This window comes from Camellia sinensis, chromosome 3 (genome assembly GCF_055761805.1).
Source record: "Camellia sinensis isolate YWXY chromosome 3, ASM5576180v1, whole genome shotgun sequence".
NCBI lineage: Eukaryota > Viridiplantae > Streptophyta > Magnoliopsida > Ericales > Theaceae > Camellia > Camellia sinensis.
The window spans coordinates 160,022,610-160,094,698 of record NC_138963.1 but is presented as its reverse complement, the minus strand read 5'-3'; the positions used below and the strand labels follow the sequence as shown (position 1 = coordinate 160,094,698).

General features: G+C 42.2%; 1 protein-coding gene and 1 pseudogene across 1 annotated transcript; both read left to right on the top strand.

The window, feature by feature from the left end:
* Positions 1-15,136: 15,136 nt before the first annotated feature.
* On the top strand, positions 15,137-16,305 carry LOC145821173 (wall-associated receptor kinase-like 8; annotated as a pseudogene).
* Positions 16,306-36,037: 19,732 nt separating this feature from the next.
* LOC145821979 (uncharacterized) lies at positions 36,038-37,165 on the top strand. The gene is made up of 2 exons (XM_082918545.1): positions 36,038-36,109; positions 36,203-37,165. Exons 1-2 carry the CDS (start codon positions 36,038-36,040, stop codon positions 37,163-37,165), a joined length of 1,035 nt encoding a protein of 344 aa, XP_082774671.1.
* The last annotated feature ends 34,924 nt before the right edge of the window (positions 37,166-72,089 follow it).

Sequence of the window (72,089 nt, the reverse complement as noted above, 5' to 3'; positions counted from 1 at the left end):
ATAGCAAGTTAGCCGAGATGACAACAACCATGCTGATGCCTTGGCTAAACTGGCTAGTGCAATAAAATCAGGAGAGACAATGACAATAATGGTTGACTATTTGTCAGGCCCAAGTGTAGAACCACTGAACACAAAGTATGAAGCGATGTGTGGAGTTGGGACCAAGTTGGATAGATGCAATAGTAGTATTCCTTAGAGATAGGAAACTGCCAGATTATCACAAATAAGCACACAAGACCAGACTGATGTCGGCAAGGTTTAGTCTGATAGCAGAAGGACATCTCCATAGAAGGTCTTTTACTGGTTTCCTTTTGAGATGTGTGCATCCTTTACAATTTGCAGACTTCCTGTATGAAATACACGAAGGAGTATGTGGAGGCCACGTTAGGGGTAGGTCACTTGCTCATAGGGCCATCACTCAAGGGTATTGGTGGCCTTATATGTAGAAAGATGCTGAAGCTTATGTCAGAAAGTGTGAGAAGTATCAAAAGTTTGCACCTTTGATACATCAACTAGCAACAGATTTAAACCCAGTGTCCAGCCCTTGGCCATTTGCCCAATGGGGCATGAATCTTGTTGGACAATTACCTCAAGCGACCGGACAAAGGAAGTTCCTACTGGTAGCAACTGACTATTTCACAAAGTGGGCAGAAGAAGAACCCTTCGCAAAGATTCAGGACATTGATGTAAAGAACTTCATATGGAAGAACATCATCACTAGGTTTGGGATCCCAAGGGCAATAATAGCAGACAATGGCACACGGTTTGACAGTAAGCTAAGTAAGAGCTTTTGTGCCAAGTACAAAATCAAGAACTACTACTCCACTTCAAGTTTCCCTCAAAGCAATGGTAAGGCAGAAGCGTCTAACAAAACTATCCTGGATAGGATCAAGAAGAGGCTAGAAGCAGCAAAGGGAAAGTAGGTGGAAGAGTTACCCAATGTACTTTGGGCATATCGGACTACGCCGAGAAGATCAACGGGGGAATCTCCATTTGCCATGGCCTATGGCATTGAAGCAGTTATCCTACTGGAAGTCGGCATCCCAGGGATCAGAACCTAGGGAGTAGAGAATGGGACGGATGAGGCATTCCTAGCCTGAGATCTGGACTTGTTGGAAGAAAGAAGAGAGAGAGCAACAATTCGGCTGGGGGCATACCAGCAACAACTTGCTAGTGCTTACAAAAAAAAGGTTAACCCAAGAGAATTCAAGGTTGGGGACCTAGTGCTAAGGAAAGTGGTTGGCAACAAGAAGGATCCTAGGGAAGGCAAACTGGGCCCAAATTGGGACGGACCTTATAGAATCATCTCGGTAGTCGGCAATGGTGCATATCGGCTTGAGGACAGTGAGGGCAAAGAGTTGCCAAGACCTTGTAACACTTGCAATTTGAAGTTTTTTTATCATTAGATTTTTTGTTGTGTTATAATTTTATTAGCCGAGGTATTAATAAAGTTTTAGTTTGGTAAAATTGAAATTGTGAGATTGGACTGACTAGTCCTTATGGCGATGTTTCTGATTGAAACATGACGAATAACTTGGACTTATTATATGGCAGAGTAGAATTATGCTTGCATATAATAAACTTGAACTAAGTTGGAAATGTTTTTGATTGAAACATGACGAATAACTTGGACTTATTATATGGCATAGTAGAATTATGCTTGCATATAATAGAGTTGAACTATGTTGTCAATGTTTCCGATTGAAACATGACGAATAACTTAGACTTATTATATGGCAGAGTAGAATTATGCTTGCATATAATAGAGTTGAACTAAGTTGGTGATGTTTCTAAGTGAAACATGACGAATAACTAAGACTTATTATATGGCAGAGTGGAATTATACTTGCATATAATAGAGTTGAACTAAGTTGGCGATGCTTTTGAGTGAAACATAATGAATAACTTAGACTTATTATATGGCAGAGTTGAAATTATACTTGGATATAATGGAGTTGAACTAAGTTGGATTAAACTAGAATTGCCAGGTCGGCAAAATCAAACTCAAATTGGAACTAAGTGTCTTTCAGTAAAATTAACAAAGAAACCAAGGTTGAGAACCTCGGCTAGTCAGTGCTTGAATTTAACTTCAGCAACGAGATCATAGGCACATGCTTAATGTGAACATAAGTAAAACTTAAGTTCACATTAGGGGGTAGAGAGTTGGAGAATGATGAATAAAGTTTAAAGTGGTTGGGACTTCTTGAAATTTTATAGAAAAATTTACAAGTTAGAGTTATTCCAAGGTACGTTTGAAAGAAGTACACACGTGCTTGCCGAGACTACCAAGTTGCTAAAACTTGGAAAGTATGGAAAACTGAAGTTTTGATAGAAGACAATAAATAAAATGACAAGTTTTAAACAACACTTGTGAAAATCTTTTTTAGTGTTAAGCCAAGACCGAGATAAATAAATCAGAAGTTATGACCTAGGTATTTTACTCCGAGAAGGCTATACCACTAAAGGAATAAACTGAAGACATGCAAAATAATCTAAATATGGAAGCAGTAAAACATACAAACACCTGAAAGATGAAATTATACTTGCATTCAAAAGAAAAAGGCACTTTGGCCTGCAAAAGGATTACTTGTTTAGATACAAAAAGGGCATGTCGGCTAAACAAAAGCTAACATTGTTCGAAAGAAAAAAGTACAAGGTACAGAAAAAAAGAAAAGCATCAAAATCTACTCGGCATCAACATTTGGTTGTGCGTCAACCTCGGAAGACAACTAGGAAGTCTTCTCAGCGACCTTCTCAGCCCAGATCTCGGCATCAATTTCTTTGAGGGTTTGATTGAGGCTCTTCTCGGCAATACGCACCTCAGGCATAGTCTTCTTGAGAAAGGCACTTTGTGAGACCTCCTCATTCTCATCATGAGTCAAGTCCAGGACTCGCTCATTCGGAGTTGGGGACTTGGCCCCAGAAGAACCCTCAGCATCGGCTGCCACCTCGGCCTCTTCTTCTTCTCCTTCTTCCTCCCCAGCCTTAGCCTCAGATTGGCTTGAAGTAGGAGGGAATGGCACCGAAAGTCAACCTTCATCATGAATGGGAGAATTCTCAGGGACAGCCAACTCCTTCAGAGCAGCCATCCAACCAAGGTTGTAACCCTTGTTGCATGCTTGTCTGACTTGTTTCTTGTACTCCTCGCGGACGTTGGCTGCCCCATCGAAAAAGGCCTTCTCGTTCGTCGCTTTGATTTCGACGTCTTTTGTGCCTAAGGCACTTCGGAGCTCTGCTCGGGTTTCGACAGTTTTTGCTTTGGCCTCTTTTATTTCAGCTTTGAGGACCTCAATAACAGCCTCTGCAACACCTGCCTTTTCCTTGGCTTGATCTTAGGCTTGTTTGGCTGCCTTGGCCTGATCTATCAGGACTTTCATTTTGGCATCAGTGTTGTTTAAGGTTTTAAGCAAGCCAGCAGCCTCCTTGGTCTTGTCGACTAGCTCCTTCTTCAAGCCTTCTGTCTGTATCGCAAAGGAGTGGGCGTGTTGGATCACCTAGAAGAAATGGAAAGAACTAAGTTAGTAAACTCTTTCAGTATGAAAACAGAGAATAAAGAGTACAAAGTATTAGGAGTTTACCAATACAGAGTGTTGCACCATAAGAGCGAAATTTTCATATTTACTGACCTCGACCATACGGTTGAGGTCATTTGGAAGGAGCAATGCAGTAGAGAGGGCAACGCTGACCTCAATGTCAAAAACTCTATCATCGGCTTTAACTAGTTTGTCTTCAATTGTGATTGATGGGGCTAGGGGTCATTAGGTTTTTGTGGACTCGAGGTGGTTGTAGATTCAGATCTTGGCTTCTTTGACTGAACATTTTCGGAAGGGTCAGCCTCAGCAGGCCTCTTCTCGGGGACAGGGGAGCTTTTCTTAACCTCAGCCAACTTGGATATAGGCAAAGTGTCCTCAGAGTCGATCTGAATCACTGTTGCCTTGGCCTTGGCCTTTTTCACTCTTTTTGACTTGGCCCTTGGTTGGGATTACGATGGTGAAGATTGGACTGTGACAACACTAAGGATGTCGATTAGAAGGTCTTCAACGACAGCCTCCTGCGTCCCATCTCGTCGGCAGTGGCAGTGATTATGACTTTTGTGCCGGAGTGGATTGTTGGAAAAGCAACGGGAGGGTTGGCTCGATCGAAAGTCGACGCCTCAGCACTCTGGCATTTTTGGCTGTGAGTTCTTCCTGCGAGAGCAAGGATACGAACTCGGCGACAATGTTGACGCTGGGAAGGAGGGATTAATTATGGAGCAGATGTTGATGGTTGCTCCACAGGACCAGAGGTTGATCCCTGATCAGGCCTTGGTGATGAAGTAGTTTGGAGAGTTGTCGCAGAAGGTGGAGATTTACCCTTTCAAGGGACGTCGGGGAGAGGACTCCAGTATGTTGGGACGTAGTTGAGGAGGATTGGAGCCTTGCGAAGCTCGAGTGGAAGGTCGAGAAGGCGAACCAAGTCTTTACTTGGTGTGTAGTGTCAGGGAAAGTCCTTTTCTGGCTGGGGGAGAGCTGCAAAAAGAGATCATACGTTAGAAACAAAGTGACAGAAAAGATGATTAAAGAAAGTATGAGGGACTCTGGGGAGGGAAACTAAGTCCTTAACCATATCATCCCTAAAAACCCCGTGGTGCAATGCGAAGAGGAGGAGTTCGTCATCTGGCGCAAACTCCCAATTGCCCGAAACAATCAAGTAGTCATCAGTCGCGCCTTTATTGGACTCTGGAATGTCGGCTATCAGCTTGTATTAGGTTGATTTCGGCTTGAGGTAGTACGTATAACCAGCTTTGGTTTTGAGACCACACATTGTGTAGCAGTATTGAATATCAGATAAGGAGATCCTAGCATTCTGCTAACGTTCTAACTCGGCGATTCCGTTTATGATCCTAAAGGAGTTTACAGCTAGTTGCATGGGGTTCAGTTTGTAATAGTGGAGGACCTCTCTCAAAAGGGTGTTAAGAGGGAATCTGACTCCTCCTTCGATAATAGAAACTATGGGAAAGGGCATATAGTCCTTCTGTCATGACCCGAACCCGCCCCCGTGGGTTAAGGACATAACCGGCCAGTAATCATGAGATTACCTACGACTTCAAACCAAACCAGACATATTTTAACAAAGTTAACGGGGGCCAAACAGAAGCAATTTTAAAACTTTGTCCATAGAGCCGTGCTTATATGCACATCATAATATTCCATACATACATATGTTAATAACTCACAACAGAAAGTATAGTAAGATAAAGTTCTATACAGACAGGATCATTCAAGTCTAAGTCAGCCAAAACAAAGCTATATACAGACGTACACCAAAGTCCTCACCAACATGACAAAATAACATAGAATGGTAGAAGGGCGAAGACGTGTCTCATGCGTGAGACGCAAGGGCTGACTCTTCAAAACCTTAGTTGTTCCATACAGACTTCACTGAGGCTAGGTCAGGACCTTTCTTGGCTCACCTACAAACACATGAATGAGTGTGAGCGAAAGCCAAGTGAATAATATCAAATAAAGAAAATACATTGGACCAATATACATCAGACAGCCTTAGGCCCAATTCATATTTCTGTTTAGCATATAAATAGATATAGATCATACTGGCCTCTGGCCTATTCATTCTATCATGTCAGACTGCCCTTCGGCCTATTTACACTTTCATGTCAAACTAGTCTTCGGCCCATTCAAACTTTCAATCATGTCAGAGGCCTTTGGCCCATTCATTCATTCGTATCAAGTTGGCCTTTGGCCATTTGTACTTTCGTATCAAGCTGGCCTTTGGCCCACTTATACTTTCATATCAAGCTGGCCATTGGCCCACTTATACTTTCATATCAAGCTGGCCTTTGGCCCACTTATACTTTTGTATCAAGCTGGCCTTTGGCCTACTTATACTTTCGTATCAAACTGGCCTTTGGCCCATTTATACTTTCGTATCAAACTGGCCTTTGGCCCACTTATACTTTCGTATCAAACTGGCCTTTGGCCCATTTATACTTTCGTGTCAAAACGTCCTCTGGCCCATTCATTCATGTCAAAACGGCCTCTGGCCCATTCATTCATGTCAAACGGCCTCTAGCCCATTCATTCATTCTTGTCAGAGCGGCCTCTGGCCCATTCATTTAGCATAGCAAACATTGTCCGCCAATCAAATCAACGAATTTATAAACTTACATAAAAGTAAGCAATTGGACAACAACATATTTCAGATATCTTTGTCAAGATATTAATCACAGTGATCGGCTTGTGTATTTGCCCTAGAGCTTGACCCTACACATCATATAACACATATGGGTCACAAACGATTCAATTCGTTCTATAATTCACATATTCCTCTTTAGGCTTCATTCTTATCTCTTTAACTCAATTACAACGCTTAATGCATGCCTAAGAGTGCTTGCAAGTGAAAGAGAACGGAAAACGAAACACAGGACGATCACACAAAATTTTCAGAAACAGGGTCCCCGCTTGAGCGTCAACTTCCCCGCTCGAGCGGACCCAATAGGTCTGCAAAAGTTCTGCTTGCATCAAATTCACGCTCGAGCGTGAACTCGGGCGCTCGAGCGGAAGGTCTGTCTACATAGCTCCACGCTCGAGCGTCAACTTCCCCGCTCGAGCGGACACTAGGTCTGCAAAAATATGCTGGGAGCACGAATTTCACGCTCGAGGGGCGGTTCTCCTGCTCGAGCGGACATCAAATTTTTTGGGTTTTTCCAGCAGTGTTCTTGAGCTTCAATTTGATGTTCGAGGGTTCCAAATGCATGATTTCAGTCCCAAAAACATATAAACACATTATATTGTATGAGAGTGTAAGGATATTACATCAAATTGTTCAAAGTCAACATCTAATTCTCAAACAACTCTCATTTCTTTAGTATGAACAAAACTCATGTCTTCAAACTTCACATAAGCTTCATTTCTTCAAGAATCAAACATGCATGTAAGTTTTGGCTTCCAATTCGAGTTTAAATGGTACAAATAAGGCTTATGATCATGGAACTTATGAAAACCATGCATGCATGTGAGATTTGATGCCCAATTCCTCTTGTTCAACATGGCTCATGCATGAATATGCAAAACTATAGCAATCATGCACATGCATGGTCATATAAACTCCCAATTCAATAAATTCAACTCAAATTATGCCCTTGATCACAAATAAACCTTGAAATTACAAAATTACAAATTCAAACTTATGAATTCAAGATCAATTACCTGTCTAGGGGCTCTATTTTTCCAATCAATAGCAAGTTCTTGAGTATGGCTTCAAGATTATCAAGCTTCAAGACCAAACTTGAATTATCTCCCCTCTCTCCCTCTAATTTCGAGTCTCTCTCTCTCTCTAGAGAGTTGATTTCAGCCAAAGATAAAATAAAAGAGGGAATGGAACATATCATGGCCCCTTATACAACCCCACTCAAGCACATTATTTTAATATAAGATAATTGAGCATTAAGTCATTAATTTAATCCGATTAATCTGACCCGAATCAATTTCCAACTAAATTTCACTGTAGGCTCTAAAAATTATGCTAATCACAATAGCGTAATCAATTTCGAGTTCTGTGGCCGATAAGGCCTCCAATCGAATTTTCAAAGCAGATAATCAAACATATAGAAATTCAAAATCACATATATTCACATAATGGCACACAAAATGATACTAGACACATAATCCTACTCACATTAAGGATGAATTAACATAATACAGAACAGGTGTCTTATAGCTTCCCAGGCATAATATAGTTGTTCTCTGCAGCCAACCGTATTTGAACATCGGCTGGTATAGAAAACTCCTACCTAAAGTATTCTAGCATGGTAGGGGTGTCTACTTTCTACCTAAACATTCCCATGATGTCGGCTTGGGAGGTATAGGTACACAATTCAGGTGAACAAGTTGGGAATAGATTTGAGATGACCTCAGCTTAAGCCCTAAATAGAAACTAGTGCAAGGGTTTTTCGAGATCTAGGGGAATTTGTTCCAATTTTCCTAGGTATAGTAATTTCTATCACAACCCAAGCCTAAAACTATGAGGAAACAGAGAATGGAAGGAAAGAATCTGGAAAATGCAGCAAGAAAACAGAAAAAAGAGTACGATTCAGACTCAAGAAAGAAACATAAATTCAAGAACATTGTACGAAGTTTGTGCAGATGTGTAAAGCCAAGAACAGTGGCAAAATAAACAAGTGTGTGAGTGGTGTGTGTATATGTGTACCCAGAAAGAGATTGGACAGAAGCAAAATCATAAACAAACATAATGGAATTTAGGATACAAACGAAAATTCAAAGAACATGAATAGATTCGCAATAGCAGTGTACAAACGTAACAAAGTTCGAAGTAAGTCAAAAACTGAAAGGAGGGGAACAGTGACTTACCAAAGAAAATGGTGCCAGTGTGAGGTGCACCGAAGTCAGACGACGATGGTAAATGGAGCGGAACGGTGAATGCTTCATTGGAGGGAATGAACGGAGCAAGCTGCAGAGCTTGAGAACTTGAACAATGGCGGTTTGGAAGCAAGAAACTTTAGAGAGATAAGGCTTGAGCGAAAGCAAGAATGTAAAGTGAAGAGACGGGGAGAGAGAGGGATGTTTTGTTAAAACACGAAAAGGTAGTAAAGCATAAATGACGTACCTTAGACGACGCGTCTGTCAGACGGCGCGACCTGATGGCACATGTTAGGTACGGATCAATGAGGAAAAGACGCGTGACGAAAACAGTTGAGATGCGGTGCGTGACAGCTCATGCGTAGATAAAACTCTTGGAGTTCTTGATTTAATAAGGTAAGAACCTCGGCTAGAGGGACGATCTCGGTTAAAAACTTGAAAAAACTTGGTTCTTGGTTCTTGGGCATTGGTAAAGTTGAATTGCAGAGTCATGGGCATGAGAGCTGACGTATTGTGATTTCGGTCATGAAGGATGGAGTGAGTCCGAGCCGAAGTGCTATCTGGACAAAAGACATAGGTTCCATTACCTCAGGATGCTGAGGTAATAGAACCTAAGGGGCAGTTGTGGGGGCATATTTTTGTAAATGACAACACATGGCCAAGGTAGCACCGAAGTGCCAGCTGAGGTGCCACTTGTCCTGGTCAAGGCACCGAGGTAATCTCGGCAGCGCCGAGGTAATCAACGGAGATACCGGAATCCGAGATGAACGGATAAGGGATAAAAGTCCTAGAATGGGGGAGGACCTCAGCCTGGATAAAGATAAAACTCTTAGAGAGTTTATCTCTATTTTTTTGAGAGTCCAGGATTGAGCTAGAGTTCATTGAAGCTAGGCTTCTACAGCGATCAGGTCAGTACTGGCTATAAAAGTAAGGCACCCTCGTGGGTCTAAGGTACGCTTTTTGTATCTTGGCTAGTGAGTTAAGCACTATTTGCTATATTTGAGAGATAATTGAGTACTGACTTGATTGACGGAGTGCCCCCGAGTGGACGAACCACCGCCGGAGTCTTACTTTTCTTTGACAGGTTGTTCGGGCGCAATCTATTCTGTCGGTGTTCTCCAGTTGAGTACTCATTTGGCAGTGTGGTCAGAAATCAACACCCACATCACTGTTTCAAATATAATGCTATCATATCGCATGATTGTTATGATAAGCGACTTGGTACACCATTACAAAGTAACTTCAATGTATCGCTCTTCCTGGCAACTTCTCCATATCTAAAATCAAGAACAAGTTCACTGCTATTGGTTGTGACACATATGTGCGTCTCAGAATTTGTAAAAACGATTCTTTGGTTCTTTCAACCGCGTGTCTCTCACAATGTGTATACCAGGACTACGTTTCTAGTGGAACTTGCTCTGGAATCGGTTGTTGCCAAACCTCCATCCCAAAAGGAGTCAACCACATCGACATTAATGTGTCTAGCTTCTTAAATCATAAAAATGTATTGGACTTCAATCCCTGCAGGTATGCCTTTGTTATAGGGCTGAGCAAGAAATCTGTAAAATTCGTAATCCGATCCAGTCCAGTCCAGTCCAGTAGGTTTGGATTGGTTTTTTTGAATCCGTGATTCGGTTCCGGATTGAAAAATTAAAAATTCGTAGTTCACAGATTGGTTCCGGATTGAACCTCACGGTTCTGGATTGGAATTGATCCGGACCATATACAAATAATTTATATTTTTATTATATACATTCCTGCATAGTATCTTCTTTTATTTTATATAAAACTTAAATCCAAACCTAAACTCACATAGTATCTTTTTTTTATTATTTTTGTTTGCTAGTTTTTAATGTTAATTTGTAATGGTGTAAATACTTATGGTGAAACCAGTTTTTTTATGGTTGTTTAAATTATAGAACAGTATGTCGTTATTATGAAAAGACATGTTGTTATTATGAAACTAATATGATGCTATAATTATATTTTTATTTATATCTATTTTTTTGTTATTTAATTATGTAAATCCGTGGTCCTAAACCGATCCAATCTGTGTTTAAATGGATTGGTTCGGATTGGTTCAACGATTTAAACGGATTTAATTGGTTTCAATTTCTCAGGAACCGTAAATAACGGATTGGTCCTAATTTTACCCCAATCCAATCCAATCCAGACCATGCTCACCCCTACTTTGTTATTGAAGAAGGTGCGTTTAATTTCTCCACAACTTATCTTGAAGATTGCGGAGAAGAAAAGCTGCTGATGGTGCTTGATTGGGGAATAGGGGATAATGAGATATGCGAACAAGCTAAAAGAAACCAGACAAGTTATGCATGTGGACAAATAGCGATTGTCATAACGCAACAAATGTTGGTGCGTATATCTGCAAGTGCTTGTCCGGTTACATAAGGAACCCCTACCTATCTGATGGTTGCCAAGGTTCTTATACTGTCCATTACCTATACCTATAGCTTCTTCATTCATTATGTTTGGATTCAATTACTTACCATTATATGTATTTCTTATGATGCTTTTTCTTGATAGGGGAGGGGGCTTTCCTTTTTGTTCTGTGTTTTGATTGTTTTGCAGACATAGATGAGTGTGCAGATCCAAAGCTCAACTAATGTGCAGCTGGAAGCAAATGTTTAAACAAGCCACTTGGGAGTTATACGTGCTCTGGTCCAGATCTTGTGCTTCTGATTGTGATTGGTAATGCCATCTATGTCAAAACTAAAATAAAGAAAGTACAACACCTAATTCACATAATTAATGAATTTGGAAGAATTTACATGTAGCCTACCTCCCTAATTGGATCGACATCCATTTGAGAAAAGTTCGGGATCATGAAATTTTTTTCATGAAAATGATTATGATAGAGTTATGATCATTGGATTACCTTAATTAGTGTGTGGTGTTTTATTCTAAGTATAATCCAAGGGTCACAAAGCTTTCATGATTATTTTCATGAAAGGTTTTTCATGATACCTAACATTGTTGCATCCTTTTATAGTAACTTGAAACAATATCAGAATTACTAATTCAATAATACTATATAAACTAATAAATCTTATAAATTTATTTGACACATGAAAATTATTAAATACTCCTAAAATAGCATGTAACATTGCTTCACTACAACATATAAGAGTCTTAGAGATTAAAAGTGAAAATTTTGTTACAAAAGACATTTAGAGACCAATTTCTATCGTCATGAAGATAGTCGCTAAAAAGTCGTTCCGAAAAGTAAAAAATAAGGCTTTTAGCGACAAAATTTTGAAAATGTCATTAATAAATAGAGTTTTAGGAATAAAATAATTTGATATCAAAATAGTTTATTTTTTGAGACAAAAAATTTAGTCCCAAAAGGATAATAACTCATCACTAATGTCTAATTTTCGTTGCTAAAAATATAATAACGACACTTTTCGTAACAAAAATACTTGGTTCCTAAAAAATAATTTTGTCCCTAAATTTTGGTCTCTAAAACTTTAATTTTTTATAGTGTCTAAGTGATACTCCAACCAATAAAAATTGGCAACACAAAGTAAATGAGTCATTTTCTGTCATTCAACTACTTAAAATTGGTGAGTCAACATGTCTTATTGTAGATTTTCCGATTACTTGATTGGGTTAAAGTATCACATAGGTAAAGCCACTTTATACTCCACAATTGCTTAATCAATACCATAGGATTTTGATCGAAAGATAAATATTAGAAAAATGTTTTGTAGCTCGAAACATTTTCTCCCGAATGGCCCGATTTTCAAAAACGATGTCGTTTTGATTTTGATATATATATATATATATATATTTTCTTCTTTCCCTTCCACTTCTCGTTTCTCTGTCAACGGTTGAACCAAGCCCAGAGAGAAAGAGAGAAGGAAGAAGAGAGAAAGAGAGAAAGAGAAAATGCAGAAGAGAGGAAGATGAGGATCTCTGTGTGTTGATAATGATGAAGGGGGAAGATTTGTGTGTGTTGATGATGATGGAAGGGGAAGATCCCTCTTGTATCTGTGTGTGTGTATCTCTTGGGAAGATCTCTCTCTCGATAGGTGGATTTGATTTTTTGTGGGTGAGTTTGATTTTTGTGTTTGATCGGTGGGTTGGTTTGATTTTGATTTTGATTTTGTTTTTAGAGAGAGAAAGTGGGTTTCCTTCAATTTTGAGATGGGTTTGATAGTTTTTAGGGAAAGAAAGTAGAGGAAGAAGAAGATGAAGAAATGTTCAACTTCAATTTTGTCAATGTTCAACATTTGTGAAAGAAAGTGGGTTTCCTCCTCTCTTTTCTGCACAGACCAGTTCACTAATGTTGAAGAAGATGAAGAAAGTGTTGATCACAAATGTTCAACCCACTTTCTTTCACAAATGTTGATCACAAATGTTCCTCTCTTTTCTGCACAGACCAGTTCAATTTTGTCAATGTTCACAAATGTTTGAGACAAAAAAGAGAGGAGGAAGGAAGACGAAGACGGAAAGAAGAAGAAGAAAAAAAAAATGCAAAACGACGTTGTTTTGCATTTTCGAGCCATTCGGGCCATTTGGTTTCGAGCTACCCGGCAGAATTGTAAATATTAAGTCAAATTATTTTGTTAAATCAGTTGAAAACACACAATTTTAGCGTGGTAAAAAAATTAATTATCCATATTTCAAAATAATATGTCAGAGCATCTCCAACGGTAGTAGGCATTTTACCTATCTAAATATTACTATAAAGTATATATTTTATTTTGCCTATCAACTGTTTTATGTTTTTACTCCAACCATGCTCTTTATTTTAGCTATTTATCTAAATACTATTAATTTTATAGAATGCCACGTCAATAACAAAGATGGAGGGAAATGATCCTAATGATTGAACACATTTTGCCTAGCGTTGAAGGCTAGCTACATGTAGCTAGTGAATATGAGTTGAGCCAAAATGCCTAATCATATGCCTAGTGCATTGGAATTGAAAAAAATGAATCACACTAGGCATTTTAACTAACAAGTATTATATGCCTAGTGCATTGGAGATGCTCTCACTGCAATAAAACTAGTAGAACTCTCAAAAAATATAAAATCAAAATGATAATAAAATACTGATAATAAGAAAAATATTTCCTAAGAAAAATATTTCCTTATATTTATATGGGGTCAATGTATGTCTATATTTTAGTTAATGCTGTATTGAGTCAGTTGGAACGATAATGATAAAACTGTAAAGGGCACATCCTTTTAGAGGGAGAAAATGTTAAACTTTTTCAATATCTTAGACTAAGGCCTCATTTGGGAACAGACTAATTTAGTAACTTTTTGGCTATTTGGCTAAAAAGGTAGGTAAAAAAAACTTGTATGTTTGGGATGATTTTTTGGCTAATTACGAAAAGATGTGCAAAAAGTAGAGAGAAAAGAGAATCTTTGACTTTTTGGTATGGGTTGTTGGCTTTTTGGCTAATTTAGTAACTTTTTGGCTAATTGGCTAAAATAGCCTCTTGCCAAACGAGGCCTAAGAATTAATATGTTTTTTTTAATTATTGGGGAAAGGACACAAATTTGTACGATTTGTTAGTTTACATAATATTTTTTTTGAAAATTATGTAACTCAATTTTATAGACTCATTTTTTAAAATTAATGATATGTATAATATATAATTAGTTAAGAATTAGAAAAAATATAAAAGAGATGACTTAAATATTTTAATAAAGGATAAATTACAAATGCACTCCTGAGGTTTGCTTAAAATGCACCCCCTTGTGAGATTTTTTTATTTAATAGAATTAATTAAAAAAATAAAATTCATAATTACTTTTCTATACAATAATAAAATTATCTAAATTATTAATTGAAACATATTTCTAATATCATTAAAAACGGTTAATTGACTTGATGATTTATTAATAAAGGAGCGATTTGTTATGAAATTAGAAACCTCAGGGATGGAATGTAATTTACAAAATTGCAAGGTACGATTCATATTTTAATCAAATCTCAGAAGGTGTATTTGTAATTTATCCTATATTTTTTTTTACTAATAATGGTGAGCTGTGTGTTCTTACTATTTTCTATTCTAATAATGAGTTGTATCAGACGTGTTTATTTATTTATTTATCTTAATGTACAAATATGAGACTTTGACATAGTGAGCCACATAAATGTTTTTTACTCTCCTCTCTGTTATTACTTCAATTAGACCTATCCGGTTCTATTTTTTGGGCATGTAACGAGACTTATCAAGATGACCTAATCATTTATGTTTTATTTTTATTTGCTTAAATCATCTATGAAAAAGGCAAATTATGATTCATGCTATAGCTATACATTTTTTTACAATATTTCTTACCGCATATTCATAATGAAAATAATTTCATATCATCACATAGTATGGGGCTTATTTCCATTATTAATAAACAGTAATAAATGTTGTAAAAAAAATGTGGCTGTAAAGAATTATAATTGTCAAATTATGCATTTTGCAAAGGATACCTAGTAAACAAGCCAAGTTAGCCTTTAAAATAAAAAGAGTAAAGACACAACAAAAAGATACAACAAAACATTATTTTGCGTTTTGATCTTCCCAAACTTCTTGTCTTTATAGAAAGAGATGCGTAAAACCCCGGACAAAACCCCGGACAGTAACAATGGCATGTTTCTTTTCTTTTAATTATTTATTCTTGATTCACCCATCAAACCAATCGTCTAATACTTATTAATATATTGTTGTATTTTGAACTATGTAGGTATGATCTCTGGAATTGGTGGCTATACAAAATACTAAAAAAAAAGAAACTACAAGAAGCAGAAAGAAAAATTCTTCATACGGAATGGTGGGTTATTATTGAAAGAAAAGTTGTCTTCATCTTCATGTGATGGTAGTGTTGAGAAAACTAAATTGTTCAGTTCGAACGAGTTAGAGAAGACCACTGATCATTATAATGAGGACCGTATCCTTGGCCTCCTTGGCCAAGGTACTGTCTACAAAGGGATGTTGTCAGATGGAAGCATCGTAGCTATTAAAAAGTCTAAGATAGTTGATGAAGGAAATGTTGGACAATTTATTAATGAGGTTGTCATTCTTTCACAAATCAACCATAGGAATGTGGTTAAGCTTCTGGGGTGTTGTCTAGACACCGAAGTTCCCCTTGTAGTTTACGAGCTCATCTCAAATGGAACGCTTTTTGAGCATATTCATGATGCAAATGAGGATTTTCCATTACTCTGGGAAATGCGCTTGCGAATTGCCACAGAAATAGCAGGAGCTCTTTCCTACTTACATTATGCTGCATCTGTGCCCATATATCATCGAGATATTAAGTCAACAAACATACTTTTAGATGATAAATATAGGGCAAAAGTTTCAGACTTTGGATTATCAAGATCAGCTGCTATTGATCAAACACACTTTACGACATGAATACAAGGCACTTTTGGTTACTTGGACCCAGAATACTTCCAATCAAGCCAATTTACTGAAAAAACTGATGTTTATAGCTTTGGAGTTTTTATTGTTGAGCTTTTAATAGGGCAAAAAGCAATCTCTTCTGGCAAATCCCAAGAATGCAGGAGCTTAGCTACGTTTTTTATCCAATCAATGGAGGATAATCATTTGTTTGAGATTCTTGATCAAAAAATTATCAAGGAGGATTGGAGAGGAGATCGTTGCTGTTGCTCACCTTGCAAAAAGATGCTTGAACTTGAATGGGAAAAAGAGGCCTACAATGAAAGATGTAGCAGTTGAATTGGAAGGCATTAGAATGTTGCGAGGAAATACTACGACCCAACAAAATAATGAAGTATTTGATTACCAAAGAACTGATCTCAATAAGGCTTGGGAAGCTACTTCAACCTCAACAGGGGCTTGTTTTGACATCACGCAGCTTCATCATTTGATGTCAAACCACTATTGCTCAATGAACCATGAGATATACAATGTTGCTCCATGGTAGATATTTCATTAGAGGCTCCTACCTTAGCTTCTTTTCTATATATAGCTTTATCCTTCAAATATTTCTTTAAATAATTTTGATAGCTCAAAGGTGAGAAAATGATGTAAAATTGAATTAGTTATGTCAGTAGCATTGAATTATTTTTGCTGTAGAATTGACTAAGGGCAACGAAAAAATAGGTACTGGTAATTTTCAAATTGATGTTTCCATCCATTCATTCACATTCAAAAGCATTTAAAATGTGCATTTAATTAATACAAACCAAGTAATATCAATGTTGCAAATATTAAGTACAAACTTATCTCAAACTTAAAAATTTAGATGGCAATCAAAAATGTAAACATGCAACTAAAATATTCTTTTCTATCAGTTTTATTAATGAAAATAGATGAATGATGGATCGTTTTTTGATAAATCCTCTTTCCAAGTATTTTATTCTATCTAATCCATATTCTTTTTTAATATTCCATTAAGTTCTGTTTAATACAATATGACCAAATCATCATTTTTAATTTTTTGCACATGTTTCTATTTTGAAACTAATACATAACAATAGTTTCTTATTTTATGGAAAATCTCTCATTTATTATAAAGAGAAAATCTTTCCCTTATTTCATGGAGAAATCTCTTCTTTACTCTAACGAGAAAATCTCTCTCGCATTCCATGAAGCAAATCTCAAATTATGAAATTTGAACCTTTTATAATTGGAAAATTTTAAAAATAACGCAACAAAAAATCTAAATGAAAATTAAAATACAATGTGAATGTTCATAGTAAACAACAAACATACAACTAACTTTTGAAAAAATAAAATACATATTAAAGTACAATGTGAATGTTCACAATAAATAACAAATATATAACTAACTTTCGAAAAATAAAATTCATACAAAAATACAATGTAAATATTTACAATTTATAATTAACATACAACTAGCCTTAAAAAAGTAACTCATACCAATGTAAACATTTACACTGCAACGTGAAAACATAAAACAAAATTGAAAAAAGTAAAAATCGGCTATTTCAATTGTTTAATGGTAACAAAAATGATCGTTTTACTAACAAACATAGTAACAAAAACAACAAATATAAAATTAACTTTCGAAAAAATAAAACTTATACCAAAATACAATGTGAATGTTCACAATTTACAATTAATATACAACTAGTTTTAAAAAATAAAAAAATAAACTCATATCAATGTGAACATTCACATTACAACATGCAAACATAAAATAAAATTGAAAAAAAATAAAAATCGACTATTTTGATTGTTCAGTGGTAACAAAAATAATTATTCAACCAAGAAACAAAGAAAAAAAAAATACAACTAACTTTCGAAAAACTTCAAAAAAAAAAAACTCATATCAAAATACAAATGTTCACAATTTATAATTAACATACAACTAACCTTAGAAAAATTAAATTCATACCAATGTGAACATTCACACTGCAAGGTGAAACAAAATTGAAAGAAAAAAAAAATGACTATTTCAATTGTTTAATGGTAACAAAAAATAATTATTCAAACAACAAGTATAGTAACAAATAACCAATGATATGTGAACATTCACAAATTACAAAATATATAATTATGTCCATATCTATATTCCAACACTTAGCTTTCAAACTTTTAAATAATATGAAATGTGAACATTCACACTGATTGATAAAAAAATAGAAACAATGGCAGCAATATAATTAGAAATCTAAAAAAAAAAAAAAAATCAATCACTTTAAAAATAAAAAATATCACCCATATCCTTATCTTCATCATCATCTTTATCATTATCACTATCACTGACAATTTATACAATTTCACAATTCCACCAATTCAAATCAAACCAGACCAGCGTTTGAAGAATATGCTTGTAACAAAATTGACTGGACATAAATAGAGCTTTGACTTACAACAATAGAGAAATATAGAGTTTCGAATACAGAGCAACAATGAACGAATATAGAACTTCAAACACAAAGTGACAATAGAGGAATACAAAGTTTCGCCACAACAATGGAAGAACAAAATGTTATTTCACCACCAAGTGTAAACTAAAGTTTCTAAATACTATCAATTAGAGAGTTTCAAAACCTTAGTACAATGAAATAATACCACAAATGTGAATGAAACTGAACAAAAAGAAAAATGTGAATAATGGTAACTACCAAAATAGAGGTAGTGTAGACGTCCCCGAACGTCCCGGGAGGACGAGTCCTGTTCTGTTCGTTTTGGGTTCACTACAGTTCGAACTCTCAAATTGTCACGGTTCTAAATCTGAACCAAAGAGTCCAAATCCGGCAAATTGTTTTGAGAAAAACAGATTTTGAAAGAAGTGCCAAACATGGACTGTTTTGCCAGATACAGAGTCGCCACCTAAATATTTTTTATGGGAAAATTTAGGAAACCCTGACTCGGTGCCAAAGGCCACGTGTCCGTCATCACCAAAGTTGCCTCGGCTCGGGAGCTTGGGTACGATTGGGGAAGGTCAGCTATGAGCACCCCTTCTCGCCCGATCTGAAGATCGGTCTCTACTAACCGTGATATCCGTTTTTAAAAACGTTATGCGTTCTTATTCTGGTTATTAGCCTAGAATTACTATGTTATGCGCACAGCAAACAAGTATAGACCAAATCGCCTAAATTGGAACAAAATATTTCATGCTTGTTTCGAAAATGGTTTGCTACTCGTAAGTAGGCTAAAATGCAGGTTTTGCCACCCTCAAGTGGGCTTTAGAAAAGATGGTTTTGCCACTATCTGGTGGGCTTAAAACTCACAGTTTTAATGCGTTATTCCAATTTAGGTAATTCGACCTCCACCCACAGGCACTCAAGCAGTTATATCACATAAGCAGCTAGCCTCATGGTAATCATGCTCTTATGGCAACACTCACACGCATGCGGTATGCTAAAGCGTAAATGCTTACTTAGTACTCCGAGCCAAAACAAAAGCTAGTTAGTAATCAATGCATGATCCTAGCTCATGTTAAAATGGCTAATGCAACACATACAAGATGCAACTACAATAGGCTCGGCTATTCTAAGATGGCATGTGATGATGCTACAACTAACATGTATTCAACTTTGGAATTGAAATACAAATGCAGTTAGTATGATGCGCCGAGCCCGGTGCATGTAAGACAAATGTATGGATGCACGCATGCTATCATACTATATGCTAATTGAAACATGCCCTAGGCTAACCATCGAAAGCTAGTAAATAAAAAGGAAGAAAGACGTGGGGTTGGGAGACATGCACACACGCACCCACACTTATTATAAATTTGCCCTCGCTCGGAGGGACCGAAAGAATAATACAAGTTAATTAACCTACAAGTTAATTAAATATTACAGACCAATTAATTAATTAACAAATTGACTAATTTAATGAAAGCAGTAAACAGCCTCGGGAAGAGGGCCCAATGCAATGCGCGCTCGGCTCCGCTCGGAAAGTCATTGCCATGCACAAGTTGCCTCTGCTTTGACTGTTATCCTTCTCTGAAGACTGCACAAATCTCAGGGTTGCTTCTCTGAGTGTTGTGGAACACCACCGGCTGAGGGAATTGGTCATCGGCCATGGAGAATGGTCACCGGCCACAAATTAATCCATCAGCTGCTTATGGATGGCCGGTTGACACTTAAGATGGCCGCCCGGCCAAATCTTCCTGCAAAAACTGGTTTGACAGCAGCAGAGGACATAACTTGGCATGGCAATGCATTTCAAGCAATGTATGCACCAACCACACTCCTTATCATATTTATGACTCAAAGGAGGATCGGCCTCGATTCTCGGGCCACCAACCACGTATTTCCATGCATGATGGCCCAAGGAACCAAGTATGCATTTTGATATGGAATGCAATGCATATAATCAAGCAAAAGGGGCTCAACCTCTATCATACTCAACTCAAGAGGTGAAGCATGCATGCCAATGTAATGCATCCTAGGTATGGAGGCTAATATGCAACATGGCAATGCAATGTGTAATGTAGGTTACGCACACAACCTAAGTAAAGAAGCATGTAAGGCATGAAGCAATGCAACCTACAAGTATGCAAGACACAATATGGATGTTCAAGCATACAAGCAAGCATGTGGCTTCATTCAATCATGCAACAACACACTAATATACAACAACACACAAGGTGAGCATGCAACAACATGCAAAGGGGTGGACTTAAACTAATTTAGGCAGCCCTCAAACAAGCCTAAAACATTGGCCAAAATGATGCAACAAAGGCATGAAAACACACACACACACAAATATGCATCAACAAGGGCCTAAACATGGAGCATAAGCCATTAACTCTTCAAAGCATGAAAGGGATGGAAAATGCAAGCATATAAGCACATCATGAGGTCTAAAATAACATACCAAGTGATTCCAAACCACTGAAACAAAGCAAGGATGGCATACTAGAGAGGCCAAAGCTTAAGGCATTCAAGAGGGATTGCATGGTAGCTATGCAAAGCAAGACATGAATGACTCAAATGACCTAAAACAGTCCCTTAGCACATCAAAATATGCATATAAGCTTCACAAAGCTTAACCAAAACACATGAGCATGGTAGTCTAAATGCTATGCATGTATTGAGGCAAATCATGGCATTACTAGGCATGTATGCTAAGCAAGCATGGTGTACCAAAACCAACTCAACACAATGCTATTTCATGGTAAAATAAGCATAGATATCAGTCAAGGCATGGTCAACACACACTTAAACTAGATGCTCCCTCAAGAGGCAAAAATAGCCATTTTCAAGGACAACAAGGAGAGGGGGTGACCCTCTCCTTCCTAGGACCTGAAGGCACCATCCTCACCTCTAAAATCCCTCATGATTTCAGTGGTGAGGAGGCCCAAACACAATGGTCCCGGAACTCAACCAAAATGGCACAAAACAAAGGCCAAACAAGCCTTAAGAGGGGTCAAACAACCCCAAAGCTTAAAACACCCTTAACAAACTATTTAGAGCAGAAAAAAGCAAGACTTTTATATGTTATATGCTAAGCTCAAAAACAGATGCAAGATAGGCTAAAAAGCTTTGTAAAAATGGGGTAAAAATGGACAAAAGTCTTACCCTTGTAGACCCTCTTCACAAACAATGTTCCAGCAGCTCTTTTGGTTCCAAACTAGTCCAAAAGCTTCAAGGAAAGACCTCTGGTACCTCAGCAACTACGAAAAGGTGTGATGGTGGGTGTTTGTGCACAAAAATGAGACTAAACACACTCTAAACACAAGAGAGAGAGAGAGAGATATAGAGATAGCGGATATATGTAAACCCTAACCCTAAATCTCAAGCTCTGAAAATGTTGTCTAAATTGTCTAACCCCTGAACAAGAGAGAAGAGGTTCTCTTTTATAGACAATTAGTCTTGTAAAGCTTCCAAAGGAAGCTAACAAGAGGGCAATCCCTCCATACACGTGCATGAAGGGGGTGACAGTGTATGCCAGCTGCACAAAAATATTTACAAAAGCAGATGCACAGTAGTCGGCCGGCCAAAAATGCAATTGACCAAAAAACGATAGCCGGCCGGCCATCTATAGTGCCGGCCGGCCAAGAATTTGGCCGGTGGCAACAAAACATAGCCGGTGGCCTCAAGCCATGGCCGGTGGAGTGTGGGGATGGCCCACAAGCCATTCCCTGCCCCTCCAAGGAAAAGCACAAGTGTTTGGTGCAAAACCAGACACAAAACAGTCGAGTCGAGAGATCCTGAGGCAAGGCGCGTAGCCGAGACCTCCGGGAACTCAAGACGAACACAAACATGGATGATCACCGAGCGTTCAAGTAGTGACGTCCAAGTCTTGAGGACGGTCAAAAATGGGGTGTCTACAGTTGCCCCTCTTTGACAAAACTTGAAAGTCATAACAATGACTGGAGTGAATATCAAAGCCCACAGACGACCCATTTTTGACAAGGCCGAAGACTTAGACAAACATGCAAGACAAACAAGATATCCGCCCGAAGGCAGGGGCAAAATGCAAGACAATGCACAAAGCCGAACATAGCTTATGATCATGCAAAGAAAGCTGTAACGAAGCATAATAATGCAACAGTTTAAGCTAGCATATACCAAACTACACTACAATGCAGAAAAGATGTAAGAGAATTATGCAATTGTCAATACGTCTCACGCAGAGGATACAATACCTGTCCGGTTCGTCTGGTTGCACCAGCCTCAAATGAACCGTACATATAATATCGTGCCTGAAAAGAAAGCAAATTTAACAGGTACAATATTGTTAGCAACATGCATAACAATGCAAAATGAATGCAAAATGATATGCAATATAACAAAACTATGTATAATAATACAAATGAAAATGCAATGCAATTGAAATAATGCAAATGAAATGCAATGCAATTGAATCATGATCCAATCATGAGCGGTTCAAAACCACACAAATGTCAAATAGATTGATGGAAGTAACACGTCCGTCTACTATAGAAAAGGTTCTGCAACCCTCAAAGCGCGTACACATGCAGAACTATGAGTGATGTAGACGGACGCAAGAACAAGTAATTGGGTGGAATGACATAAGTGGGGAATGATCCGCTAACGAAAGAACATGATCCTAATGCAGGATGCAAAAATTACACTATAATGTAATATGTATGATGGATATGGCGCGCGGGCCAAACCAAATCTTGCCTAGGAAAGACATGGACACAAACAAACCACGTCTAACATAGAACGGTCATACAAAACTATGAGTGTATCGACGTGAAAAGTATGGGCATATACCAGTCCAAGCTCAACAAGGAAAGACGCAAACTCTAGATTGAGGTGATGCAATGAATGCATGCAAGCTACAATGCAACATCTACAATATGCAATGGAATGGATATAGTGGATTAAGGCCTACGGCCAAACCGTATCTTGCCTAGGAAAGGCATGGACACAAACAAGCCACATCTAACATAGAATGGTCATACAGAACTATGAGTGTATAGACGTGAAAAGTATGGGCACATACTAGTCCAAGCTCAACAAGGAAAGGCGTAAACCCTAGATGGAGGTGATGCAATGAATGCATGTAAACTACAATGCAACATCTACAATATGCAATGGAATGGATATAGTGGATTAAGGCCTACGACCAAACCGTATCTTGCCTAGGAAAGGCATGAACACAAACAAGCCACGTCTAACATAGAACGGTCATATAGAACTATGAGTGTATAGACGTGAAAAGTATGGGCACATACCAGATCAAGCTCAACAAGGAAAGGTGCAAACCCTAGATGGAGGTGATGCAATGAATGCATGCAAGCTACAATGCAACATCTACAATATGCAATGGAATAGATATAGTGGGATGCATGACATATGCAATATATTACAATGAAATGCATGACATATACATGTTGTTGTTTTTTTGTTTTTTTGGTTTTGTTTGAAATGCATGTTGATGCATGCTGATGTAAACGCGTGACAACGCACGTCTTGTGATATGCATGACAATGCAAATGATCTTGAATGTGCGACCACGTGTGTCGCTCGAAATGCTTATGAACTCGAATGCGCGACGACGCGCATCGCTTGAAATGCATGTGAACTTGAATATGCGATGACGCGAGTCGCTTGAAATACATGTACAATGCAACTTACCAAAAGTCGTTCGGGCACGACAAACACCGAAGGACTTGCAACTTCAGAGGATTTAAGGTCTCCAAGACCGAGTGTATTTAAGGTCTCGCCAGACCATGACGAATGCATAACAATGCAAGCATAATAATGTATAACTCAACACGTGTTTGCAAAACAACGTATGTGGGGCAACTTTCGAATCTTAAAAGAGACAAAAGGATACAAAAAGGATACACCTTGCACATATTCGAGTGCCACGCACAAAAGACACGGTCCGAGGTCAAAACGGAGGCCGGTTGAGCTTCGAAAATGCCATTTCTTGCACTATCTTGAGAAATAAATGCCCCAAACTATACATTTGACCCAAAGAAGGTTATAGGAGGCTCACCGGCCATAAGGGGAGGTCACCGGCCATCCACCGGCCATAAAAACATCTCACCGGCCGAATATTTGGCCGACCGGCCAAAAATGTAGCCGACCGGACAAATGTTGCTGAATCGGGGCAGTTTTGACTTGTCGCCTTGGGTCTTTCAAAATAGGGTTTCAAACCCTATTTTCTTACTTCCCTCTAGCCGAAATTTCATCCCCTCTCTCTTTAGAGCATTTTTCCCTATTCCCTTCTCCGTTTTCTTGCGTTTCACGCCCGTTTCATCGTTTGATTCGCGAAGTTCATCGCGTTTCGAACACTTTCATCCGATCGAAACTTCGTTTCGGTGTAGTTTTTTTCGATTTCCATCTCTTGGAGTTTGTTTCTCCCAAGGTTTTCTTGATTTCATCACATTTTCCACATTTCGGCTTTTCCGGCCATTTTCTACCCTCCCGGGGTTGACTTTTTGTTGACCTTTCGCATTCTAGCCTTGTTTTCACTTTTCAGGCCATTTCCTCATTTTCTCTGAGATGGCAGATGATATTCTACGGGGCGGGACTCCCCCGGATCACGAGATGGACCCAGAGACCGAGCTTCTCCCCTTGAGCGTCTGCCCGTTCGACCCGGCGACCTACCGGTCGGCGATCCACGTCTTGCCTCCCGACAGACTTCGCCAGTTTCGGAGCTTTGATAGGGCGATGCCTCCAGAGCTTCTCTTGCATGAGCCTACATCTCATCTGTCCTTCGGCGCTTCCGAGGTAACATTCCTTCCACTGTTTTACTTTCCGCGACGTAGAACACTTAACCGCCAATTGCCATAGCTGATTATATTCTTTAACTGCTTAGCTCAGATACACTGATGCACTGTATACTGTAGTTAACTGCGAACACACTTGCAACTGATATCTGTTTGAAACTGACACGTGCACACACACTGCATTTGCCCTGAACCACTCAAACATGCTGGCACATCACATGTTGTAGTTCACTGTAAGCACACCGGCAACCAATAGTTGTTTGAATCTGAAAATATGCACACATGCTATATTTGCCTGAATTCTGAATGCCTTTCAAAACTGGTATATTTAGCATCGCATCGCAATTATTTGTTTGAAAACAGGGAGATTCCCATACCGTCCGGGGGTATGGGAACATCGCCGCCCGAGACTGGTACGCTGAGCTACCCGATGCGGTTTGCCACATCATAGATCAGGCCGGCTTCGGTGCATTCTGCAGAGGACTATCCAGACTTACCACGACCAGGCCTCTCTTTGCTGCTCTAACGGAGAGGTGGTAGGACACCACCGATTCCTTCCACTTCTCTGCTACGGGAAACATGACGATGACTCCCTACGACTTCTCGATGCTCACCGGCATTGGGATAGGCGGTGATCCGATCCCCTTTGATATCGACATGGACGAGTGGGAGGCCGCTCAGACATATTTGCTTGGCGAGGTGCCACCCCTCGCACGTCCCGGCTTCGTCCGATATTCCTGGTTCGAGGTCCAGTTCAGGGTCCAGTCAGCTTTGACCGAGGAGGCTCTGATGACCCAGGAGGCGGTGGAGTAGTAAGCCTGCGGCTTTCTGATGTTTCTGCTGGGGACGACTATTTTCGCCGACCGGGCGAATACCGTGCCCCTCTACTTGCTTAGCGCTTTAGTGGATATCACACAGATCCTGCGCTATGACTGGGGTGGCGCCGCTCTGGCTACACTTTACGGCTACATGAGCTCAACTTCCTGTGGCAGTGGACAGTTGCTCGGGGGTTATTGGCGCGCTTGGGAGGTACGTTTCCTTTTTCTTCTTAACATTTCATTTCTGCTTTCTATTATCTGTACTCTGTACTGTACTCTGTACACTGCACACACTGTGGTTTGCTTTACACTGACTATATATTGTACACATGGCACACACATACTCTGTTTTACACTGACTGTACACTGCTCACACTGTACACTCTGCTCAATACACTGCACAGGGCTCTGCTATGTCTGTTTTATTCCGTATTCTGCTTTATCTGATAAGCATACTGGTATTTATTCTGTAGTTGTGGGTCTACGCCTACTTTCCAAGACTCGCCCCCGTGCCAGATGCGGAGACCCCTCTCGTCGTTCTATTTTCGTGCCGTTTTGACGGGAGGTGCGTGCGGAGGCCTTGGGAGACGTTTAGCTTCTTCCGCCGCTATTTTGACACCATCACTCCCGCAGAGGTATGTTTTACTTGCAGTTCATTTAAGCTTCGCTTTACACTATATTGTCAATAATAGTAGATAACAATCTGTATTTCATTTTCAGATCACTTGGCAGCCTTGGGCTCCATTGCCAGCTGTGATTCGGGATCAGTTTGCCGGTGCTGAGGAGACCTCGCATTTCCGGATTTTGCTGTCGGGCCTGGTCTTTCGGGCTTGGTACCTGGGCGAGCGTTTCCTACGCCAGACCCTAGGGTTACCAGAGCAGATAGTCCCAGTTCACCCTCCTGAGCATATGAAGGATACCGAGAGATTCACCGCCGAGCAGATGGCCGACTACACGATCGGCTGGGATGCGACCCGCTTCAGAGGCATAGGTGACTACAGAGAGTACATGCAGATGTATGTTATGTAGCCTCTGAGCGGCGGCCATCGAGTTGAGGGAGAGAGACCCGCGACGCCGGCAGCTAGGACAGGAGCGGGGGCTGGGGCAGGAGCATCGATGAGAGCTCGGGTCCGCGGTAGGGGTGGAGTTCAGAGAGGGCGGGGGGGTGGTTGGCCTGCACTGCCCACTTTACTGACTTACAGAGGGCAGGGTGGGGCGACCTACCAGATCCCCTTTGCTCCTCCTCTGGCTGACCACGAGTTGGTCGGTTTCCATGACTTGCCTCCGGTATGTATTACTACATTTTATGCATCTTGTATTGGCATTTCATTTCAGTTTATTTGATATTCCACAAAATACTGATGCATTTGATACTTTTGCAGGCTTCTTCCGAGTATACCCGGCAGTCCTTGGAGCTGAATGCCTCCATGATGGGGATGTTGCAGCGGACTTTCGACCTCCTGGCCCTCTATAGCATTCCGGTATGTTCTTCTGATCATGGTCTCAAACCATACACATAAGCTGCTTCGCATAATCTGGTGTACAACACAACACTTGATAAGCTGCTCACGGCATTTATACATTGTACTCATACACTGCATTCTGCACTGATAAGCTGCTCACGACATTCATACATTGTACTCATACACTGCATTCTGCACTGATAAACTGCTCACGGCATTCTCACACTGTACTCATACACTGCATTCTGCACTGATAAATTGCTCACGGCATTCGCACACTGTACTCATACACTGCATTTTGCACTGATAAATTGCTCACGGCATACTGATGCGTTTGCCTCTTATACTTTTCTGCCTCCTTTCCAGATTCCCACTGTGGGAGGTGTTCCAGCCAGGCCTTCTGTTCCTGTCGGAGGAGATGGAGAGGGCAGAGTATTCCCCCGCACCAAGGCGCGGCGCACTCACGTCGGGAGTAGCTCGCGGGCTCCAGTCCCTGATGACGATGACGAGGAGTCGGAGGCAGAGGCAGAGGCAGAGTCGTCGTTGGAGGAGACCGGAGACGGCTCGGACTCGGGCTCAGATGACAGCGCTGATGATGCTCCTGGACCTTCATCCAGGAAGAGGACTAGGACGGACTCCCAGGCCTGAGATCCTTTGTCATTGATCTAGATTTTTACTGTTTTTCTTTTTCTTTTTCTTTTGTACCTTTTGCTGGTAGCTAGAGTACCTTGTACTGCCGCGGGCAGATTTTTATTTCCAAAACCATGTACTTGAAAAAGATGATGAAATGAAACAAACTTTTTGTCTGAAAAAGTGTTGCATTTGTACATTTCATATATTGCATTGCATTGCATCATGTTGCACCTCAATGTAAATGAAATTGATCTGTTGTTTGAAAGTTGAACACTTGCATTGTAATAATCAGATAACGAACCAGCCAACAGCAAAACAACCCATACCAACCACTGCACATTCTGAACACTCGACTCATACTCTACTGAGGATTAATCTGCATACAGCTCATAACACAGCACTTGGTTCATTTTGCACACAGCGGATCCTGAACAAACAGCCCAAATCTGACAAGACGGACCATGAAGGTTGAATCTACTGAAGTTGAAGCACACTCAGATGCGATCTGAAACCCAGAAGCTTCAAAGAGGCCCATGTTTTCCTGTTCACACTTATCGGGGGTGGACCCTGCAGTTGTATGAAAGAACCAAATCATGTTTTTGCACAAATGTGGAGAATGACACAGTATTCTGAGCACATAACGATTAATTTTTGAAATTGAAGAAGGGTTTTTTTTTTTTTTTTTTTTTAAACCGGGGTAGTGAGCCTACAACTGGACATAGTGAGAATGACTCAACAGCGGAGACAAAAAAGGTAAACAACCTAAACACAACGTGACACACTCGGAAAAGACTCAAAACAAAGGTTGAAGTAAACAAGACAAAAGACACGACATACAGACGTGTTAACGGAGACGGGGGACCTCAGATCACGAGGAGCCAGTTTCTCTGGGCATTGTTTCCCACCCTTTCTTATTTGTGGTTCTCACATCATTCGGCCCTCAGGCTCAGTTTTTCTCTCTAGACCCTTTGGCTCGCTTTTTCTCTCAACTTACACATTTCTATTCTTTATTCTCTCATTTTTATCCCTCCCCGGGGTGTTTAATGGATGAATAGGAAGTTGTGGGTTCACGCCCGACATGGTTAGCTCACGGCTGTTTCTTCCGGTGGCGCTTGGTCGATGCCCCAGGTAAGGGAACGGAGTACCTTGATCCCTTCAGATTCGTGCTTCGCACTTGGTTCGATACCTCGTTGCTCGGAGGTTGAGAGAGCTTTCAGCCCTTTAATGACAGCTTGAGTTGTGCCCTTCTTGGCAAGTATGTTGGCGATGGGGGAAAGACAGGGAGCCCAACTCAACTGTGCCCCTAGTTCATCATTATGACCATTTTTGTTTTGGTTTTCTACTAAAACAATTTTGACCAATATGAGAGTTAGATTAACACACTTGTTCGATTTTTGATTTGAAAACCATGCAAGTCAGGCAATGAGCACTGAACATTTTCCTTTTTTGGGTCCAAGAAAATGGTCCAGTTTTGAAAAATAAAACAATTTTCGAGAAAACTAGTCATCTTCAGAGGCAATGGAAAATTGCCCCTTGTTTGAAGAACGCTGCACGGCAATGGAAAGTTGCCCCTGGTTTGAACGGCGACTCATGGCAACGGAAAGTTGCCCCTTGTCTGGATGATGCCGCAGTATATTGTAAACAGTCCTCACTAGTGATGATCCCGACCGAACTTTCTCGGATACAGAGAAGACGAAGATGGTCAAAACCAATATATGGACACAGTCACTTTGAAGGTGTTGAGGGCTGGACTTCGGGATGAAGTTGCCTACGTATTCGGTTGTCACAACCGAACTATCGGATTCGGGGAGGGCAAAAATAATCAAAACCATTACATGGATTGAGACGCTATGAGAGCGTTGGGGGCTGGACTTCAGGACGAACTTGCCTACGTATACCAAACATGGGAATCAAGCCTTACGTAGTTCCGGTAAAGGTACACTCGGGTATTAACCTTCACTTTTTAGGCTCTAACTTTTGCCAAGGCGCCCGTTGCGGGTTTTCGACCTTGCGAGCTATGTTTTTCTTCTTTTCTTTTCAGTTCTTTTCATTTATTTTCTTTTTTTTTTCTCTCTTTTGTATATTTTATTTTATGTCTTTTTTGTATATATCTCTTTTTTGTATATTTTTTCTCTTTTTTCTCTCTTTTGTATATTTTTTCCTTTTTTTTTTTGTATATATTTTCTTTTGCTCTAACTTTTGCCTGGGTCGCCCTTCCGGGTTTTCGGCCCAGCGAGCCGCTCAAAGGGTAAAAGTGTAACAAGTCCATGGCAAATGGTTTTAGGGTTTTGAAGCCATCCGTATCCAGGAGAGTGGCTGTTGCATTAACTTACTGAAGGACCCATCTTTGGCTCTTCGAGCAAATCGGACATTTTTGCCTCTAGTTTGGAGGGGTGCTTCTGTTCTAGCTTTACAGGCTTCTTCTGATGAGATCTGATCTTCTTGATCTGACTTTGGTGCCTCTTGTTCGAGGGCTGCTTCCAATCTGGCCACACAGGCCTCTCTTGATGGTCGATCGTTGAGCACTACGAATTGTGGTTCAAGGCTTTAAAACAAGGGCTCGAGTCTTGAGGCTGAGAGTGATCCTAAGCTGCACAATCTCAAGAGTGATCCCACACAGGTCTTTGCAGGACCGTACAAAACATTTTTTGAAAGTTTTTAATGAAGCGACAAATCGCTCGCGCTGAAGATAGTGTGGAACCAATCTGGATCAAGCCAGGGTCCTTCTCAGTACTCACACTGACAAGCATGATTTCAATCATTAAGGGCTAAGCACGCCTCTCTTTCTCTCAATTTGATCAAAGTTTGCAAAACCCGAGGAATTCCTTCCTCTTTGTTTTCACCGCAGTGTTCAAAAAGTTTTGAAAAACTTAGGTCAATGCAATGATTTTCAGGGCACAAGAGAACAGGTGGAATGTACTGCTGTTCCATTCAAGTCCCCTGGCGCAACTAATTCAGAATAGTAGTAAGCATGGAAACATGATAGCCGCAGCTGTTTCATTCAGATTCCCTAGTTGCAACTGGCTCCATGACAAAGACAGACTCAAAAGAAAGCAAAAGGGTAAGTACAAAACAAAACGGTGTTCAAGGCAACAGCTCCGGAATCACCCGACATTCTATACAAAGGGGACTGACTCGCTACAACAAGACAAACCCATAAGCAAAAGGACTGACGCAAGACAATGAGACAGACTCCAAACAAAACAAAAGACTGACTCGACACCCAAACCAGAATTTACAAAACTAGCATTCGTAGATGCTCCAAAAATGCGTGCCAGAAGCCACATCCAAAATACGCCGAGCGTCGCCCGCAGGTGGTTCACTTCCTGATTACAAACTCGCAGTATCAGTATCCTCAAAATCCAATAACTGGGTAGTAACGGACTTGGCTGAGGTGGGCGGGAGGATAACTTTGTTGTCGATCAAGTCTTGCACCTCATGACGGAGGCGAAAATAATTGTCGGTAGCATGACCGGTTTGCTGGTGGTACGCACAGTACAAGGCAGCATCATGTGTAGTAGGGAGATTCTTTGGGAGAGGCCGAGGCTCCAAGGGTTTAAAATGCCCCCTTTCGGCAAGGATCTGAAGTGCCTTTGACAACGGCATATAGAGAGCGTGAAAGACCCTGCGCCCTTGGGGCAGGCACTTTGAAGGTTGAGTATTCTTGCTAGACACACTAGCGAAAGGGTTGGCAGGCACCGCCTTGGCTTTCTGATCTTTCCCAAGTGCAGGGTTGGGAGTGGAAGGAACTGTTCTGGCATGACGGGGCCTATCCCGATTTTCTAACTGGCTTGTATTGCCTTCGGTTGGCTCTCTATATGCCTTTGACAACGGCATATGGAGAGCGTGAAAGACCCTGCGCCCTCGGGGCAGGTACTTTGAAGGTTGAGTATTCTTGCTAGACGCACTAGCGAAAGGGTTGGCAGGCGCCGCCTTGGCTTTCTGATCTTTCCCAAGTGCAGGGTTGGGAGTGGAAGGAACTGTTCTGGCATGACGGGGCCAATCCCGATTTTCTAACTGGCTTGTATTTCCTTCGGTTGGAGTGGGGAAAACATCATCCACAGCCTTAGCTACGACTGCGAATACCTGTTGTTTACTCATCCTCTCGGCTTTCAAAGCCTCGACTGCCCATAGCAGTTGTTCAATGGGATCGGCATCTGCCTTCATTTTGTTCTTGCCTCTGGCCTCATCCTGATCGAGGGTTTGGGTTGATGTTGATACGTCATTGTTATAGTTGGAGGCCACCTCGGGTTGGCTAAGTTTGATCACAATCCGTCCTAACAGTGGGGGCTCCTGTGGTACAAAATTCCCGGCATACGGTGCGGCTGGTGGCGAAGCTGACATTTCGTAAGCGAGATCCGCCACGGACCTCTGGAGGTCACCTATCATTCCCATCAATTCGAATGTGGTGGGCTCACGAGCCTGATAAACTGGGGGGTCTAGACCGGGTGCACGACAGGCGACCTAGGTGGATGCGGTACATCGACATTGGTCTCGCTTTGCAGAGTGATTCCTTGATCTAATGCGGCCGTCATAACCACAATCTCCTCTGAATTTTGCGTCATGATAAGTCCGCTGTACTGAACGGTGACAGACGGATCAGATATCTGTCTTGCCTCAGCAAGAGGGAACACTAGCTATTCTGTATCAACTCTCTGAACTGAAAGGAAAAACAAGTAGCGTTTCAGCCCAAATGGATCAAACACAGATGTAGCCGAACAACCGTACTCTACTGCTGACCATTGTTACCCAAAATCACTGCCCCCAAAATACTGAATCGGATACCCATAGATATAACTGATTCTCATAAATTGATACTGGTGTCCTCAGGCCTGATACTCAAACTTGCAAACTGATATGTGTGTTCCCTGCATAGATACACTCTAAAAACACATAGCAAGTAAAAGAGAGCCAAAACACCCCTAAGTTGGGGTACGGTTTCCCTGTCCTATTTTGTCAGGAGCTAGGGTTTCACTATGCACGCAGCAGTTTTTAAACAACCTAACATCGGGTAAGCAACCTGTCCTAGTTTGGAATAGTCACTATGGATTTCGATATGCACTAGGTCGAATGGTCGAAAAGGGTGCCTCGGTAAAACCGGGGTTTGTGTTCCCATACTGTCAGAGCCCATAACCGGTCAGCCTTATGGCATGCTTTGACAAAGTCAAGCCTCCGGCAAACGGTTCAGGAATGGCAGATATCAAACACGGTGTCCTAGGCGCACCAATGCACATGCAATGCAAAGAGACACATAAATGAAATCAAAATAGGATATCACGAGTTCGAGTCAAGCTCTCTAATTCCCCAGCAGAGTCGCCAGAAACTGTAGACGTCCCCGAACGCCCCGGGAGGACGAGTCCCGTTCTGTTCATTTTGGGTTCACTACAGTTCGGACTCTCAAATTGTCACGGTTCTAAATCTGAACCAAAGAGTCTAAATCCGGCAAATTGTTTTGAGAAAAACAGATTTTGAAAGAAGTGCCAAACATGGACTGCTTTGCCAGATACAGAGTCACCACCTAAATATTTTTTATGGGGGAATTTAGGAAACCCTGACTCGGTGCCAAAGGCCACGTGTCCGTCATCACCAAAGTTGCCTTGGCTGGGGAGCTTGGGTACGATTGGGGAAGGTCAGCTATGAGCACCCCCTCTCGCCCGATCCAAATATCCGCCTCTACTAACCGTGATATCTGTTTTTGAAAATGTTATGTGTTCTTATTCCGGTTATTAGCCTAGAATTACTATGTTATGCGCACAGCAAACAAGTATAGACCAAATCGCCTAAATTGGAACAAAACATTTCATACTTGTTTTACAAATGGTTTGCTACTCGTAAGTAGGCTAAAATGCAGGTTTTGCCACTATCTAGTGGGCTTAAAACTCACAGTTTTAATGCATTATTCCAATTTAGGTAATTCGACCTCCACCCACAGGCACTCAAGCAGTTATATCACATAAGTAGCTAGCCTCATGGTAATCATGCTCTTATGGAAACACTCACACGCATGTGGTGAGAGGGGAGATTTGCGCCGTTAGTACGGCCGTGCTAAGACGGCGCGGATCTATTTTTCTCAGTCTTAAAGACCGGCTGGCCGGCGTGATCTAAGCCTGGCCGAGCTGTGACTCACAAATATCCGGCAGTGCATACAGCCAAGTGGCGAGACCGGGCTACGGGTAGCTCGGGCTAAACTATAGACAAGCGAGACTTGGTGCGTCTCTGACCGGTGAGCCGAGATGAGTAGATTCCAGAGAACCTCGGATGAAGGTTGAACGGACGGAGGCCGGCATGCCTCGCGACCGGTATGCCATGACGAACCGGTCAACTCCAGCCCGGTCCATGGGCGTCACCCCACCGCCCCTTTGCCAAGGGGCAGTCCGGTGGGGGATAGCGCGGTTGAGCGCTTATAGCGATAGTTCTTCGTGGGAGATAGGTCGATCGTGGTATTGCGGTCAGGTGTGCCGCCTGGGCCAATAGCGTGAAGGAAGGGGCATCTTCTCCACGCATGCCTCAATACAGTTAGGCAGTTCTGCGTGTACTCTTGGGAGGACTAAGCCTTTACACGCGTAAGGTGGTGAGAGGCGAGTACTGCCACTTGTCTTGGGAAGGACAGCAGAGGTAGTGCGCGCATAATCTTGAGGCTGCATGGCCAGCCTTGAAATAGGGAGGAGGACGAACGTTAGAGGTATGCAATTTCTCCCCCAAAGGAAAATACTCTCTCTCTTTATTTGTCTTCTCCTTCCACAAATGGACTGACTTGATCATCGTAGGGTCTATCCGGCACACCACCGCCGGGCAACTCACCGTTTCTCTATTACCAGGTAAACGTCGTCAAGAGAAGCTTGGAGTGCAAGGAGTATGGAAAGCAGAGGATATTTCACCCCCGTACAATTGGCGCCGTCTGTGGGAAGTTTTTTGATACTCAACCCTTGTTCTCAGAGCTTCTTCGACCATTTCCATGGCCAACAACGGCGAAGCCCCACTGTCCGTTGTCGATGGCGTCACACCTGAGTACGTCCGCTTGAGAGAAGGTCCTCTGAATATCCCAGCCATGGCGGGCCTAGAGACTCCTTCGCGAAGTGCGCGAGACAAACGCGGAAGGAGTGCTGATCGCTCGCAGAGTCCTGGGGGCCGCAGACGCCGGGGGGAGTCCCATGTGCAGCGCCTGGAGCACAAACTCCAGGACCAAGACGCCGTCATTCGCAAGATGGCGGCGGAGATGGAGTTACTGAAACGCCAGATTAAAGGGAAGGGTGTTGCTGGAGAGGGCAACCTCAGTGAGCGCACCCCGTCCCCTCGTTGTAGCAGTCGCCGCCAGGGGAGGACCCACTCTCTCTCCATCACGAGGAACTATGGGGTTGGAGGCTTTAACCAAGGGGAGGGCCAGTCCCTCTCTCGCGACAACACGTACCGCCCCTCACGCCCGACGCCAACGTCGAGATCCTCTTTCTCCACACGTTCCAGGGACTTGAGGGATGTATTGGAAGAGAGGGCGTGCTGTCGGGAGGCTAGGAGAGTGCCGGCATTGCAGAGGTTAAGCACTCCAGTGCGTTACACTGAGGAAATGGCGATGCCAGCCCCCAAAGTGATGGCCCCTGCGTTGGTGGACAAAGAGTTGGCGCAACTTACAGCCACGCCGCTGTCTCTAGAGATTGAGAGTACGCCACTCCCCGCCAGATTCCACCAGCCAAAGTTCACTTTGTACGATGGAAGGACGGATCCATACATGCATGTGAGCCATTACCGGCAAGTAATGGCTGGACACTGGCGGAATGACGCCTTGATGTGCCTCATATTCCCAGCAAACTTGGGAGAGCTGTGTTTGAAATGGTTCGAGAGGCTCCCGGAGGGGAGTATTGAGGGGTGACAGCAACTAGCGGAAGCCTTCGTCACCAGATTCAAAACCAACACACGAACGCCGAAGGACGTCGACCATCTCCTGGGCGTCAAGATAGAGTCTGGGTGTTCGTTGAAGGCATACAATGCGAAATACTGGGAAACTTACAATGAGATCCTCGACTGCCCCACCAATCTGGCGATCACTCAGTACAAACGGGGTCTCCCAGTCGGACATAGGCTGCGAGATTCACTCACGATGCATCAACCTACGACCATGGAGTCATTGATGCAGCGGATCAATGAGCACATTCGTGTGGAGGATGATGCCGCCTCCGCGACCGAGAAGGTTAATCCGGTCGCGGCGGACAGGAGGGTTGCGGGAAAAGTTCACTCGGTCGGGTAGGAGGATAACTGCCCAAACAACCGGTCGAAAGACCAGCGCCATGGTCCAAACCGTGATGACAGAAACAAGGGCCGCTGGAATGACCGGGCTGACCCTCCTCGTGATGCAGCGGAGGATGCCAAAAGAAAATTGAAGGCGCGGACTGGGATCACCACGGTGTTTAAAATCCCCATCTACCGCATTTTGAGCGAGATTCGAGGCGAACCCTTCGTCCGTTGGCCGGCCAAGTTGGGAAGTGCGCAGAGGGGCTTCAATTCAAAATATCGCTGCACCTTTCATGAAGAACGGGGGCACCGAACAGAGGACTGCCTGTCGCTCAAGCAACACTTAGAGGAGTTGGTGGCGGCGGGGTATCTTGACCAATACATAGATGGGGGCATCAAGGCCACGCCAGCAGACCAAGCCGAGCCTAATGGCCTGGCCGCCCTAGAAGCTCCCCTACAAGGTGTAATCAACGTCATCCATGGAATCATTGAACCGGCCAGGGTTTGCGAGCTGAGAGGGATGATCAAGAAGGCCGAACATATGAGGGAAGTGCTCTCTGTTCAGCCCGCTGTGAAGAAAGGAAAGACCGAAGAAAGGGACATCCTTTCATTCTCAACCAAGGACTTGGAGAGAGTTCAGATGCCGCACAATGATGCTTTAGTGGTCACTCTTCGCGTCAAAGATTTTGACATCAAGAGAATCTTGATCGACCAAGGGAGTTCGGTAGAAATTATGTACTATGATGCGTTTAAACAAATGAAGTTGGAAGACAAGGACTTGGCCCCCGCAACGTCCCCTTTGGTCGGCTTCAACTCACAGCCGGAATGGCCAATTGGAAAGATTATATTGCCGGTCAAAGCGGGATCCATCATAAAGCAAGTAGAGTTCTGGGTGCTTAAAGTTCCATCCACTTACAACTTGATCTTAGGCAGGGGTTGGCTGCACGCCATGCAAGCAGTTGCTTCGACCTTCCACCAAGTCATGCTCTTTCCAGCACCGAGCGGACAAACATAGGAAATTTGGGGGGACCAGGTGATGGCGAAACAATGCTTCGTTACGGTAAATGGCAGCCGAGCGGCCAAAGGGTTCGTCCAAATGATTGAAGGGCCCGAGGGTAAAGAGGTCCTTGAAGACGTGGAAAGGTGGAAGTGCGTATTGACGAGAACGATCCAACTAAATTCTTCCTCTTGGGATCATCCTTGTCTAGCGCCGAGCGGATGGATTATGTCAACTTCTTGGTTTCCAATTTGGAGGCCTTTGCCTGGACGCCTTATGACATGCCTGGCATCAACCCGAGCTTCATTTGTCATCAGTTGAATGTCTTCCCTGATGCACGACCAGTCATTCAAAGGACGCGCCGCTCAGCCTTGCACCATGCAGAAGTGGTCGCAGAGGAAGTGAAGAATTTGCTGGAAGCTGGGGCCATAGAGGAGGTACAGTACCCTCGGTGGATATCCAACACGGTGGTTGTACCAAAGAAGAACGACAAGTGGCGAGTCTGCGTTGACTACAAGACTGTCAACCGAGCTTGCCCCAAGGATAGCTTTCCCCTTCCACGAATTGACCAGCTGGTGGACTTAACCGCTGGCCATCAGAGGTTTAGCTTCCTGGACGCATACCGCGGCTATCACCAGATTGCGATGTATAAACCGGACAGAGAGATCACGTCATTCACAACCCCCAGAGGCTTATATTGCTACAAAGTCATGCCGTTCGGACTAAAGAACGCCGGGGCGACCTTTCAGAGGATGGTAACGTAGATGTTCGCTCCTCTTCTGGGCCGAACAATGGAGGCCTATATCGATGACATGGTAGTGAAGAGTAAGGAAAAGTCTCAACACCTCGCCGACCTTGCAGAAATGTTCGCTATACTTAAGCTCCACAAGCTTCGTTTGAACGCCACGAAGTGCGCCTTCGGAGTTGGCACCGGAAAGTTTCTGGGTTTTCTCGTCACAAATCGAGGGATTGAAGCTGACCCGTCACAGATCAAGGCCATACAAGACCTGGAGCGTCCCAACTCCACGAAGGACGTGTAACATCTTGCCGGGATGGCAGCTGCGCTGAACAGATTTATCAGCCGGTCTTCTGATCGTTGCAGGCCCTTCTTTAAAACTCTGAAGTCCAAGTTCTTCTGGGATGATGAGTGCGACCACGCACTAGCAGACCTAAAAGCGTATCTCTCCTCAGCCCCTATTTTGGTCACGCCTCAGCCAGGCGAAGAGTTGTACCTCTACTTGGCTGTCTCCCAACACGCCATCAGCGCGGTATTGGTGCGTGCTGAAGGCATCCAGCACCTACCGATCTTCTATGTAAGCAAGACTCTTTTCCCAGCTAAAACAAGATATCTTCCCTTGGAAAAATTGGCGCTGGCCCTTATGATGGCGTCAAGAAAGCTGGCACACTATTTTCATGCCCATACAATAGTTGTGTTAACCGAGTTCCCACTTAAAGTGCTTTTTGAAAAGGCAGACTTCACTGGGAGAATTTTGAAATGGGCCGTGGAGTTAGGGCAATATGACATCAAGTTTCGACCGCGCACCGCAATCAAGGCTCAAGCACTTGCCGACTTCGTGGCGGAATTTGCCCCTGGGATGCATCCACTTTGCCCGGTTGATTTGGTTGGTGCGGATTTAGCACAACCCATGGTTCTGGCCATAGAAACGAATGTCGGTCCGCAGGTAGGAAAAGAGACAAGCATGACTGGACTAACAAAGCCTGACGGCGATGAACCTAACCAAGACAAAGAAAGGGACCAGAATGAATCAATCAGAGACTTGGAAAGGAGAAGATCCCAGAACCCCTCTGATTGCTGGAAGCTGTTTATTGGCGAGATGTGAAAGCTCTTCGTTGATGGGGCGTCCAACAGACATGGGGCCGGGCTGGGCATCGTGCTGAACTCGCCGGACGGGCTGATCATCGAATAGGCAATTACACTCGGCTTCCCAGCGTCCAACAACGAGGCTGAGTATGAAGCTCTCCTTGCCGAACTAAGAAGCGCGCTGAGAATGAAAGCCACAACCCTTTATGGTATTTAGTGATTCCAAGTTGGTGGTCAATCAGGTCTCAAGGGAATATGAAGCGAATGACGAAAGAATGACCAAGTATCAGGCGCTGGTACGCGCAGAGATCAAGAAGTTCACTGCAATAAGGTTGGAACAAATCGACCGCAAGGACAACAGCGCGGCTGATGAATTGGCCGGACTTGATTCTGCCCAGACGACTTTTCCTAACCCCTTGATGATAGAATTTTTACCAAGGCCAAGCATTGAGGAACCAGAATCAACCGAGGTACTCTGCACCGACTTGGGTCCTTCTTGGATGGATCCTATCATCGCCTTCCTGAAAGATAGAATGCTGCCTGAAGAAAAGAAGGCGGCATACAAGATCTGGGCAAAGTCAGAGCGGTTTTGGCTCTCCCCGTCCGGGGCCTTGTACAAGAAATCTTTCACCGGCCTGTATTTAAAATGCGTCCACCCCACCAAGGTGGAGGCTTTCCTTTATGAGATACATGAGGGCATCTGTGGCAGCCATACTAGGGCCAGGTCCTTGGCTTACCGAGCAATTTCTCATGGTTATTGGTGGCCACGTATGCAGGCAGATGCACAAAAATATGTTTGCAGGTGCGAGAAGTGCCAGAAGTTCGCCCACCAGATCCACCAGCCGGCTAGAGATTTGCTCCCCCTCACAAGTCCTTGGCCGTTCGCGCTTTGGGGGTTGGACATTGTTGGGCCACTCCCAGCTGCACCGGGAAACCGTAAATTCTTCATCGCCGCCACCAACTATTTCACCAAGTGGGTTGAGGCCGAGCCACTAGCAACCATAAGGGAAAAGGACGTGAAGAAGTTTGTATGGCAAAACATGATCACCCGTTTCGGCATTCCTAAGGCCCTCATCTCGGATAACGGCGCTCAATTTGATGGTAAGCTCTTTTGCGGATTTTGCGAAGAGTTGAAGATCAAGTTCTACAATTCGACGTCGGCCTATCCTCAGTCAAATGGTCAAGCAGAGGCCTCAAACAAGACCATCCTGGACGGGCTGAAGAAACGGCTTGAGAAAGCTAAGGGCAAGTGGGCTGAAGAACTCCCTAATGTGCTCTGGGCATACCGCACTACCCCAAGGCGGTCAACCGGGGAAACACCTTTTGCTTTGGCCTACGGCATGGAGGCCGTCATCCCGTTGGAAATTGGGATGCCAACCATCCGCTCTGAAGATTTCCAGCCATATTTGAATAGTGAAGCGTTGGCATTGGAGTTACACCTTGCTAAAGAAAGGAGGGAGCGAGCATTGATCCACGTAGCAGCTTATCAACAAGAACTCTCCAAAAAGTATAACAAGGCCGTGCATCCCAGGATGTTCAAGATTGGGGACTGGGTATTAAGAAAGGTGCTTGGTAACACAGTGGTCCCCGGTGAGGGAAAGCTCGGTGCAAATTGGGAAGGACCATACAAAGTGATTGGTCTTGCCGGTAAAGGGGCATACCATCTGGAAGACATAGACGGCAAGGCTGTCCCCAGACCGTAGAATACGGCCAACCTTAAGGTCTTTTACTTTTACGATGTAATTTTCTTGTGTTTTTTAGCTTTTCTAGACCTTTGGCCCTTTGGCACCTAATGTGAAGGATAGTAATGCTCTTGTAATAAAAATAGCCCTCTTGTTGTTTGGAATCACATCTTTGTACAATGGACTCGCAAGGACCCAAGGCAATTATGAATACCAGGGGTACGAGACCGACCTGAATGGGATCGGACTAATTCCCTCTTGCTGGAATGAATGCAGACCGCACAAACAGTTGGAAAAACATTGCCCAATGATCTAATTGGCGTATGGCCCCATTCGCATTAGGGACGAGATGGTTTTCCTCACCCGGTTGAAATGTTGGCGTCATGACCAACTCGACTGAAATATTGGTGTTTTGCTCAGTGTAGGGGCCGAGCTGATTTTGCTCGGCCCAGTGGACGTATTGGTGTCTTGCCCAATATGGAAAACGAGTGGAGTTTGCTCCGCAGAACTCGCAATGTTGGGAGTCTTTGTCCAACCGATGATTGCTCGGCCTAAAAGAAATGTGGGCAGTTTACCCTATTTAAAAGGCGAGCTGATTTTGCTCGGCCACGTCGAAATTGCATGAAATTTACAAACGAATTAAGGTCGAGCAGATTTTGCTCGGAAGAGTTAAAACGTCAGTTCGCTGGAAAGTTCATGAAACCAAACTTCTAGTTTTGATAGCTGATTTTAGCTCGTCAAATTGTGCAGCACAGCTGACCTGGCAGTTGTAATATTCATCAGTTGAATTAAGGAATCCATGCAGACAGAAACCGAACAGAAATAGAAGGTGAGCGAGCAAAAAGTAGAAAGTCTTCATTGATGATGGAAATTTAAATACAAGACGGGGGGAACATAGCCCGGTTACAAAAAAAAAAAACAAAAAAACAACAAAAAGGGGTCAATCCAAATCTATGTCAACCGTTTGCTCGTTGACTTACACTGTTTGCTCGGCCTCTTCCACATTTTGCTCGGACAGGATTTCCTCGGTGTCATCGTCAGTTCCTTCCACCACGGCAACATCCCGATCAGCTTCTTCCTCTGCACCTGGAGATGCTTCGGGAGGATTTTGTTCGACTAGTTTCGCGGCGGCAGCTTCTTCCTCGGCCTCTTTCCTTGCATCCGTGATGAGCCGGTTTTGGGTGGCCTTGGAGCATGCCTGCATGCAGACCGGGATATAAGCAGCAGGCGGATTGATGAACATGTCAGAATCCTGACTAAGACCAACTTTCTCCACGGCAGCTTTCCAGCCGCATTTGAAAAAGATGTCCTTGGTCGCTTGGACCTGCCGTTCGTAGGTCTTCTCGCTCTGCGCGTATCCTCGGTCTTTTGCATCATCCACGGCCTTGTCTTTCTCGGCTTTGTGCGCATCACGCAGTTTCCTCAGCTCGGCGAGATACCGAGCCTTCGTTGACTTCACGGCCCGAAGTTTGTCCTCGTTAGCTCGGTCAACCTTCTGGCACAAGATATCTCGCTCGACCTTAACTGCTTCCTGCGCCGCCTTGAGCTTCGCTATCTCATCCTTCTGAGCCTTATTCTCGACTATGGCATCCCACAGGCTCTGCTGCACTTTGATCATCCGGTTGTGGGCCAAGTAGTTCTTTTGCGCGGCCTGAAAACAAGTGAGATCGTTTGTACTCGAAAAACTGCGCAAAAAACCGAGCAAACAGTTACATAAAAAATGGAGAACTTACCAACACGATGGATTTTGCCGCCGAGCGGAGGACCTTAAGGTCGGAAAGCTCGTCATGTTTTTTCATATCGGCAGGCAAGATTAACCCCTTGGTCAAATTGAACCCAAGCAAGTAATCTTTGTCCGCGTAGACCGAGTCCTCAGAAGAAACTGCCCGGCCCTGGTATTTGAACTCGGGCGCCCAAATCGGGGGGTTGGCTGGGCCCTTGGAGTTGCCGGTCTGTGGTTGCTCGGCCTGGTCCTCGAGCTCGGTGGAGACGCCATCGGTAGAGTCCTCATCGGCCAGACGCGGCTCGGCTTGCTCTTTCCTCGGCCGCTTCTTGGACCGACCAGCCGGTTGTTCACTGCCAAGCGCCAGCACTGCCCCTTCTTGCTGCACGGCGGGTGCGGAGGATGTCCCCCCGGTTGCCTCTTGTCTTTGGGACTCGTCTTCTTCCCCGGTGATCAGGGACTTGATGGCCCTGATTTTCGCTATTTCTTGCTCGGCGGTGAGTGGAATAAGCCTGATTGGTGGTAAGTTTGGATCTGTTTCTGGGGTTGGCGCACGCAGAAAATCGGTAACTCGGCTCCTTCACGGCGCGGTGTAATGGTATGTCTGATCAAAACCGAGCAACTTGGAAGCCTCCCTCTCTTTGGCAGGATGGCGTAGCAGGACTCTGATGGCCTCTTGGTTGGCCCGGTAGTAGTCTGCTACTAGGTGTTTATCTGCAAAAAGGAGACAAGTGTTAGATCGGCATGGAAAATAATTGATACATAAAGAAAATAGCGCGGTCAGCCGAGCAACTCACCGGTACTACCAAAATCCTTTCTAATATACCATCCCGGAATGGGTGCCTCGGTGTCTTCATAGCGACCGGACACCCACAGGAAGTCGTCGTCGTTGGTCTCCTTGTTCGGGTTACCCTCTATTAATTTTGCTCGGCCCTTCTTCACTTTGAGATACCAGCAAAACCCGCTCTTATTCCTACTTAGACTATACTGATGGAAAATTTCAGCCAAACTGAGATTTAGACCGAGCCTCCGGTTCAGTTCGGCGACCCCGTTTATTATCTTGTAAGTGTTATTTGAAACTTGGGTCGGGCAAAGCCTTGTCTGCCTCAAAAACTTGCAAATCAAAGGCTGGACCGGGAAGCGGAGACCTCCCTCTACTATTGACATGACCGTAAAGGGGCACCGGTCTAGATCTCCCCAAGGGGCGTCTCCCTTTTTTGCGAGCTCTAAAATGACGTCATCTGGGATGTTGTAATCCCTGCGAAACTCGGCCATCGCACCGGGCGAGCTAACCATATAGCAGTACTTGCCCATCTATCTCGGTCTTATTGGATATAGTGTCTATCTCGGCCAAAAATGTTGGTGGGTCTGCTCGGACTTTGAGCTCCACCAATTAGTGCTGGACTGGATTGGTCGGTCCTATTTGTTCTGCATGATTAAAAAATAATTCCAAGGGTTAGCACGACATAAATTGCGCGGCCCATATGGGAATTGGCTCAGTGAAGGGATTATTGGCGTTTAGCCGGTTCGACCCCTACCTCGGTTATGCTACTTGGTCGATTTCCTAGTTCGATTCTAACTCTACAAAGCTGGCTCGGTCACAGCTCGGTCGGATCGACTTGACGAGCTAACTCGGTTCAGTGCTATTACCAGTTTTAATCGGAAGTTTGGCTCGGCTACAACCTCTACGTGACGTCACAAACCAGTTTTTGCTCAGCCGATGTGGCATTTATGGATCTAAACGAGCGTTTTGCTCGGTTCTACCCAGATTCAAACTGTTCATCCCAGAAATAGGACGAACCCGTTCAAACCCAGGAGAAACAGGGGGCATGAAAGCCCCATCTATTCCTACTATTCCCATTTGCCCTAGGGTGTGCAAGCTCTAAACAAAGAGAAGAGGCACAGGTGGTTGCAAACAAAAGTAAATAAAAATACGAAGCATATATCGACATGGGAATGAAGAACATGCATGGAAAAACTTCGATAAGTAGAAGCAAAGGTAGTGTGACTTACCAGAAGGACAGGCGTGAGGGTGAACGCGACCTTGAGAGCTCGATGGTGGCCTTCGAAAGGATTTGAAATGGGGGATATGGCACAGAAATAGCAATGGCAGTGGTTCGAAAGCTGGGGAGGTTTAGGGCTTGTGTGGAAGAGTAGGCGAAAGTGAAGGGTTTTAGGCCCTTCGTTGGAATTCAAAATGGGGTGGAACCCAAAACGGCTGCGCCGTTTGAATTTTGTGCGTGCAGAACAGCTGGCTGTACGACCCAATGGCATGAAGCCACGTGGCACTGGAAACGCGGCTGTCAGTACGGCTGCACGACCTTTGATGAGACTGCGGAGGAAATGGCCGACCAAACGGGACAGCTCGGCGACAGATGTGCCCCCCAATCACGCTCGGCTTAGTGATGGCGCAACTCATCCGTTAGCTCGGTTACGATGGTAACCCCAGTCACGACTAGGTCGGATGGGGTTAAGGGGCAATTGAGAAGGGAGATTTGCACCGTTAGTACGGCCGAGCTAAGACGGCGCGGATCTGTTTTTCTCGGTCTTAAAGACCGGCTGCCCGGCGTGATCTAAGCCTGGCCGAGCTGTGACTCACAAATATCCGGCAGTGCATACAGCCAAGTGGCGAGACCGGGCTACGGGTAGCTCAGGCTAAACTATGGACAAGCGAGACTTGGTGCGTCTCTGACCGGTGAGCCGAGATGGGCAGATTCCAGAGAACCTCGGATGATGGTAGAACGGACGGAGGCCGGCATGCCTCGCGACCGGTTCGCCACGACGAACCGGTCAACTCCAGCCCGGTCCATGGGCGTCACCCCGCCGCCCCTTTGCCAAGGGGCAGCCCGGTGGGAGATAGCGCGGTTGAGCGCTTGTAGCGATAGTTCTTCGTGGGAGATAGGCCGGTTGTGGTATTGCGGTCAGGTGTGCCGCCTGGGCCAATAGCGTGAAGGTAGGGACATCTGCTCCATGCATGCCTCAATACCGTTAGGCAGTTCTGCGTGTACTCTTGGGAGGACTAAGCCTTTACACGCATATGGTGGTGAGAGGCGAGTACTGCCACCTGTCTTGGGAAGGACAGCAGAGGTAGTGCGCGCATAATCTTGAGGCTGCATGGCCAGCCTTGAAATAGGGAGGAGGACAAACGTTAGAGGTATGCAATTCCTTTCCCAAAGGAAAATACTCTCTCTCTCTATCTGTCTTCTCTTTCCACAAGTGGACTGACTTGATCGTCGGAGGGTCTATCCAGCACACCACCGTCGGGTAGCTCACCGTTTCTCTGTTACCAGGTAAACGTCGTCAAGAGAAGCTTGGAGTGCAAGGAGTACGGAAAGCAGAGGATATTTCACCCCCGTACATGCGGTATGCTAAAGTGTAAATGCTTACCTAGTACTCCGAGCAAAAACAAAAGCTAGTTAGTAATCAATGCATGATCCTAGCTCATGTTAAGATGGCTAATGCAACACATACAAGATGCAACTACAATAGGCTCGGCTATTCTAAGATGGCATGTGATGATGCTACAACTAACATGTATTCAACTTTGGAATTGAAATACAAATGCAGTTAGTATGATGCGCCGAGCCCGGTGCATGTAAGACAAATATATGGATGCACGCATGCTATCATACTGTATGCTAATTAAAACATGGCCTAGGCTAACCATCGAAAGCTAGTAAATAAAAGAGAAAAAAGACGTGGGGTTGGGAGGCATGCACACACACACCCACACTTATTACAAATTTGCCCTCGCTCGGAGGGACCGAAAGAATAATACAAGTTAATTAACCTACAGGCTAATTAAATATTACAGACCAATTAATTAATTAACAAATTGACTAATCTAATGAAAGCAGTAAACAGTCTCGGGAATAGGGCCCAATGCAATGCGCGCTCGGCTCCGCTCGGAAAGTCACTGCCATGCACAAGTTGCCTCTGCTTTGACTGTTATCCTTCTCTGAAGACTGCACAAATCTCAGGGTTGCTTCTCTGAGTGTTGTGGAACACCACCGGCTAAGGGAATTGGTCACCGGCCATGGAGAATGGTCACCGGCCACAAATTAATCCATCGGCTGCTTATGGATGGTCGGTCGACACTTAAGATGGCCGGCCGGCCAAATCTTCCTGCAAAAACTGGTTTGACAACAGCAGAGGACAGAACTTGGCATGGCAATGCATTTCAAGCAATGTATGCACCAACCACACTCCTTATCATATTTATGACTCAAAGGAGGATAGGCCTCGATTCTCGGGCCACCAATCATGCATTTCCATGCATGATGGCCCAAGGAACCAAGTATGCATTTTGATATGGAATGCAATGCACATAATCAAGCAAAGGGGGCTCAACCTCTATCATACTCAACTCAAGAGGTGAAGCATGCATGCCAATGCAATGCATCCTAGGTATGGAGGCTAGTATGCAACATGGCAATGCAATGTGTAATGTAGGTTACGCACACAACCTAAGTAAAGAAGAATGTAAGGCATGAAGCAATGCAACCTACAAGTATGCAAGACACAATATAGATGTTCAAGCATACAAGCAAGCATGCGGCTTCATTCAATCATGCAACAACACACTAATATGCAACAACACACAAGGTGAGCATGCAACAACATGCAAAGGGGTGGACTTAAACTAATTTAGGCAGCCCTCAAACAAGCCTAAAACAGTGGCCAAAATGATGCAACAAAGGCATGAAAACACACACACAAATATGCATCAACAAGGGCCTAAACATGGAGCATAAGCCATCAACTCTTCAAAGCATGAAAGGGATAGAAAATGCAAGCATGTAAGCATATCATGAGGTCTGAAATAACATACCAAGTGATTCCAAACCACTGAAACAAAGCAAGGATGGCATACTAGAGAGGCCAAAGCTTAAGGAATTCAAGAGGGATTGCATGGTAGCTATACAAAGCAAGACATGAATGACTCAAATGACCTAAAACAGTCCCTTAGCACATCAAAATATGCATATAAGCTTCACAAAGCTTAACCAAAACACATGAGCATGGTAGTCTAAATGCTATGCATGTATTGAGGCAAATCATGGCATTACAAGGCATGTATGCTAAGCAAGCATGGTGTACCAAAACCAACTCAACATAATGCTATTTCATGGAAAAATAAGCATAGATATCAGTCAAGGCATGGTCAACACACTCTTAAACTAGATGCGCCCTCAAGAGGCAAAAATAGCCCTTTTCAAGGACAACAAGGAGGGTGGGTGGCCCTCTCCTTCCTAGGACCTCAAGGCACCATCCTCACCTCTGAAATCCCTCAAGATTTTAGTGGTGAGGAGGCCCAAACACAATGGTCCCGGAGCTCAACTAAAATGGCACAAAACAAAGGCCAAACAAGCCTTAAGAGGGGTCAAACAACCCCAAAGCTTAAAACACCCTTAACAAACTATTTAGAGCAGACAAAAACAAGACTTTTATATGTTATATGCTAAGCTCAAAAATAGATGCAAGATAGGCTAAAAAGCTTTGCAAAAATGGGGTAAAAATGGACAAAAGTCTTACCCTTGTAGACCCTCTTCACAAGCAATGTTCCAGCAGCTCTTTTGGTTCCAAACCAGTCCAAACGCTTCAAGGAAAGACCTCTGGTACCTCAGCAACTACGAAAAGGTGTGATAGTGGGTGTTTGTGCACAAAAATGAGACTAAACACACTCTAAGCACAAGAGAGAGAGAGAGATATAGAGATAGCGGATATATGTAAACCCTAACCCTAAATCTCAAGCTCTGAAAATGTTGTCTAAATTGTCTAACCCCTGAACAAGAGAGAAGAGGTTCTCTTTTATAGACAATTAGTCTTGTAAAGCTTCCAAAGGAAGCTAACAAGAGGGCAATCCCTCCATACACGTGCATGAAGGGGGTGACAGTGTATGCCAGCTGCACAAAAATATTTACAAAAGCAGATGCACAGTAGTCGGCCGGCCAAAAATGCAATTGACCAAAAAAAGATAGCCGGCCGGCCATCTATAGTGCCGGCCGGCCAAGAATTTGGCCAGTGGCAACAAAACACAGCCGGTGGCCTCAAGCCATGGCCGGTGGAGTGTGGGGATGGCCCACAAGCCATTCCCTGCCCCTCCAAGGCAAAGCACAAGTGTTTGGTGCAAAACCAGACACAAAACAGTCGAGTCGAGAGATCCTGAGGCAAGGCGCATAGCCGAGACCTCCGGGAACTCAAGACGAACACAAACATGGATGATCACCGAGTGTTCAAGCGGTAACGTCCAAGTCTTGAGGACGGTCAAAAATGGGGTGTCTACAGTTAGTAACAAAAAGGAAATGTATATATCATCTTTCTATGTAATACATATCAACAATAGATATAAAGGTATAATAGTCCAACAAATAATATAAATTAAGAAAAAAAGATCTCATGGAATCTATATATTATATAAGGAAAAAAGGGTTTTTAACCCATAAGTCTTGTGGGAGCTCCAATATCAGAATCTTAATTTTTTATTTTTTGATGTAAAAAGAAAAATAACCTCAGCATTTGTTGATTTCTCCCAACCTAGAAGCTTTTTTTTTTTTTACTTCTCTCATAGTTACTGCAGCGCCCTTTTCAATTTCTTCTATATACTATGGTTAGTGATGAAATTGTTAAATTATTTTTATAAAAAATCTAAAAAAATAATTTGTGTATAAAAAAAATATCTAAAACAAATATAAATATATATATATATATATATTATCTATCTATCAATCTATTATATAAGGAAAATGAGGTTTTTAGTGATGAGTTTTGTGAGAGTTTCAATATCTCATGTTAATTTTTCTTGATATTATTAATTTTAAACAATTAAGAAAATCTCTATTGGCTAGCTTTTATTTGATAATCTCACATCAAGAAAAGAAGGAAAAAAATGAGTTGTTTTACTCATATAAAGTGAATCTTAAACTCCTATCCCATTTAGTGAGGAGTCCTATCAGAGTTTTAATATCTCATGCTAATTTTCTTTATTTTTTTTAATTTTAAACAATTAAGAAAATCACTATTGGCTAACTTTTATTTGATAATCCCACATCGGGAAAAGAAGAAGAAGAAAAAAATGAGTTGCTTTACTTATATAAAGTAAATCTTATACACCCATTCCATTTAATATTATAGTGTGCATGTTTCAATTCAATTTATTTAAATTTTAAAATTTTTAATTAATTAATTATGAACTAGCTGATTAGGATAAATTATTTTTGATTTGATGGATTCGTTGGTTTAACCGCTATTTTAGCAGTTTTATTAAAATATATTGATTAGATTTTTTTCATGCTAAATAAACTAAAGATTAATCTGATTAAAGATTGAAAGAGTGAGATTGCTTGATTAGATATAAACCTTCCGCCTAAATAATTTTTAAATTTTATTTTATAATCCTACATCGGAAAAAGAAAAAAAGAAAAGAAAAGAGTTATTTCACTTATATAAAGTGAATCTCAATAGTGCAGTATTGTGTATACTTCAATTCAAGATAATGAATCTTATATAAAGTGAATTTTAATTAATTAATTTTTGTATAAGTTGGTTAGTTATTTGACCTAACTGATTAGGCTGAACCATTTTGGGTTTGACCGATTCGTCAGTTTAATCGCGATTTCTCATACTAATTTTATTAATTTTAAACAATTAAAATTTTTTCCATTGGCTAACTTCCATTTAACCATATAAAAATAAACCTCTAATTAGTTTATGATTTATTTTATAATCCCACATCGAGAGAAGAAGAAGAAGAAGCAAAGTTTGTTTCGCTATTTATCAATATATTATAAAAGGAAGATAAAATTTTTAGGAAGAAACATTTTAGGAGCTCCAAGCCCTTATTCTAAAATTATTGAATTTTCTTAATTTTAAACAATTAAGAAAATTCTTATTGACTAGCTTCCATTTAACTTTTATTTTACAATCCCACATCAGAAAAAAGAAAAAGTGAATTATTTCACTTATATAAAGTGAATCTTATGCTCTCATTTATATAAGTAAAATGAGAATTTTAGTGAGAACCCCTATGATCAATATCTCATACTCATTTTTGATTTTCTTAATTTTAAACAATTAAGAAAATCTCCATTGGTTAGCTTTCATTTAACTTTTATTTTACAATCTCACATAGAGGTTTTGATTTTAAAAATAATTTTGTATGAGGTTTTGAAACTCTCATAATATTTAATTTTAAAATAATTACAATCTCACATCAAGAAAAGAAAGAAAAAGTGAGTTGTTTCACTTATATAAAGTGAATTTTATACTCTCATTTAATATTATAGTATTGTGCATGTTTCAGCTCAAGATGGTTTAAATTTTAAAATAAAATTTAAAAAGTTTTAATTAATTAATTTTGTTGTAAATTGATTGGTCTTTTGATTTAGTCGATTAGGCTGAATCGTTTTCTGTTTGACTGATTCACTAGTTTAACCACGATTTTAGTTATTTTATCAAAATATATTGTTTCGATTTGTTTGATTGGAAATAAACTAATATTGACCTTATTAAAAATTAAACGACTGAGATTGGTTGATTAGAAATGGACTTTCTGTCCAAACAACTACTAACTTTTATTTTACAATCACACATCAGGAAAAAAGAGAAAAAAATGAGTTGTTTCATTATATAAACCTTTATACTCCCATTTAATATTGTAGCGTTATGTATGTTTTAGTTCAAGACAGTTTAAATTTTAAAATTAAAATAAAATTTAAAAGTTTTAATTAATTAATTTTTGTATAAGTTGGTTGGTCCTTTAACCTAGCTGATAGAGTGAACTGTTTTCGGCTTGACTGATTTGCTGGCTTAACTGCAATTTTAGCGATTTTATTAAAATATATTAGTTAAATTTGTTTCATTCGAAATAAATTAAGGATTGACCTAATTAAAAATTAAACAGCTAAGATTGCTTGATTCGAAATAAACTTCTTGCCCAAATAATTGTTAACTTTTAAACAATTAAAAAAATTCTCACTGACTAACTTCCATTTAACTTTTATTTTATAATCCCACATCGAAAAAAGAAGGAAAACGTGAATTGCTTCACTTACATAAATTGAATCTTATCTTTCCATTTATATAAGCAAAATTAGATTTTTACTGAAAAGCTATATGATCAATATCTCATACTAAGTATTTTGATTTTCTTAATTTTAAACAATTAAGAAAATTTCGATTGGCTAGTTTCCATTTAACTTTTATTTTACAATTCCACATAAAGGTTTTGATTTTAAAAATAATTTTGTATGAGATTTTGAAACTCTCATAATATATCTCCTTAAAAGTATTCTTTTATAAAATATATAGATATATCGATAATCTCAATGTCATTTTTTTTATCAGCAAAAAGAAACTTTATTGCTAAAAAAACATACATTTCATATGAGAATACATCAATAGAGAGGTGGAAGTGCAAAGATCATCAAAGCGAAACTACCCCAATCCCGACTAGGTTGGCACCAAGGAGAATGCTCAATTATATGCTAGCACAATACCCAAAAGTTGGTGAGAAACCAACATAGCACCAAGGAGAAGAATAATGAGAAACCAACATATCTATTTTAAATTTAAATTAATAGATTACTTTCCATATTTAGTGACAGTTTAAATTTTAATAACATAAAATTTAAAAATTTTAATTAATTAATTTTTATGTAAACTGGTTGGTCTTTTGATCTAACTGATTAAGCTAAACCATTTTTGGTTTGAATGTTTTGCTAGTTTAACAGTGATTTTAGCAGTTTTACATGTTACGATGATTTTTTCTTACTCATTAAGTTTTTAATTTTTTCCCTTTCAAAAACCAATATGATAATTTTTTAAAATTCATATATTTTTATTGTAAAATAGTGAAATATTAGAAGTATGTCATTTTTTAAATAAAAAAGCATAATTTTAATTATTAATTGTCAATACAACAATTTTAATTTATCTATACTATATATTATATCAAAGGAATATTTGAAACAAAACCCTTAAACTTATACTCCCTCCGTCCCAAAATATTAGTTTCTTATTCCATTTTTTATTGTCCCAAAATATTAGTCATTCTTCAAAAATCAAGTACAAAAATAATATAAATTTCCTATTTTACCCTTCTTTTAAGTTAATAAACAACATAAAAAGTACAATTATGCATTGATATTCTCAAAAAATGTACTATCAAAAGAATAATTTTGAAAAATCAACTTTTTTCAAATGCAATAATTGTACTACCAAAAAAAGTTGAATTCCCCAAAAGGGACCATTATTTTGGGACGGAGGGAGTATATAAAATTTTATTTACGAGAGATAAAATATAAAAAAAATTATATATAATCATCATATTTTCAATAAATAATATATTATTTTATTCCATGCATAGCACGGGTGATATGCTAGTAATAGTATAAATACATGGAACTAATTAGGTTATAATTTTTCTTGGTGAACTTATTAGGTTAAAACACATCCAAATGAGATTTACCAATAAAAAATCCATGAATTATTTAAATTAAAAAAAATCAAAATATTATATTCAGATTGGTACATTTAAAAATTGTTACAAATGTCAAACTTTGAGTAATTTTCTTTTCTTTTTTTTTGGTAATTTTTTCAAAAGGTTCTGGACCAACCGTAATTGTTCAATTGCTTTCACACTAAAACTTTATATTGGATTTCTTTCCGACCCTTAATCATACTCAAAACCTGTTAGGAGAAATCAACACCTTTCTATTCATCAGAGTAGTTCTTACAATAGTATTACATGTTAATAACAAAATCAAATGCCCTACGAGCTTACAACTTTCCAAGTCAACACTTGGTTCCAAAAAAAAAAAGAGTACTAACTCTATACAAATAAGCCCTAGGCTTGACATACATGTAATACAAATAAAATAATAAAAAAAAGAGTCTTCAACTCCCATAACCATCCAAGCTATGTCCTTGGAGGTGGCATGCTACCTGTACCTGAAAAAGGATGTCCCATAAAGGGTGAGCCAATGCCCAATAGAGATATGCTAAACACAATATGAGCAGTAACTAAGACATTAGCAATTAATAAATGTTTGACTCACATAGGTCAATTCATAAACCATTTCCATTAACCGGAGTCCATCTCCTATCTTCTCCCAAACATTAATCGGTTTAGAGGTCCATCCCCTATCTTCCCCTAAACCGTGGAGTACATCCCCTATCTCCTCCCACACAACACAATGCATATAAACAATTGTCATATACATCGTCAAACAATACATAAAGTTAATGTATTCTTTCAACTGCCATATACGATGACACATTCCATTGATTAGTTTTAGTTTGCCTAATCATCATGTATTGTCTACAACAATCACGACTACCCTCCACCGGTAGCCCAAGGTAATTATTTCTAAATAGATAATAAATGCGTCAACAGATAATTTATCCATATTTCCAAAAGTGAGCGATTAATAAATCCAACTTCACTAATCCATCTCATAATGAGCCAATTTCATTATATTCAACCCAATTCCATATTTTCTCAACATTTGTCATTAATTACACTAATGACCCAAAAATACCCAAACATGGCATTTTCTCCTTTATTCCCAATATTGACTCCAAGAGTCCATATATTACCAACAACATCAATATACTCATTTTGAAACCCAAATACGTATTTATGGTTCAAAATAAACAAAACCCTCTTTTCAAAATTATACATTTGAAACCCTAGTTTCCAAAACCTAAAACCATTTATACAAAAACTCAATATCTAGGTCAAAACCCATAAAAGTGAGTAGGAATCCCTACCTCAAATTCGGAGCCCAAGGAAAGGAGATGAAGAAAACCAAAATACTCCAAACTCCAAGATCCATGGATCAAAATGAAGCCCTCGACCATCAACACAACTTTTACAAAGGCCAAAGGAAAGGGAAGCACTCTAACTAGATCAAACCCTAGAGAGAAGGGAGTTTCTAGAGAGAGAAGCTCTCAAAATCGGTTTTGGGGAAAGTAAGAGAGAGAGAGAGAGAGTGAATGTAAAAAGTGATTCAAAAATGCTTAACTGCCTTATGATATACGACATTCCCGCTCGAGTGCAGAACAGGACGCTTGAGCGCCAAGACACAAGAATAAAGTACATTCGCTCGAGCGCGAAAACTAGTCCGCTCGAGCATATATTTCCCCCTCCTAGAACTTACATCAAAAATGTATTACCCGCTCGAGCTCCAACAAGCCCGCTCCAGTGCGACCCGCTCGAGCGCAGGAAATCCGCTCGAGTGTAGAAATCACTCCTGCAGAAGTTTTGCAGAGCACCAAAAATACTGGGAGTGTGCAATCTCCGCTCGAGCGCTAGATGACCCGCTCGAGCGGAACGACCAAAAACCTGGCAGCAAGATTTTAGACCAAGGCTCAACCCACCTGCTCGAAACATGCCCAACACATCCTAAAACTCAAACAAATGGAATCAAAGGATGACAATAAGATAGATACAACTACCAACTCCACGGAACCAAAGTCCGGAATACAACAGATATCAAAAGGGAAAACCGGGATCGCTATAACCTTCCCCCCTTAAAGAATTTCGTCCTCGAAATTAAATACAAGTTTTTCAGAAACAAGATTTTCTCAATTCCCAACATTGTTACAAATGCAAAATTTAACAACTCGACCCATTTCCGGTCATTCCATCTCTATTCAAGAGGCAATTTACCACATATCTCAATATGTATTAACAACATGCTTTCCTCGAAATTCATCAATTTCTACATACATGTTTCACAATTCTATATCACATTCCACATTCATGATATATCTCCATTTCTACAATACATTCAACATATACAATGTTATAACAAACTTTCAATTTAACGCAAGTTCTACAATACTTCCATAAACCAAAACATTTACAATGTTTTACAACTTAAGACATATATAATGCTCTTAAAGTTCAACAATATATTACAAAATTTCCAACGCATGATTACACATCAACAAACAAGTCCGAATATTTCTCGCGGACCTCCAACTCACGCTCCCAAGTGGCTTCCTCCACCCCGTGATGTTTCCACAAGACTTTTACCAAGGGAATGGTCTTGCCTCACAAGACTTGATCCCGCCTATCCAAGACCCGAACCGGTCTCTCTTCATACGAGGCATCCTCATCTACCTCTAAGTCGGTCTAATCTAACACATGGGACGGATCCGGCTCGTACTTCCGAAGCATACTCACATGAAACACGTCATGCACTCCGGACAACTGCGGTGGCAAAGCCAAACGATAAGAAACCTCCCCAATCCTCTCAAGGATTTCAATGGGGCCGATAAACCGAGGGAATAACTTCCCACTCTTCCCAAACCTCATCAAACCTCGCCTAGGTGATATTTTTAAGAAAACATGATCGCCGACCTCAAACGCCAAAGGCCTCCTCCTACGGTCAGCATAACTCTTTTGGCGACTTTCGGCTGTAACAAGCCTCCTACGGATAAGCTCAACTTTCTTCGTCGTCTCCCTAACCAACTCCGGACCCAACAAAGGTGCATCACCGACCTCGGCCCAACAAACTGGAGACCTACACGGTCGGCCATACAAGGCCTCAAACGGTGCCATACCGATACTCGACTGAAAGCTGTTGTTGTAGGCAAACTCCACCAAGGGCAAGTGCCTCTCCCACGTCCCACTAAAGTCAAGGACACAACCTCGAAGCATATCCGCAAGGATCTGAATAGTACGCTCGGAATGCCCATCAGTCTGAGGATGATAAGCCGTACTGAAGGTCAACTTAGTGCCCAAGGCACTTTGCAAACTCTGCCACAACCTAGTAGTAAAATGAGGGTCTCTATCTGAGACAATCGTCACTGGGACCCCGTGCAACCTCACTATGTCCTGAATGTATAAGTCGGCAAGATGATCTACCGAATCTCTTACGCGCATAGGGATAAAGTGCGCCGACTTAGTCAACTGGTCTACAACTACCCAAATAGCATCACTACCCCGCTGAGTCCTTGGAAGACCTACAACGATGTCCATAGTGACATGCTCCCACTTCCACTCGGCAATAGGCAAGGTTTGCAACAAACCCGCTGGCCTCTGATGCTCGGCCTTCACTTGCTGACAAGTAAGGCATTTAGACACGAAAACCGCCACATCCTTCTTCATACACCGCCACCAAAACCGGCGACCCAAATCTCGATACATCTTAGTGCCTTCCGGATGCACCGCGAGGGGTGAATGGTGAAACTCTCGGAGTACTTCCTCTCGGCAAGACTCTGGCACAAACAAACGGTCTCTATATCTCACACTCAGGTCGGGATACACCGTCAAACCTTTCTCAACCTTCCCACTGGAGATCTTCTCTCGGAGGGATTCTTCCTCAAGGTCACCTCTCTGTGCCTCTAACACTTGAGTCACGAGTGTAGGCTGTGCAACAACAGAAAACAAGGCCGCAGCGTCAATGGATTCACCCAGAAGAAAATCAAACTCGCCAAGTGCACCCAACATCTTCCATTCCCGGATGGCTATACAAGCTATATCACTAATGGATTTCCTACTAAGGGCATCGGCCACAACATTGGCTTTTCCCGGGTGATAGTGCAACTCCAAATCATAGTCCTCAATGAACTCCATCCACCTTCTCTGCCTCAAATTGAAGTCTCTCTGTATAAACAGGTACTTCAAACTCTTATGGTCCGAGAATACCTCAAACCTCTCACCATATAGGTAGTGCCTCCAAATCTTTAAGGCAAAAATCACGGCTGCTAACTCAAGATCATGCGTAGGGTAATTCTTCTCGTGTATTTTCACCTGACGTGAGCCATAAGCTACCACTTTCCCTTCTTGCATCAACACACAATCTAAACCCTCTCGTGAGGCATCGCAATAAACCGCATAACCCAACCCTCTCTTCGGAATAATCAAAACCGGAGCGGTGATCAATCTAACTTTCAGCTCTTGGAACGACTTTTCACAAGTCTCACTCCACACAAACTTGACCCCTTTCCGCGTCAATCCAGTCAACGGCGAAGCTAGCCTGGAGAAATCCTTCACAAACCGACGGTAATACCCAGCTAACCCTAGAAAACTGCGGATCTCAAACACATTGTTAGACTGTGCCTAATCTTGCACTGCCTCAATCTTGGATGTATCAACAGACACCCCTTCCTCGGATACCACATGGCCTAAGAATTTGACCTCTTCTACCCAGAACACACACTTCCCAAACTTGGCATACAGCCTATGGGCTCTAAGCAATTCAAGCACCACTCTCAAGTGTTCCTCGTGCTCCTCCTCAGAAGGTGAATAAATCAGAATGTCGTCCACGAAAACGACTACAAATCGATCTAAGAATTCCCGGAAGATCCGGTTCATCAAGTCCATAAAGACTGCCGGTGCATTGGTAAGCCCAAATGGCATCACCAGAAACTCATAATGGCCATACCGCGTACGGAATGCCGTCTTAGGAATATCCTCCTCCCTGACTCTCAACTGGTGGTAACCCGATCTCAAGTCTATCTTAGAGAAACAACGGGAACCCTTCAACTGGTCAAACAAATCATCTATACGGGGCATAGGGTACTTATTCTTAACCGTAGCCCGATTCAACTTCCGGTAATCGATACACAATCTCAAGGCACCATCTTTCTTCTTAGCAAAGAGGGCCGGTGCTCCCCACGGTGAAACACTAGGGCGGATGAAGCCCTTATCTAACAATTCCTGGAGCTGAATCTTCAACTCACTCAACTCGGCTGGGGCAAAACGGTAAGGTGCCATAGAAATCGGCGTCGTGCCGGGCACTAAATCAATAGAGAACTCTATCTCTCGGTGAGGTAGCAAACTAACGAGATCCTCGGGAAAGACATCCAAATACTCACAGACCACCCTCGGCAACACAATCTGGGTCTCATCACACTCACTACTCAAAAGGCTAGCAAGAAGACCACTAAGCTCACTCCGCTCTCGCGGATCATACATCGGCGGCAACACACTACCAACCCGATCCCCCAAGAAATGGAAACACTCCCCGCTCAAGGTACAAACTGTGACCCTCTGGCGGTAGCAATCAATAACAGTCCGGTATAACGATAGCCAGTTCATACCCAAAATAACATCAAAACCCTTCATGGGCATAACAACAAAAGGAAAAGGAAGCCTACGGTCGGCGACCTCTATATCACAACCTCTACATCCTTGTTTCAAAATCAATTCATCCCCAACAGGTGATACAACACATACAGGAGATGCTAATAGTGCCAACTCCAACTCCAACTCCAACTCCAACATAGATGCGAATGCAACAGATACAAAAGAATGAGATGCACTCGTATCAATCAACACACTAGTAATCGAGTTGCAAAACAGAAAGGTACCTCTTACAACTGATGGAGCCGGTACTAGGTCCTGCGCGGTAACAACATACACGCGCCCTGTAGGCCCCTAATCCACCTGCTCACCTCTAGGAGCAAAAGACTGATGCACTAATTGGGACGACGAAGCTCCCGGATTGGCCCTCGAGGCCTGCACAGACTGAGCTGGCTGAAAACTCTGCGTCTGCCTAGAACTAGACGCTCCTGAAGTGGCACTCAACTGCGGGCAAAACCTCTTCAGGTGCCCAGGCTGACCACACTGATATCAAGACAGTGACTGGCCCCTGCCCTGACTCTGGCCTTGAGGTCGAGCCGAAGAAGAAGCAGCTCGTTGACCTCCTCCCTTCTGTGGGCAAACTGAAGACTTGTGACCCAGCTGGCCACAAGTGAAACAAGTCAAACCTCCCTGATTACGTCTCCCAGAGCCTGCACTTGGCACTGGAAAGGTCGATCTACCCAAACCACCCTGAGACTACTGAGGGTTAGAACCCCTCTGTCTCCTGCCATCACCCTGACCATCTTGGCTCCTCTTGGAGCCTCTCTGCCCTTCCTCCTCCTCCCGCATCATAATCTCCATATGAGCTGCAGCATCCACCAGACGTCTATACTCTTGAATAAAGGACCCTCCAACCCTCAACTTGAGTCCACGCCTCAACTTCCGCTCAAATTCTAAGAAACTGCGTTCCTCGAACGCCACAAGTTCAGGTGTGAACCTGGACAAGCTAGTAAAAGTAGCCTCAAACTCGGCCACTGACAAACCCTGTTGTTTAAGCTGGCAAAATTGCTCCCTCAGCTTCTTCCTAGCAGTTGAAGATAAGAACTTCTGCTGGAAAGCATTCACAAAGGCCTCCCACGCACCACCAACACTGCCTTTCTCATACTTCCACCACTGACCCGCATCTCTCTTTAGTTGGAAGGATGCCAAGGTCACCTTTAGAGCCCCGTTCTCGATGCCAAGCATCTCGAACGTCTTCTCCATCTGTTCCAACCACTCGTCAGCCTTAAGTGGCTCTTTCGGATCCCCAACAAACTTGTCCGGGTTAGACTGGAAAAACTCCCTCTTCAAGAAAGAAGGCCCTGCCTCAGCAACATGGGCCTGAGCCTGATTCCCAGCTCTGAGAATACCCAAAGCTCCTGCTATCTCTCGAGCCAAGGCACTCATAGCCTGCTGACCCGCTGCTCGGCCACATTGGCCTGACCAACTCCCTCCTGCATTGCCGGAACGTCATCCGGTAAAGGCATCTCCTGCCTACCACGCCTGCCACGCCTACCACCTCGTCCTCATCCTGACATCCTAATAAAGGTGACAAGAACATTAGCACATTCATGAATGTGCCGAAACTAAACACTCGCGTCCTACTACATGGACAACTGTAAGCACATAAACACATAAGCACCTACTAATTTCATTTCCGGATAATGATAGTCCCGAGGCGTTACTAGAGTTCCAGTTAGAAACAGAATCGATCAAGTGCTTTTCTAACAAGACTCACAGAAACCCAACGATCCAATCAATATCTTAGAAACTAAATCCCATACTCAAGTAGTCACATAAATATGTTATCACAAAAGCACATAACAGTACACACAAGTCTCTAACAAGTGAGACAAACCCATTATGATACTAATCACTTCCCACGTACCTAAAGTATTCTAACCCGGTACGCTCTGATACCAAGTTGTAACGCCCTAAAAAAAATATATATAAAACCCATCATTTTATACATGGAATGGTATAAGAGAAATCAACACCTTTCTATTCATCATAGTAGTTCTTACAACAGTATTACATATTAACAACAAAAGCAAATGCCCTACGGGCTTACAACTTTCCAAGTCAACACTTGGTTACAAAAAAAAAAAAAAAAAAAGAGTACTAACTCTATACAAATAAGCCCTGGACTTGACATACATGTAATACAAACAAAATAATAATAAAAAAAAAGTCTTCAACTCCCATAACCATCCAAGCTATGTCCTTGGAGGTGGCATGCTACCTGTACCTGAAAAAGGATGTCCCATAAAGGGTGAGCCAATACCCAATAGAGATATGCTAAACACAATATGAGCAGTAACTAAGACATTAGCAATTGATAAATGTTTGACTCACATAGGTCAATTCATAAACCATTTCCATTACATGACAACTGTGACCATGTTTCATTTCATTTTCCATTTCTTATTCAATTCTCAATTCACAACCATGGCTCAGAACCTAGCCAAACACTCTAAATGAGATAATAATTTATACTAAACGTTTCCCATTTCACAATAGATAAGCATACTAGCTGTATCACCATCTCAACAGATAAGCATATGAGCTATATCAACACTTCCATAGATAAGCATATGAGCTATATCAACACTTCAACGAATAAGCATATGAGCTGTATCACCGGAGTCCATCCCCTATCTTCTCCCAAACATTAACCGATTTAGATGTCCATCCCCTATCTTTCCCTAAACCGTGGAGTACATCCCCTATCTCTTCCCACACAACACAATGCATATAAACAATTGTCATATACATCATCAAACAATACATAAAGTTAATGTATTCTTTCAACTGCCATATACGATGACACATTCCATTGATTAGTTTTAGTTTGCTTAATCATCATGCATTGTCTACAACAATCACGACTACCCTCCACCGGTAGCCCAAGGCAGTTATTTCTAAACAGATAATAAATGCGTCAACAGATAATTTATCCATATTTCCAAAAGTGAGCGATTAATAAATCCAACTTCACTAATCCATCTCATAATGAGCCAATTTCATTATATTCAACCCAATTCCATATTTTCTCAACACTTGTCATTAATTATACTAATGACCCAAAAATACCCAAACATGGCATTTTCTCCTTTATTCCCAATATTGACTCCAAGAGTCCATATATTACCAACAACATCAATATACTCATTTTGAAACCCAAATATGTATTTATGGTTCAAAATAAACAAAACCATCTTTTCAAAATTATACATTTGAAACCCTAGTTTCCAAAACCCAAAACCATTAATACAAAAACTCAATATCTAGGTCAAAACCCATAAAAGTGAGTAGGAATCCCTACCTCAAATTCGGAGCCCAAGGGAAGGAGATGAAGAAAACCAAAATGCTCCAAACTCCAAGATCCACGGATCAAAACGAAGCTCTCGACAATCAACACAACTTTTACACAGGCCAAAGGAAAGGGAAGCACTCTAACTAGATCAAACCCTAGAGAGAAGGGAGTTTCTAGAGAGAGAGGCTCTCAAAATCGGTTTTGGGGAAAGTAAGAGAGAGAGAGTGAATGTAAAAAGTGATTCAAAAATGCGTAACTGCCTTATGATATACAACATTCCCGCTCGAGCGGAGAACAGGACGCTCGAGCGTCAAGCACAAAAATCTGGACACGCTCGAGCGCAAGAAGGCCCGCTCAAGCGCCAAGACACAAGAACAAAGTACATCCGCTTGAGCGCGAAAACTAGTCCGCTGGAGCGTAGATTTCCCCCTCCCAGAACTTATATCAAAACTGTATTACCCGCTCGAGCTCCAACAAGCCCGCTCGAGCGGGTCGCGAGCACAGGAAATCCGCTCGAGCGTAGAAAACACTCCTGTAGAAGTTTTGCAGAGCACCAAAAATACTGGGAGTGTGCAATCTCCGCTCGAGCGCTAGACGACCCGCTCGAGTGGAACGACCAAAAACCTGGCAGTAAGATTTTAGACCAAGGCTCAACCCACCTGCTCGAAACATGCCCAACACATCCTAAAACTCAAACAAATGGAATCAAATGATGACAATAAGATAGATACAGCTACCAACTCCACGGAACCAAAGTCCGGAATACAACAGATATCGAAAGGGAAAACCGGGATCACTATAAACCTAATTTTCCAAGTCTAACCTAATTTTCTATACCACATGATCTAAGGATATCACATGATCTAAAGATATTTGTATGACACATCTTACAAATATCCTAATATAACACATCAATGGTTAATAATCCAATTAATTTTTTATTTACTTTTAGAAAAAAACATGATCTGATCACGTGATTATCATTTGATTAATATAAATTTTTATTTTTATTTATTCTTTACACTACAATAAAATAGATTTTTTATGACTTCACATCAACGACATACAGTAAATGTAACGCCCTGAAATAAATTCCATAAATCGACCCCCAACAACATATACACAGTGCCGTAAACAAAGTAGTTATCTTTCATTAATCAGAGTTAATTTACAAAAGGACACAAGTGATATACATTCATAAGCTCCACCTTGAATCTATAGCATGTGATATCATCTTAATGATCAACAAAATAAATGCCCTATAGGCTTACAACTTTTCAAGACTATGCTTGGTTACACAAAAGATAGATGTAGACACCCCATTTTTGACCGCCTTTAAGACTTGGATGCGACTGATGGTTTTGGAAGTTGTGCAGGGGAAAGGTTCAGTTTCTTCGGCAAGGAGAGAGTCAAATCTCAACTTCATACCCCTTTTTGGACCAAAGAACTCTTGATCAAAAGATTTTAGACCTTAAAACCCTATATTTCAAAACGTTTCTGAAATAAAGTTTTTACGATATTCCGAGGCTTGCATTTTGTCAAATGTTGCGCTTTTCGGTAAACCGAGCAAGGACAAAGTGGAAATGAATGAAAGAGAGATGGAATCTTTAAAAAAAACTTTCAAAACACCTTGTTTAGGGGTTTGGAGTTGAAGAAAAGAGGAGAAGAGAGAGGAAAACTAGTTTGGGAGAAGTTCGGCATGAATCCGGGTAGGACCGAAATTGCGCGACTCCACCGAAACAGGCATAACTCTTTGCACAGGGGGAATTTTGATGCAAGGTTGGTGCCATTGGAAAGCTAACTTCTGGGGCTTCAATGTGGCCACATGGAGGACCAGAAAATCTGATGGGAGGCCAGAAAAATCAGGTGGTCAAAAGTGGTTCGGCATGAATCCCGGAGGACCAAAACTGCGCGGCTTCACCGAAACGGGCATAACTCTTTACACAGGAGGAATTTAGATTTGAGGCCATTTCCATTGGAAAGGAGACTTCTGAGGCTTCATTTTGCACTCAAAAATATCCTAAAGGCAAGTCCGGGTGGGGGAGATATGGTTGGTTGAATTCCAGTTGGACCGAATTTGCGCGGCTTCACCAAAATAGGCATAACTTTTTGCATAGGAAGAATTTTAATGCAAGGTTTGCGGCATTGGAAAGATAACTTCAAGGGATTCATGGCTGACCAGCTTGAGGCCTTGAACCTTTTGAACCCTGGTCGGCCGACTAGGGCAAGTGGCCGGCTGACCACTTGAACTGGTCGGCTAGCTACCCTCTGTTTTGTCTTTCTGAGTGTGTTCCAGCTGTGTCAGCTATGAAGCAATTGACCCACGGTCTGAGATTTGAGCCCTTTGTTTCTCTTCTTAAGCAAGCTTTGGTCCCTTTGCTTAGCTTCTAAGAGAAGCTTGACCCTTTGGCCAAGCTTCTTGAGGAAGCTTGACCCTTTTGGTTAGCTTCCTTTAGAAGCTTGCACCTTTACTTGAGGCTTCCTAGAGAAGCCATGGCCCTTTGTCTTCTATAAGAGAAGCTCTCAACTCCATTTTGCAAGGTTAGAAAGTTTAGCCAAGGCATATACACTCCACCCTCCATAGCCTTCTTCTTCAAAGCTCCAAACCCTAATATTCTTGCACCATTTGCACTACACCTCATAGCCTACCACCTCCACCATTCATCCAAGCATCTTGGAGCTGATTTTCAGAAGTTGAAGAACTCCTTTCTTGATCCAGAAGCTGCTGGAGTCATTGTCTACAAGGGTGAGTCTCTATTTTCCGAATTTTTGCATTATTTTGCTCCATTGATTAGCCTAATTTGAAAGCATTTTTGGACTTTGTCGTAAACTGAAAAGTGTCTTCTTTTGAGCTCCTCTTGGAGTTTTATTAAGGACACTTTTCTATTTGAGGCCATCTACCTCCTTGTATGCTCTATCCCTCTTTGTAGGCTTATTTTGCATCATATCTTAGCCCTACTTGTGAGCATTTTTGAGATTTTCCACAAACTAGAAAAAGTCTTTTTTTGATCTTCTAAACATGTTTGTTTAAGGGATCTTTTCTGTTTGGGATCATCTTCCCCCTTTCATGCTTCATTTCCTCATGTTTTGAGCCTTGCATTTGAGCATTTGCATTGGCCTTGGTTTGGCCTTTTAGCCACTGAAATCCAATGGATTTTCAGTGGCTTAGATTTTTTTTTGAGCTTCAAAATCAGAGAGGGGTGACCCTCTCACCCCTTGTTCTCTTTACTACCATTGTTGGCCTTCCAAAGGGGCTCCATCTTGCATGTTGTGAAGTCACATTTCAGGCCCTATTTTGTGAGTTTTAAGGCCTGCCTTGACTCTGTCCAGAGCCCCTTTGGCCATATTTTATGTCTATGATGCATGTGTAGAACAATCCCATTCAAGATCTTTCAAAGGGACCTTTCATTGCATGCTTCCTAGACCAATTTCGGGCTCTTTTGGGCGGGTTTTAGGGCTGTCATAACTCATTTCTAGAGGTGGTTTTGCCCTTTTGTTTGTCTATCATGTATGTGTAGAACAACCCCTTGCATGGCTTTCCAAAAGGGGTCATCATTCTTGCATGTGTTGACTGAGTTTCAGTGGTTATTTGGGCATATTTTGGCATGAAATACTTCTATTTTTGGCTAGTTGGGTGAGCCCTCATATGCTTCATATAGTTATAGAACAACTCATGATTCACTAGCTTTCTTTGCATGCTTTATAGGCCATTGATTCTAGCATATTTTGGCTATGCCTTAAACTGATAATATACTTATTTTGGATTGCCCTAGCTCTATTTTTGGGTCTCATGTTTGAATGATGTTAGTTTTGCATGCTTGTAGTTCAAGGTCCATCATTAGCTTTGAGTTTTGAGATCCATTCCACGCATATACTGAGGTATTTTCATTCCTTGGGATCATTTTTCATCAAATTTCAGAGCTTATACGAATGCCATGTTGCCATGTTTTCATCTCTTTAAATGCGTTTGAGAGTCGGGCTTGTATGCCTCATTTACCGACCATTGAATGAGCTCCATTCCGTTGCATTCCGAGCCATCATTTTAGGCCATCTCCCCACTGTTTCAGACCTGCCTAGGGTCTGTTTGGGGTTGGTTTTGCCTTTGGTGCATTGCTTTGGGTACCTCTAGTGTAACGCACTTCACTAGTTTCGGTACCCGGGCCCCCTAGCTTACATTGTGTGCCATATTTGCATGTTTCGGGACCATATTTCATGCTGTTTTGGAGCTGTAATTTATGTTATTCCATGTCATGTTTCATCCTTGCCATGATTTGGTAGAGTGGCATTCCATGCTTTAGGTTCGGTCCTTGGTATTCGTGCATGTGTGCACACTTTTCGGTTGTCTCATTTTCATCTAATGGCCACTGATGTGAGTGCGGCTGAGGTCCACTCATGTTGGTGTAAGTCCATCGTGCATTGTGTATGCCATTTCGGTCCATAGCATTATGTATGCTGAGTTGCATGTTAGAGCATTGTGTATGCCATGTTACATCGCGCATTGTGTATGCCATTTCATAGCATTGCGTATGCTAGGTTGTATGTTAGTCGCATTGTCTATGCCATCTCATTTGCATTGTGTTTGGGATAGGAGTTAGCCCAAGCACAGGAAACGAGGGACGTTTCGTACTCCGAGTGACGGAACGTGTCTCAATTCCCGGTCGCCGACACTCTGAATTACCCATGATGGAGTTTAGGTCTTGTTGTGTTTATATGTGCATTCATTTCACATCGAGTCGTGCAATTCGACTCCTCGGCCATCATGCATCGAGATGTATGATTGGTGGCACGAGGATCGAGGACTACACTCCCTGAAGAGTAGTCATGCATACACATGTGAAAATACTTTGCTGTGCCCCTTTCTTGCTCTCTATTGCAACAAATCAGAAATCAACAGCCTTCTGGAGCTTCGCACAGCATTCCGGCATTAAGTGTAAACAGAGGCGAATCGGGGCATTCTTGCCAAATCGGTCATTTCATTTCGCAAATCAATGAAGATCGGCAAGAATGCCAAATCCTAGAAGGAAGGAAAGAAGAAAATACTGTTGAAGGACAACTGAGTTCCTATCCACACAACTAGGGGCAAATTCAGCCCCCATTGGATGGACTCCTGCATCGTCAGGGAATGGCAGCCATTCTCCTGGATTCAGATAATTTCAGGATCTCAAAACCATTTGACATGGACAAAGCTACACTTTTACCTTTGAGAGGCTCGCAGGGCCGAAAACCCGGAAGGGCGACTCAGGCAAAAATTAGAGCAAGAAAAAAAGAAGAAAAAGAACAAAAAACAAAAAAAAAAAGAAAAATGCAAAAAAAAAAAAAGAAGAAGAAAAGAAGAAAAATGAAGAAAATGAAAAGAAATGATGAAAAAAGAAAAAAGAAAAAAAATAAATGAAAAGAATTGAAAAGAAAAGAAGAACAAAGCTCGCAAGGTTGGAAACCCGGAAGGGCGGCCTTGGCAAAAGTTAGAGCACAAAAGGAGAGGTTGAATACCCGAGTGTACCTTAACCCCGAACTACGTAAGGCTTGATTCCCATCTTTGGGATACGTAGGCAACTTCATTCTGAAGTCTAGCTGTAAAACAATTCAAATTCGATTGTGTCCATGCGATGGTTCTGGTCATCTTTGTCTTCTCTATATCTGAGGATTTGGTTATGTTTGTTACTCTAAGGGCTGACTACAATGCGTTGCGGTGCCATTCAAACAAGGGGCAACTTTCCATTGCCATGCAGTGTCCTTCAGACAAGGGGCAATTCTTCATTGTTTTAGATCTAAGGTTGTGCATCTCGAGGGTAGGTTTCGTACTCGTTGAGCATTGGCCATCTGCAAAAATAGTTTTGAGAATTTTTATTGAGGTTGACTAATTCTCTCGAAAATTATTCCATTTTTTTCCAAAACTGAACCATTTTCTTGGACGCAAAAAAGGAAAATTTTCAGTGCTCATAACCTAACTTGCATGATTTCAAATCAGAAAATCGAACAAGCATGTTAATCTAACTCTTATGTCGGTCAAAATTGTTTTAGTAGAAAACCAAAACAAAAAAAATTGGTCAAAATGATGAACTAAGGGCACAGTTGAGCCAGGATTCCTGTCTTTCCCCCGTCGTCAACGCATTTGCCAGAAAGGGCACCATACTTGCCGGAAAGGGCACCCTGTTCGCTAAGAAGGGCATAACGGAAGCTAACAAAAAAGGGCTGAAAGCTCTCATATCCTCCGAGCAGCGAGGTATCAAGCCAAGTGCGAAGTATGAACTGGAATGGATCAAGATATCCCACTCCCTCATCTGGACAGATTTGATCACGTCCAAACTCCCCTGCAAAACATCGTCAACCGATGTCAGCTGCAGATTTGCTACACACTCAGTTGTAGCGTAGCCCCTCTGTGGGAGAAACTCACTATTGTGAACAAGAAGAAAAATCTAGCAGAATGCTAGGGGCAAGAGCCCACAACTTTCTGTTTATCTATCAACCACTCAGGGGAGGGATAAAAAATGAGAGATTGAAGAATAGAGAGATGTGCGCTGAGAGAAAAAGTAAAGAAAAGGGCTTTTTTTTCCCCAGAAAAAATAGAGCTTAAGGGCCAAGTGATGTGAGAATCACAAATTAGAAAGGGTGGGAAGCAATAATCGGAGAAACTGGCTCCTCGCGAACTGAGAGGTCTCTCGTCTTTGTAACACGTCTGTGTGTCGTGTCTTTTTGTTTTGTTTTGTTTCGATTCTTGCTTTGAGTCATTCCGAATGTGTCTCGTTGTGTCAAGGTTTGTTTACCTTTTGTCTTCCGTTGTTGAGTCATGGTGTGCTGTGTTCAGTCGTAGGCTCAATGCCCGGTCGAGAACTCATTTCTCAATTTCAAAATGATTTGTTTTGTGGTTAGAGTGCCGTGCCATTTTCCGCATTTGTGCAAAACAGGATTTGTTCTTTTGTAAAACTGCAGGGTTCAACCCAGGTCATGTGAGAATAGTAGAACCAGGACCTATCTGAAACTATATTGGTTCCGGACTACAAAGCAAAAGAAAAAGAGCGAAAATCGAAGCATCTGAGTGTGCTTCAACTTTAGAAAATTCCGTGATTGTATTCCGGATGTGCCTTTTCAAGCCTTGTCAATGCTCCGAAGTATGAGTGTGCCTCTGCCTCAAGTGCAAGATGAAGCCTGCTTCAAAGTTATGCACCCTTCCACCCGCATTGTTATGCACTCTTCCACTTGTTGTATTGTCATGCACACCTTTACTTGCGTTGTCACGCACGCTCGTTGTATTGTCATGCACACCTTACTTGCATTTATTTGCATCTTGTGTTATCTTCTACCATTTATTCTTTTACGCTGAGCAGCGTTTGGGATCGTTGTCCTCCGGGACTTTCTTAGGTTGCGTTGTGCGCGCACTTGAGCGGTTGTTTTCAGACCTCTTCTCACGATTTCAGCGTGGTTAGAGTGTTCTTTTCCTCACACGATTTCAGTGTGTTTGGAATTTATCCCAGGTTGCATTGTAGACGCGCTGGGCGGGTTGTTTTTGGACCTCCTCTCACGATTTCAGCGTGGTTTGAGTGTCCCATTCCTTACGTGGTTTCAGCGTGTTTGGAATTTATCCCAGGTTGCGTTGTAGACGCGCTGGGCGGGTTGTTGGACCTCCTCTCACGATTTCAGCGTGGTTTGAGTGTCCCGTTCCTTACACGATTTCAGCATGTTTGATCTTATCTCAGGTTGCGTTGTACGTGCACTTGAGCGGTTGTTTTCAGACCTCTTCTCACGATTTCAACGTGGTTAGAGTGTTCTTTTCCTCATACGATTTCAGCGTGTTTGGAATTTATCCCAGGTTGCATTGTAGACGTGCTGGGCGGGTTGTTTTTGGACCTCCTCTCACGATTTCAGCTTGATTGGAGACTTCCCTTCCTCACACGATTTCAGCGTGTTTGGAATTTATCTTAGGTTGCGTGGAACGCACTCCTGATTGATTTTTTTTGTTCTTCCTCCACTCACGAGTCCAGCGTGGTTGGAGTGTGTTCACCTTTTGCCTCTATTGTACCCTCTGTTGCATCGCATCTATTATCTATTGCATCACATCTATTACATCCATTGCATCGTATCTGTTTTATTGTCTAGTCTAGGAGACCTTAAATCCTGCATCATCATTCGCGCTTTTTTTTGCATCGTACTTGCATTTTACTTGCATTTCATCGCACTATCTTGTGCACTCTCCGGTCTAGGATACCTTAAATCCTCTAAAGGTGCAATTCCTTTGGTGTTTGTCATGCCCGAACGACTTCCGGTGGTCTGGTATAGCCACCTTCTTGTCTTTGCAGTGAGTTCCTAGGAGACCAACTGAGACGGTGGAAACTAGAGTTCGAATGGCTTATGCCTAGAACGCAAAGGTTTAGGATTTCTGAGAATAAAGTCTGGTTTAAATACCCAGAGGTATATCCTCGGCTCGAAATCTGTATGGCAGCCCCATAGATTGAGATAGCATATGTATGCGCCTCAATTCTGGATACTGAACCAACCTAGTCTGTCACCCTGTTGGAGAATAGGGAAAGCTGTGACCATGGCCAGGGAGAAAAGTAGTACCTGTGGTTCAATTAAGAAGAAGAGGAAGATTCCCACATCAGCGTGAGGTAGGACATTGCCGAGGTAAGTCGTTGCCAATTGCCCCTGTAAGGTACCTCCCTTTTCCTAGCTATCACATTACATTTTAGTCATTACAGTGCATTGCATAAATCCTAAATTTTCAAACCGGCTCCGCGTAGTGTATAAGTCCAACTTTCAAACTGGCTTCGCCCGACGTATAAGTCCAATTATCAAAATCTTCCCGCATATCATTTTGCATCCTGCCCCTGAACTATGCTGGTTTGATTCCTTGCAAAGGGATACGTAGGCAGCCTGCGGGCATAACCATTTATTTATTTATATTTTGTTTGTTTGTCCAAGTCTTCGGCCTGGTCAAAAATGGGTCATCTCTGGGCTTTGACACTCACTCCCGTCACTTCTTGACTTCCAAGTTTTGTCAAAGAGGGGCAACTGTAGACACCCCATTTTTGACCACCTTTAAGACTTGGACGCGACTGATGGTTTTGGAAGTTATGCAGGGGAAAGGTTCAGTTTCTTCGTCAAGAAGAGAGTCAAATCTCAACTTCATACCCCTTTTTGGACCAAAACACTCTTGATCAAAAGATTTTAGACCTTAAAACCCTCTCTTTCAAAACGTTTCTGAAATAAAGTTTTTACGATATTTCGAGGCTCGTATTTTGTCAAATGTTGCGCTTTTCAGTAACCCGAGCAAGGACAAAATGGAAATGAATGAAAGAGAGATGGAATCTTTAAAAAAAACTTTCAAAACACCTTGTCTAGGGGTTTGGAGTTGAAGAAAAGAGGAGAAGAGAGAGGAAAACTAGTTTGGGAGAAGTTCGGCATGAATCCGGGTAGGACCGAAACTGCGCGACTCCACCGAAACGGGCATAACTCTTTGCACATGGGGACTTTTGATGCAAGGTTGGTGCCATTGGAAAGCTAACTTCTGGGGCTTCAATTTGGCCACATGGACGACTAGAAAATCTGACGGCAGACCAGAAAAATCAGGTGGTCAAAAGTGGTTCGGCATGAATCCGAGAGGACCAAAACTGCGCGGCTTCACTGAAATGGGCTTAACTCTTTACGCAGGTGGAATTTAGATGTGAGACCATTTCCATTGGAAAGGAGACTTCCGGGGCTTCATTTTTCACTCAAAAATCTCCTAAAACCAAGTCCGGGTGGGGGAGATATGGTTGGTTGAAGTCCGGTTGGACCGAATCTGCGCGGCTTCACCAAAACAGGCATAATGTTTTTCACAAGAGGAATTTTAATGAAAGGTTTGCGGCATTGGAAAGCTAACTTCAAAGGCGTCATGTTCGACCAACTTCAGGCCTTAAACCTGTTGAACCCTAGTCGGCCGACCAGGGCAAGTGGCCGGCCGACCACTTGAACTGGTCAGCCAGCTACCCTCTGTTTTGTCTCTTTGAGTATGTTCCAACTGTGCCAGCTGTGAAGCAATTGACCCACTATCCGAGATTTGAGCCCTTTGTTTCTTTTCTTAAGCAAGCTTTAGTCCCTTTGCTTAGCTTCTAAGAAAAGCTTGACCCTTTTGGTTAGCTTCCTTTAGAGGCTTGCACCCTTTACTTGAGGCTGCCTAGAGAAGCCATGGTCCTTTGTCTTCTATAAGACAAGCTCTCAACTCCATTTTCCAAGGTTAGAAAGTTTAGCCAAGGCATATACACTCCACCCTCCATAGCCTTCTTCTTCAAAACTCCAAACCCTAATATTCTTGCACCATTTGCACTACACCTCATAGCCTACTGCC

What these genes read in the sequence shown, in the direction of transcription:
- LOC145821979 (XM_082918545.1), top strand. Translation starts at nt 36,038, where the DNA reads ATGGAGTCATTGATGCAGCGGATCAATGAGCACATTCGTGTGGAGGAT. An exon ending in CCGCCTCCGCGACCGAGAAG is followed by an intron (nt 36,110 to 36,202) that starts GTTAATCCGGTC and finishes TCGAAAGACCAG; the next exon opens with CGCCATGGTCCAAACCGTGA.